Below are 71481 nucleotides of genomic sequence, written 5' to 3'. Positions count from 1 at the left end.
ATCCTTGATGCCCAACCAAGGAAATATCATGTGTAGCCTTCAAAATATTTTCCTTGATTGTAGATTCAGAAACCAGATATACCATGTATTTATAATAAATGACTCTATGAATTATTTTACACCTATCATCCAGGATGATCTCGTCAATTAGTGCACAGCTAAACTGGTTCTTGGCATACTTTGTTGCAAGGCGTGCCTTCCAATCTTTTGTGAGTTCCATAGGGCACATGTTGTTGGTTTCCTAGAAAGTGCATCAGCCACAACATTCTTTTTTCCCTTCACATACTCAATATCAAATTCATAATCTTGGATCTTTCTTACCAATTTATGTTTCCACTCATTAACATCCTTTTGCCCCAAGAAATGACACAAGTTGTTGTGGTCTATCCTAACTATGAACCTATTTCCAACCAAATAGTGTCTAAAATTTGCCAAATCATGCATGATAGCCAACATCTCCTTCTCATATATGGATTAAAGCTTCTTTGTGTCCTGAAGCTTCCAACTTTCGAATGTGATAGGGTGACCCTTTTACTTTAAGACAACCTCTATTCCTTCCCTTGATGCATCACATTCCAATATGAATGGTTGACCAAAGTCGAGAAGAGCCCAAAATCGAGATGAGCTCATTATTTCTTTGAACTTGTTAAACGTTTTATCAGATTCCTCTATCCCCCTGAATTCTCCCTTTTTAGTTAAGTTTGTCAAAGGTGCACTTAACTAAGAGAAACCCTTAACCTATCGTCAGTAATAGGTGCAGATCTTGAGGAACCCACATAATTTTCTTAGGGTTTTAGGTGTAGGGGAGTCCAATATTACCTGAGTTTTCTCTTGATGAACCTATATCCCCTTTGTGTTGATTATGTGTACTAAATAAAGAACATATGTCAGCCAAAACTCACATTCCATGTTTTTTTGTAAATGAGAAGGTCATAAAAAACACTAATAAAAACTTCCTTAGCTTCTTGTTGAAGACAATTTTCATACAAAATTGGAAGGTAGTAGAGGCATTGGTTAGCCCAAACAACTCGGCCAAAAATTCAAAATGTCCATAATGACATCGAAATGTCGTTTTCGGCACGTCCTCTTCTCGAACTTGGATTTGATGGTACCCTGAACATAAATCAATTTTTGAAAAGTAAACTGCTCCATGAATTTCGTCTAGTAATTCACCAATCCTGGGGACACGATACCTATTTTGGATAGTTTTCATGTTGAACCTTCGGTAATCAATGCATATTTTCCACGCATCATCCTTCTTCTTTACCATGACCATGGATGAGGCAAATGGACTCAAGTTAGGTCTAATGTGGCAAATTTCTAACAGTTGGATGGTATTTTCTATTTCATCCTTGAATTTCTTTGGGTGTAACTAAGCATGGTGATCATAGGATTAGCTCCTTCTTCCGGTTTTGTAGTGTGCACGAATCCTATCTTAAGAGGCAATCCTGGAGGAATATCACCAAACATTGAAGCATGCTTGTCAATTATTTGTTGAATATTTGTGTCGTACTATGGTTTATCACTGCAAGGTACCTTTTGACTCATGATTCTGCAATTTGTTTCATATGTGACATCGTCGTGCTTGAAGTAGCTTACATTCTTCTAGCTAAAACAACCTGTGGCCCACCATTTTCAATACCTCTCAAGACTACCCTACTACATTTTGGTGCTTTAAATTCCATCTCAGTGCTTTAAATTGGTAGTCCTTTATGAGCTTACCCAATGAATACAACCATTATACCCCTAATACCATATTGATATCTACAAGATTTGTTATATATAATTCACTATTAAAAGTATAGTTAGTGAGAGTTACGCTCAAACCTAGGATCATTTCAGTGAAATCCAAGTTGTATGCACCCACAAATACTACATCCAAGCCTTCGAATTCTTCAGTGGGAAGTCCTCTCCTAGGCACCAGCGATGCATCAATGAAATTGTGTGTGGCTCCTCCATCAGTTAGTGTTGTGATGCATTGTACCTTGACAACTCCCATGACCTTAAAGGTGTAATACTTTGGTGTGCCGGAAAGGGTTGCAATCTTGACTTGGGGACGAAACTTCTTTTCTCCACTGGCCCTTTCTTCACCTTTTGCTTCTTCTGGTGATTCTTCCTTGTGATTGTTAGGTTTTTCTTCTTCTTTTTCTTCCTTGTGAGGTGGCTCTTCTTCAGTACTTAGAGTGGTATCTTCTTATTCTTCATCGATAGAGAGCACTTAAATGTAGTGAATCTTCCCCTTTCCCAAACAGTGATGTCTAGGTTCCCATGGTTCCCAACAAATAAAATGTAGCTTTTTCCTCCTTATTTCAGTTCAGGTCTCCACATCTAACCTGTCCCTTTAGGGACAATCATGTTGAGGGGCCTTCTTCTCCTTATAGTTGGGAAGAATGAAAGGTTTGGGAGGGGATTTAGACTTGACTGTTGCATTCCCCATATCACGAGTTTTCTTAATAGCCTCTTGGAGGGACGTGGGGTTGAATGCCTTTACCCAACCTTGTATTGGTTCAGATAAAGCTTCCGTAATAAACATGACTAATATTTCTTCAGATATATATGTGACCATGATAGTGGTACATTCAAATTCAGAAATGACTTCTTCATTCGAGCCCATCTACTTTAGAAGTGCCAATTCTATGAAGTGGATGTCTTCGTTCTTTCGGCCAAATATTTCTATTATCCTTTGCATAAAATATTCACAGGAAGAAATGTTGGCATGCCCCAATGTTACTAAACCATGATACCACCATTCATATGCTTCCCCTTCTATATGCAAAGTGGCAAATTGGATCGCGTTTGCATATGGCATACGATTGAACTTGAAGTAGGTGTCCAATTTTTGCACCCAAGCTCTTGTTGTATAATTAGATGATCCATCAAATGAGGGAAGGGAAATTTTACTTACCTTGCATATTAGATTTGAATTAGGTTGTCCCCTGGGTCTATTTCTCAATCTAAAATAATGGTATTAATTGAAGTTCATAGCAGCTCACGTGTTTTCTTCTACCACTGCCGTATTCCCGAAAATAACCATCCAACAGTGTGTTTGGTTCAACAACATCATGGTTTGACATGGCTTGATTGTTTGTGAATTGAGGAAGCAATGGTCAGTGACTCCTTCTATTGGTTTTCGTGGTGTTAGGAGGACTAGGGTTATGATTCCTACTCCCTTCCATGTTAGTTTTGTTGTTGCAAGAAACATTTTCATTACCTATGAGATGAGTCATCACTTAAGCAAGTTGTTGCTAGCCCTGGGCCAAGGTGTGCATTATCTATTGTCCTTGTTGTTGCCCCTATAATATTAAATTTGAGATTTTTGTCTATCCATGTATCAATACATGTAAGAGATCCTTGGTGTTTGGATCTCCTCGTTCCTCCTTACCCTCCATGATTTCCCTACGGTTACCCTGACTGTAAGATTACTTGTATTTCCTAGAAACATGCACAAAACTCACAGGTTGGTAGGATTCTAGTGCTTTGATACCATTGTAATATACTAAGGTGATTTCCTCCATAGGCTTCCAATAGAAATAGACTTTTTGTTAAATTTATTTAACAATAAAATTCAACACAACAATTTATTTCATCCCAAACGATATGATAACATTAGTGTGTATGATTCAAAAATATAAAACCCAATACTAAAATAAATATCAACGACAATTTTCAACGGTACCATATATGTATTCAACCATTCATCAATGATAAGTCATGCCCGATAGTTCGGTCAAAGAAGCCCATGCGACATATGACCAAGACACTGTAATATTTAGTTCTATTCCATAGATATGACTATGATCATCAATAATAGACTAGAGACAAAATTTAATGAAATACCCTAACCAATTGTTGGATCAATTGATAGTGAAGAAACTTGTGCGATATTCATCCAATCAAGCTACCTCAGGCCTGCATAAGGATTATTCTGACTCTTGTCACATTCTTCAGTCCTTCTCAAGTTACAAGAATCTGCAAGAGCTTCTTTGTGTCTACTACAATATGTCCTCACTTATACATAGACATAATTTTCCTCCCAGATTGGAATGAATTGTTGTCACAAGAGCCACAATTTTCTTCCTTCATCACCTCTCTACCTCACATCGACAACGTGGGTATGAACCTATGAGAATAGTTGAAAAGATCTCACTTCCCAATTAATATCTTGATGTTTGTCTAAAAAATTCCTTGGATGTCACAACTCCAATTCAGACGTCCCTTTCAATGTTCAATCACTAGATCTGCGATCAACTTAGGAAACCACAACAGTCATAGAGAGTTCAGGGTTCCAAATCCTGATGTTTGATATCACCCACAGAACTATGAAAGGTCCTTAAAAGGATCCCTAATCCGATGCGTAGTTAGCAGACATTTTTTTCTTTGCTTTGACATCCACTTTACTCCATGATACTTCTATAATTGAATGTTTATCCCTTCACTATGCCAAAATACGATTTTAGGGTGACAATGCTCTACTACTTTTTGATGAAAAACTTAGAACAATGATCCCAGTCGAACACATAAAATTTCATTGTCACTAAAATAAATCGAACCCTCAATGTTCTTCATATTCTTCCTGCACCATATAAAATACCAATACCCACAGAACTTGTTGTCGAGATAAAACTTGTGCCAAAATAGAGAGAAGAATAGAGATACCAAATAGGGTGGAATCTTTCACCTCCGAAATTGACGAGAAGTAAAGGGGTATTAAAACCCTCAAACCTAATGCTCAAGAACAATTGAATTGATCCACCTTGATGCTCAAAATCAATCCAACCCTCCTCTATTTATAGGATTCCTTGAGGGGTTTCATCTTCATAAATGGTTAATTAAATCTTACTCAAAACCCCAATTCTGGGATTTTTTGCCCAGTTGCTCGAAAAATTGCCCAACAATGGGTAATTTTGGTGTTTTCCCCTTTTTTAGGTGGATTATAGATGATCCATGTGGATATTGGTGGCCACCCGCCTACTCCACCTAAACCTTCAGTCAGTTTCATCTATTTCCTTGTTTATTTCGGCATTTACTACTGTTAGCAGTTTTTCGGGTCCTAAACTTCGGAGCAGTTTTAATCCCCTAAATGACATTTTTTTGAGGTCCGCTACAGGCCAAAAACCATAGGCAAGGGTTTGACGCAAATATTTTAGTACTTGGGGAGACATTTCCAACAAGGTATCATACGCGCCAAACAAAGATAATATGACCAAGTTACGACCCGGGAAGTTGGTTGCCCAACTAACCCCAACGGGCCCTACAAACTCTTGGCATTATGTCTCCTGGGGTAAGGGTTTTGGTTGTTTGAACAATCGTTCGAGGTCCTAATGAGCCTGTAAGAGGACCCTAATGTACAACGGCTGGAGACAGAGACGCAAGAACTGCAGCAGCACTATGACGAAGTAAAAGGTACAGCGCGCACCGTCGCTCTCACGCAAAGACTAACAAAGCTGCAGGAGGCCAAAACACTGAAAGAACAGGTAGATGCAGCGCAACACAAAGAGGCGGTGTTGAAGGCGCACTTGAAGCCCTGGTTGGATGAGGTTTATTCGGTCACGACCTCTATTGAGGGAAAGCTTGCTAATCTGCAAGCGACTCAGCAGAAGCTTCAGGCTGATCGTTAAGGAGCAGTGACAAAGCAGATGGTTGACGAAGCGAAGCAGGCAGCCGCACAGTGCACTGCCGAGGTTGTCGTCATACAGGTCGAGTTGGGAGGTCTTCGCGCCAAGATCTCCACGCTCGCAAAGTGACTCGAGGACGAGTCACCAAGTTTGTGTTGGGGGCCTCTTGGGAACGGATTCCCCCAAGGACAGTTTTGGGGCTAAAATCCAATGTTTTGGGACAATTTTGTAATAAAGTTGTAAATTCTCCACATTTTGTGGTGGCAGAGTGCGAAGGTGTCAAGAGTCATAAAGGGTTGTCTGCCCTTATTTTGTAAAATGTAAAGTCGGTTGTAAAGATCCACCCATGATCCGCAGACCATGGGATTGTATAAAAAGGAACTAAGTAAGTAAGCTCTAAGTAGTTTTGGAGTAGCGAGTCAGAAGTAAGAATGGATAGCAAAGAATAGGAGTTTTGGGAGAGAAGTCTAAGAGTAGCAATTTCCACGTAGTTTTGGAGATGTGTAATGAAAGCTCGACAAGTTCTAGAGAATGAGCCCATTTATTTTAGAGTGCCTATTGACTTCAGAGGGCGGGTAAAACTGCCATTGCCTCCAACATATTTTGGGAACTGCGTATGCAACGATATTGTCGAGACTATGGCGAAGCAATTATTGGTGCGGGATTTCATCTTTGTTGCGACTCTCATCCAAGAGCTCGTCTCTTCCTGTGTCGCAGAGTTGCAGACTTCGTCGAATCTCGTCTTGGCAGCGGAAAAATAGACCCAATTATTGGAAATTTATGTAATTATTACATTGTGATGACATTCATGTCTCCGAAATTTTGTTTTTACGAGATAGACCATGGATGGGTAAGGCCACTGAGTGTACAGGCTGCTTCCTTGAAAGAAATTTGAAGGATGAAGTTGTTCCCCGGAAGAGAAAGGAGAAAGAGTATTGATGTGTCCACAAAACTCCCTCGCCATCAGATGGAAACTCTGAAACAGTTACTCATGGTCATCCCCGCGATTTATTGATGATGCTTCGTTCTTTATTAGTGTGCACCTCTTCTTTCTCGCTGCACATATGCCATGTTTGCGACTAGTTGATTTGTCATGTGAATAAACAAGAATTTAGGTGGAAGGGAATTGCATCCTGAAAACGGAATTCGACACGTCTCTGCAATGGAATCTAAGGATTCTGGTTTAAAATATTATTTAATTCTTTGACATGATCTGTGTCTTAATCTGGTTGTGTTGATGAACCACACTTGTTAGTTAGAAACGCGCCAGCCAAAAAAATTCTCTCATATAATTTTTACCGAAAGACTTTGTTTAATATTTATATATATTAACTTGCTTTTTGTTAACATATCTTTCCTTTTAGCTTTAATAATTTGTTCTATGCTTCGTTCTTTATTTAGATTTCCAAGAAGTTGATATCATAATTATTAGATATAATTCAATCTCACAAGACGATTTGGTGGGAGTTATTTTTTCTTTAGTATGGTTAAAGTTGGAATTGGATTATTATCATCAAATGGAGCTTAGGAACAATTTTTGAGGTTGAAATGACAGATTACACAGGCATAACGTTTTAAGAGCAAGGCCATACTTGATGACTATATGAGGGTGCGAAGGGTCGATAAATATTGTTGTGTAAAAAATAAAATTTCATAAAAAAAAATGTTATAAAAAAAATGTCATTTATATTGTTATTGAATTGATTATATCATGAAGGTCTCTATGAATTTAATTGAGGCTTTATGTCAAGAATTTTTTCCTACATTTAAAGTAGACTTCATATAAATATGTTTGGACATATTTATATAAACATACAAAACAATAAAGGAAAACATAAAAGGACCTAAATAAGATACTTAATCAATAAAGCCCCAAGGGATAGCTCAATTTTTTGAGTTCTCGTTGCTAAGTACCTTGCTTATTATGAGGTCATAGGGTCAAATCTCCTCGATGCCCTTGGGGTTAGGCCTTGCTAGTTTGGCCGATGGGTAGATCCTTTCGGGTTGATCTACCTTGATTTTCCCGTGGATGTAGTGGTCACTCAGTGTCTGTGAACCACCCTTAAAAAAAACATACTTAATCAATATTATAGTTCCATAACACCTATATATGATTTATCTAGATAAAACAAGTTGATGCAACCATTGCACGAATGATGGAAGATGGAAGTGAATGACTCATATGAGGGAAACCTAATATTATTATGTTTTGTAGTTCCATATGTCAAATAATTATATATTGATAAAATATTCACCAAATAATTAGATATTTAAGTATCGTGACCCATGCTATTGGGATATTAGGAGATCGGGCCTCCCGTGTCATGAGATCTATCGAGTGATGTAGTTGCTAGTAGTTTTTCCTCACACGTTTCAACTCTCTATCATTTCTTTCTCCTTAGCACAGTTCATGACTCTAAAATGTTTTTCATCAACCCACTAGAACTAATTCCTAACATTTGAAATTACCTTCATCTTTGTTATGGGACATATCAGAAAGTTAGCTCACTGGAATATCACAGATCCATGCACCTCAAATTTCTCTGGTACATTTCTATCCTAGTATAGATAGAATGTCAAGTGATAGATACTCTTTTATATTAGTTAACATTACCAACTATTGAATTTTGGCATATTAAAATTTTAGAGCTTAAAAACATTCACGAGACACATTACAGATTCTCTAATATGAGTTGTCCCAGTAGACACACAATTTCAAATCATAATAAAAAGAAAATAGTCCTTTTAACTAAATTATGTTCCAAGGGATACTGGATATCGAGTGTCCAGAGATCAGGGTATTAGTTATTAGGTTTTTCTTAATGCACTACTCTTAACAGAGTCTCATTCTGATCTAATATGTGGAACCTTGCTAATGGAACCTTGAAATATGGGGATTTCAAGAGAATGAGATAAATGGTGATGGAGTGTTCAAGTATCGATTGATCGGGACTTCAGAGTTTCAAGAGACTAGGAAAAACAACTTTGAATTAAAATAACTGATGTGTTTCTATCCTGAATCTAGCAAAAACGTTATGCAATACACCTACTACTTGTCAATTAACATTTATTTTGGGAGTTGGGTATTGAGTTGTTAGATTTTAAAATTTAAACATTAAACACAATTCAAATGACCTAACCCTATATTTGATCTTATCTTTAGAACCTTGCAACACTGGAAACCTTTGTCTAATCAACTAGAAAATTTGTAATGTGTTTCATGAATGTGTTTAACCTCTAAATTTTTAATATGCCAAAGTTCAATATTTGGTAATGTTAACTAATTTAAAAGAGTATCTATCAATTGACATTCTATCTATACTATGATAGAAATGTACCAGAAATTTTTTTGAGGTGCATGGATCTGTGATATTCCAATGAGCCAACATTCTGATATGTCCTATAATGGAGATGAAAGTAATTTCAAATGTTAGGAATTAGTTCCAGTGGGTTGATGAAAACCATTTTAGATGTCATGAAGCATGCTAAGGAGAAATAGATGATAGATAGTTGAAGGGCATGAGGAAAAATTACTAACAGCTACATCACCCGATAGATCTCATGACACGGGAGACCCGATCTCCTAATATCCCAATAACATGGGTCACGATACTAAAATATATAATTGTTTAGTGAATATTTTATCAATATATAATTATTTGACATATGTAACTACAAAATATAATAATATTGGGTTTCCAAGATATGAGTCATTCACTTCCATCTTCCATCATTGGTCCAATGGTTGCATCAACTTGTTTTATCCAAATAAATCATATGTAGGTATTATGGAACTATAATATTGATTAAGTATTTTTTTTTAAGGGTGGTTCACAGACATTGAGTGACCACTACATCCACGGGAAAATCCAGGTAGATCAACCCGAAAGGATCTACCCATAGGCCAAACTAGCAAGGCCTAACCCCAAGAGCGTCAGGGAGATTTGACCCCGGGATCTCATAATAAGCAAAGTACTTAGCAATGGGAACTTGAAAAACTGAGCTATCCCTTGGGGCTTTATTGATTAAGTATGTTATTTAATTCCTTTTATGTTTTCCTTTATTGTTTTGTATGTTCATATAAATATGTCCAAACATATTTATATAAAGTCTACTTTAAATGTAGGAAAGAATTCTTAACATAAAGCTTCTATTAAATTCATAGAGAACTTCATGATATATTCAATTCAATAACAATATAAATGACCTCAATTATTTTTTTTTAATGAAATTTTGCTTTTTACGCAACAATATTTATTTTCCCTTTGCACCCTCATATAGTCATCAAGTATGACCTTGCTCTTAAAACGTTATGCGTGTGTAATCTAGATATATATGCAAGAACAAATTCCTTTAGTGTTTCACTTATCCATGGTCATTTCAACCTCAAAAATTGTTCCAAAGCTCCATTTGATGATAATAATCCAATTGCAACTTTAACCATCCTAAAGAAAAAATAACTCCCACCAAATCGTGTTGTATGTGAGATTGAATTATATCTAATAATTATGATATCAACTTCTTGGAAAATCTAAATAAAGAACGAAGCATAGAACAAATTATTAAAGCTAAAAGGAAAGATACGTTAACAAAAATCAAGTTAATATATATAAATATTATCTCAATCCAAAATCCTTAGATTCCATTGTAGAGACGTGTCAAATTCCGATTTCAGGATGCAGTTCCCTTCAACATAAATTCTTGTTTATTCACATGACAAATCAAATAGTCGCAAACATGGCATATGTGCAACGAGAAAGAAGAGGTGCACGCTAATAAAGAACGAAGCATCATCAATAAATTTCAGGGATGACCATGAGTAACTGTTTCAGAGTTTCCATCTGATGGTGAGGGAGTTTTGTGGACACATCAATACTCTTTCCCCCTTCTCTTCCGGGGAACAACTTCATCCTTCCAATTTCTTTCAAGGAAGCTGCCTGTACATTCAGTGGCCTTCCCCATCCGTGGTCTATCTCGTAAGCATGAAATTTCGGAGACATGAATGTCATTACAATGTAATCATTACATAAATTTCCAAGAATTGGGTCTATGTTTCCACTTCCAAGACGAGATTCAACGAAGTTTGCAACTCTGTGGCACAGGAAGAGACGAGCTCTTGGATGAGAGTCACAACAAAGACGATATCATGCACCAATAACTGCTTCGTTGTAGTCCCGACAATACCGCTGCATACGCAGTTCCCAAAATATGTTGGAGGCAATGGCGGTTTTACCTGCCCTGTGAAGTCAATAGGCAATCTAAAATAAATGGGCTTGTTCTATGGAACTTGTTGAGCTTTCATTACGCATCTCCAAAATTGCGTGGAAACTGCTACAAATGAAGTTGAAGAGCCCGATCGTTCCTTCAAACCTTGAATTATTTTTTCGTGGAAATGAAATGTTGATATTTCCAGATTTGTTTCATCTTCGACAGAATTCTAGACAATATTGATGTCAATGTTTTCCACTGAGTGATCACAAGCACTTGCATTGATTTCTGAATATTTTAAGGGTAGCGAATTATCTGGGACAAACTTGAAAATTTGTGCTTCTCTAATCAAATCAGTGACAACTTCTTCAGCCCTCAAATAAAGGTTGGGTATTGCGCGATCTCCATTGTCCCGCTGAAAGACTGTTCTCATGTGGTGAGGACTCTTGGAAATGGAAATTTCTCTGCTACACTTTGCCCAACTGCTCATGAAATGCAAAAAGGAATTCCTGACTGCAATGACGTGATGAAAATTGGCTCCGATGCAAAATCCGCCTCCCTGAAAGCAGTGACCTGCAATACCCATGATCATTACTTTTGAAACATCGTCCATAGGTTCACCAAATGGGAAGCAGGAGATGGTTATGAATAACATTCAAATTTTGAATTTGAAACTAAACCAAACCCTCCCATCGCATTAATCATGCCCTTTCATCATTATCCGCCATCCACGAGTACGAAATGGACCCATGCATGCATACAACCAATAGACGAAGTGGCCATAACCAGAAAAGTGGAAGTCGGATTTCCTGGTTGGCCTGGCATATGTACTGTATGGTACTATCTTAGAAGCATTAAATACCGAATAGCATAGGAAATATTGGTTGCCATGTCCAGATCGGTACTGTTGTCGGCAGAGAAAGCCAAAACAAATTCCATACCCAAAAAATAATACTAATTAGAGATGTATACCAACCATCTTCGGTTCATAGGGATTTGGTTTTCTAATAAATAGGAGCATAAATACAGTGTTAAAATTCTCACCAATCTATTGACATAAAGTTAATGTAATGTACTAAAATTTGTAAGTATAGTTGAATGAGGTATTCTAATATTTATAATAGATCTCATGACCTTGGAGACCCGATCACCTAATATCCCAATAGCATGGGTCATGATACTAAAATATATGATCGTTTAGTGAATATTTTATCAATATATAATTATTTGACATATGTAACTACAAAATATAATAATCTTGGGTTTCCCTTATATGAGTCATTCACTTCCATCTTCCATCATTCGTCCAATGGTTGCATCAACTTGTTTTATCTAGATAAATCATATAAAGGTATTATGGAACTATAATATTGATTAAGTATGTTTTTTTTAAGGTGGTTCATGGACACTAAGTGACCACTACATCCATGGGAAAATCAAGGTAGATCAACCCAAGAACTTGTTGTCGAGATAAAACTTGTGCCAAAATAGAGAGAAGAATAGAGATACCAAATAAGATGGAATCTTTCACCTCCAAAATTAACGAGAAGCAAAGGGGTATTAAAACCCTCAAACCTAATGCTCAAGAACAATTGAATTGATCCACCTTGATGCTCAAAATGAATCCAACCCTCCTCTATTTATAGGCTTCCTTGAGGGGTTTCATCTTCATAAATGGTTGATTAAATCTTACTCAAAACCCGAATTCTGGGATTTTTTTGCTCAGCTGCTCGAAAACTTGCCCAACAATGGGTAATTTTGGTGTTTTCCCCTTTTTAGGTGGATTACAGATGATCCATGTGGATATTGGTGGCCACAAGCCTACTCCACCTAGACCTTCAGTCAGTTTCATCTATTTCCTTGTTTATTTCAACATTTACTACTATTAGCAGTTTCTCGGGTCCTAAACTTCCGGAACAGTTTTGACCCCCTAAACGACATTTTTTTGAGGTCCACTACAAGCCAAAAACCATAGGCAAGGGTTTGACACAAATATTGTGGTACTTGGGGAGACATTTCCAACAAGGTATCATACGCACCAAACAAAGATAATATGACCAAGTTACGATCCCGGGAAGTTGGTTGCCCAACTAACCCCAACGGGCCCCACAAACTCGTGGCATTACTTCTCCTGGGGTAAGGGTTTTGGTTGTTTAGGGTTTTCTCTTGTTTTTCAATAATAAATAGGCCCTTGAGCCTCATTGTAACATTCAGAAGCATGTAGCCACCACATCTCTTCTCAAAGATAAGCTACCATCGCCCAAGCTAGTTTATTTCCATTTCTTTTATAAGCATATTTTAGTATTTTGAGATTAATGAAACGAAGTGTTACTTCTACTGCATCTTTGTATCTATGGCTATATATGCAATTTTTTACGTTCTTGTTTAATTTCAGATCAGTGGTATCAGAGCAGTCTTCTCGTTCTCTGTTTTTCTTTACATGTCCCCAATGAGGTTGGGGTATAAGGAGTTAGGACTCGATCTGGTTGAACCCTTGCAAGACCAACCTCACAAACCCCGATGACCTCCCATGGCAGAAGAAAATAAAGATGAGGGGGTAGGAGATCCTTTCAAAGCATTACTTGAGGAAGCCCTCGAGCGACAACAGAACGTAGTGATTGTGGAGCTGAGGGCCCGTGAACACTGCGCTTTGTAGGTGATTAGTGAGAAGAAGATTAATAATGAACAGATGGCCCTACAGTGAGACACCGCCCTCACTTCCATGGTGGAACTTACTAACACAAATACGCGCATGATTAAGGCCGTGAGGGAAGCTTGCCAAATGGTCCCCAAATTGGCCATTCATGAGGAGGCGGAGGCAGACGAACAGGTCTACAAGCTTGCTACAGGGGTGCGCGATGCTCACGCAGAGTTGGCTAAGGTTCAGTTGGAGATGAACCTACAGATTGCAGATTTACAGTTGAAGGCCCAGCCTTCAACTCCGCCAGAAGTAAAGGAGCAGTGTGCAACCGCTGACACCGAGGCAATAGCAGCGGTAGACAGTGCAGTAACATACTGCACACAGTTGTTTGAATAGTCGTTCGAGGTCCTAACGAGCCTGCAGGAGGACCCTAATGTACAACGGCTGGAGACAGAGGCGTGACAACTGCAACACCACTATGACAAAGTAAAAGGTACAGTGTGCACCGTTGCTTTCACACAGAGACTAGCGAAGCTGCAGGAGGCCAAAACACTGAAAGAATAGGTAGATGCAGTGCAACACAAAGAGGTAGTGTTGAAGCGCGCTTGAAGCCCTGGTTGGATGAGGCTTATTCAGTCATGACCTCTATTGAAGGCAACCTTGTTAATCTCCAAGCGACTCAGCAGAAGCTTCAGGCTAATTGTTCAGGAGCAGTGACAGAGCAGATGGTTGACGAAGCGAAGTAGGCGACCGCACAGTGCACTACCGAGGTTGTCGTCATACAGGTTGAGCTAGGAGGTCTTCTCGCCAGGATCTTCATGCCCGCAAAGTGACTCGAGGATGAGTCACCAAGTTTGTGTTGGGGGCCTGTTCGGAACGGGTTCCTCCAAGGACGATTTTGGGGCTAAAATCCCATGTTTTGGGACAATTTTGTAATAAAGTTGTAAAGTCTCCGCATTCTGTGGTCGCGAAGAGCGACGGTATCAAGAGTCATAAAGGGTTGTCCACCCTTATGTTGTAAAATGTAAAGTCGCCTGTAAAGATCCACCCATGGTCCACAGACCATGGGATTGTATAAAAAGGAACTAAGTAAGTAAGCTCTAAGTAGTTTTGGAGTAGCAAGTCAGAAGTAAGAATGGATGGCAAAGAATAGGAGTTTTGGGAGAGAAGTCTAAGTGTTTCAAGTCTTAGCGTAAGTAGAGGCTCTGCAACTGAGTGCACAGAGGACTAGGGTGGAAGTCCGTAGCTGAGTGCGTGGACCCCTGTAGCTGTGTGCGCAGGGCGGATAGAGTCTGTATTAATCAGAAGATATCAATAAAGAGAAGTATTCTACAAATTATGTGTATTTATTTCTTGTTAATGCATAAGTCATGCTAGAGCTTTCAGGTTGCTTACTAGGTGTTTGCATTTTCTTTCCTCGGGGCATCAGTTACCGATAATAATTCTCTACTATGCCCTTTGAATTCCTTGAAAATAATTTTTCAAACCAAGCTTAAGCAAAAATTTAAAAAAATCTACACAGCTTTTTTCACTTTGTAGGAGCTCGATATTGCCTCTTATGTATCTCTATAATTTTGGATCATCCAGTTCTTCAATTGCGACCTGCAGTAGCCCTTTGTGTCCTCTTTCCAATTCCACTAGTCTTATCCAAATTAGATTCTCCAGGAAGAGTTATGCCAAATCTCCCACAGTGACCTGATTATATACTAGTTCAGGAGAGCGAACTTGTACAACGTGTCACGTGTTCCTGTTTCGACCTTTGGCTCTGAAAAATATATACAAGAAACTACAGTCCGTCCTCATTCTGCACCTTCCTACAAAATTTCAATCCAATGCTCAGAGAGAAAGTTATGATGATTTTCCCCGGGTCACCTATTTGGAATGTAATTCAAGAGTCTGCAAAAAGACCAGCTTCCTCAGATCATATCTCCATAAATATAGTGTGAAAAGCTCTGAAATTTGGATTCGAGGTTCAGTACAATTTCGTCTCAAATGGGTTTTTTTTTTTCACTTCTAAAACATCGCAGAAAAAAAAGTTATAGCGAAAATGCCACAATGACCTATTTGGAGCAGCGAAACCCTAGAATCCAAAGCTCTGATACCAAATGTTATGAAACCAGCTCACAAAAAGATAGAAAAGATAGATCAACGCCTTAGAATTCAGCCTCTTCGAGGGGGCAACCTCCTTTACATTACACAAATGAATGATTATTTGATGATTCAAATGACAAAACCTCCTTTCTATATATAGGAGTCTAAGGAGTCACAATATAACCCAGCCGACCTAACAATAATAATATAAAGGCACAAAAATAACAATAGAGGGATTATATGGGCCACAATAATAACAATATGGGGACAATAGGGGCACAAAAATATTAATAAGGGATACAACTACAATAGTAATGGGGTAATCACTAGTATTATAGGGACCTAACAGTTCCCTACCACGTTTACGAAGCTAAAGGGGATAATAGGAGACCAGGGTGTTATGAAGATCACGTTAAAACCTTACGCGAAGCCGATTAAGCAAAGACTTTACCGCCTCAATCCGAAGTATAAGGAGAAGGTCCACTTAGAGCTAGACAAGATGCTAACGGCAGGCATCATTGAGCCTGTAGAAGAATCTGATTGAGTAATCCCAATGGTGGTACAAGAAAAGAAGCAGAAGGATGAAATAAAAATATGCATAGGTCTCAGGAAGTTGAATGACACTTGCGTACATGATCCCTTCCTGACTCCATTCACTGGTGAGGTATTGGATAATGTAGGTGGCCAGGAAGCATACTCCTTCATTGATGGGTTCTCTGGGTGCCATCAGAGAAAAATTATGCCTGAGGATAGAAGCAAGACGACCTTCGTGACTGAGTGGGGATGTTTTCAGTACACTGTAATGCCTTTCGGATTGAAGAATGCGCCTACAATTTTTTCACGCGTAGTCATTGTTGCATTCAAAGACTTCATTCATAAGTTTATGGAGGTGTACTTTGATGACTGGACTGTGTTTGGGTTGGTAAAATGCCATGTGGCAAGTTTGTGCCTAATGTTAGATACTTGTTGAAGGTACCATGTTGCGCTCAATTTGAAGAAATGTTTGTTTTGTGTTCCTTTTGGGACTTTGCTGGGTCATGTGGTTTGTATACAGGGATTGATGGTAGATCCCGCAAAGATCGTTGTAATACTTAACTTGAAGGCGTCAAGGAGTGTGAAACAATTGCGCGCAACCCTAGGACATACTGGGTATTACAGAAAGTTTATCAAGGGTTATGCCCAGATCACTGCGCCTGTGGAGAAGTTGTTGAAAAGGGATGTCACGTTCTGTTGGAACGAGGACTGTCAGAAGAGCTTGGATGTATTGAAAAGAAAAATGGTCAATGCGCTGATTTTAGTCTTCCCGGATTGGAAGAAAGAGTTTCACGTACATGTAGATGCATCATGTATAGCACAGGGAGCAGTAATGACACAAGCTGGCGAAGGAGAATTGGACCATCCTTTAGCATTCGCAAACAGGAGGTTATCCAAGGTTGAGCAGAACTATTCCACCACCGAGCACGACGGGTTAGCCATGGTATACGCGCTACAGAAGTTTAGACACTATTTTCTAGGTGGACATTTTAAGATGTATACGGATCATTCTGCGTTGAAATACCTAGTCAATAAGCCTGTGTTGGGGGGGAGAATCTATAGGTGGTTGTTATTATTCCAGGAGTATGATTTTGAGGTTATTGTGAAGCATGGAAGACTGAACGCAGGACCATACCATCTGTCATGCATCGAAACAGGGGAAGAGCCCACTAATTTGGAGGGATTGCCTGACGCACAACTATTTGCAGTGCGCGTTACGGATGGTCACTTTGAAGACATCATACACTTCCTAAAAACAGGAACTGACCCAGAAGGCTACACCGTCCAACAGAAGAAGGATTTAGTGGTGCGCGTGGCAGACTTTTCTGTCACTGTCAGGCATCTGTACAAAATGGGGTCTGATGAAGTATTACGATGATATGTATTGGAGTTTGAAAGGATAAGTATCCTTGCAGACACTCATGAGGGCGCCGCAGGAGGGCATTATGCAGGAAGGGTGACCGCACAAAAGATTCTACGCGCAGGGTTGTGGTGGCCAACCCTCCATCATGATTCAAAAGCTTACTGCAAGGCGTGTGATGTGTGTCAAAGGACTAGCAGGCCATTGCGGATAGATGAGTTGCCTCTGAACCCATAGATGACATTGCAACCTTTTGAGAAATGGGTGACAGATTTTGTGGGACACATTCAGCCCTAAGGAAAGAAGACGAGAGCACGGTACATTATCACCGTGACTGAGTATTTGACTCAATGAGAAGAGGCACAACCTGTGAAGGATTGCATAGGCGTGACTGCTACGAAGTTCCTCTTTGAGTATGTACTAACGTGATTTGGGTGTGCAAAGATTTTGATGAGTGATCGTGGTACACACTTTCTGAACGAAACGATCAGTGCACTGACGGAGGAATTTCAGATATATCACCAGAAAAGCACGCCTTATCACCCACAACTAATGGGATGGTGGAAGCATTCAATAAGGTGCTGGAGAATGTGCTGACCAAGCTTTTCAACGCTCAATGAAGTGATTGGGACCTGCGCAAACCCGTAGTACTATGGGCCTATCGAACGACATGCAAAAAGTTTACTAGACAGAGGCTTGTATATGGTGTTGAAGCAGTGATGCCCATGGAATACATTATGCCTAGTCTCCGCATAGTGGCACTCATGGGTATGATGGATTGCGGAGCCCTGGAAGAGAGGCTCGCGTAGCTCGCTGAGCTTGAGGAAGAGATATTTCTTGCTGGATTTCACCAATAGGTCCAAAGCAACACGAAAAAGCATGGCATGATCGACACATTAAGATGTGCACCTTTAAGGTAAACGATCTGGTTTTGTTATATGACAACAAGTTTGATAAATTTCCAGGGAAATTCAGAATGCACTGGTTATGGCCCTATGTCATTAAGGAGATTATTGATGGCGGAATAGTTTAGTTGGTTAAATTGAATGGAGATCCCTTCCCAGGAAAGGTGAACGGCAGCTGATTGAAGCCATACACCGGTGATCCGGCCAGGTGACTACATGAAGGTAGCATAGTCTTAGCACTCTAGGCAACTGAAAGGAGGCGCGAGACTATAAACTACACTACCCGAGTTGGGTAATTCAAGATAAACCAGTGAATTTAATCTCGAAAAGGACGAGGAGTAGATATTAATGGTAGACAAATATTACAGAGAAATTCTATGTACATATGTAATGATGTAGTGTATTTATGCCTTTGAGTAATGTATGCCCCACTTTGATTGATGTGTTTTTATTTGAGTTAATACATAGTATAATTCTGAGTGAGATCCTTTGTTCTTCACATGCTTTGATATTACAAGATTGGACTATCTCCCAACTCATGGTCACATGTGTATTTATTTCTCTATAGTTTGAATTCTAAGTAATTTATGCATTATTGTGTAATATTGAGGTCGATTTAAGAAACTAAGTAGAAGGAGCATTCTAGCATAGGTCATTGATTAGACAAAGGTTTCCAGTGTTGCAAGGTTCTACAGATAAGATCAAATATAGGGTTGGGTCATTTGAATTGTGTTTAATGTTTAAATTTTAAAATTTGACAACTCAACACCCAAGTCCCAAAATGTTAATTGACAAGTAATAGGTGTATTGCATAACGTTTTTGCTAGATTCAGGATAGAAACACATCAGTTATTTTAATTCAAAGTTGTTTTTCCTAGTCTCTTAAAACTCCGAAGCCCCGATCAATCGATACTTGAACACCCCATCACCAGATATCTCAATCTCTTGAAATTCCTATATTTCAAGGTTCCATTAGCAAGGTTCCACATAATATATCAGGATGAGACTCTGTTAAGAGTAGTGCATTAAGAAATCCCTGATAATTAATACCCTGATCTCTCTACACTCGATATCCCGGTATCCCTTGGAACAAAATTTAGTTAAAGGGAATATTTTCTTTCTACCAGGATTTGAAATTGTCTGCTTACTGAGACAACTCTTATTAGAAAATTTGTAATGTGTTTCATGAATGTGTTTAAACTCTAAATTTTTAATATGCCAAAATTCAATATTTGGTAATGTTAACTAATATAAAAGAGTATCTATCAATTAACATTCTATCTATGCTATGACAGAAATGTACCAGAGAAATTTTTGAGGTGCATGGATCTGTGATATTCCAATGAGCCAACATTCTGATATGTCCTATAATAGAGATGAAAGTAATTTCAAATGTTAGGAATTAGTTCCAGTGGGTTGATGAAAAACATTTTAGATGTCATGAAGCATGCTAATGAGAAATAGATGATAGATAGTTGAAGGGCATGAGGAAAAATTACTAACAGCTACATCACCTGATAGATCTCATGACACGGGAGACCCGATCTCCTAATATCCCAATAACATGGGTCACGATACTAAAATATATAATTGTTTAGTGAATATTTTATCAATATATAATTATTTGACATACGTAACTACAAAATATAATAAGCTTGGGTTTCCAAGATATGAGTCATTCACTTCCATCTTTCATCATTGGTCCAATGGTTGCATCAACTTGTTTTATCTAAATAAATCATATGTAGGTATAATGGAACTATAATATTGATTAAGTATGTTTTTTTTTTAAGGGTGGTTCACAGACATTGAGTGACCACTACATCCATGGGAAATTCCAGGCAGATCAACCCGAAAGGATCTACCCATAGGCCAAACTAGCAAGGCCTAACCCCAAGGGCGTTGGGGAGATTTGACCCCAGGATCTCATAATAAGCAAAGTACTTAGCAATGGGAACTTGAAAAACTGAGCTATCCCTTGGGGCTTTATTGATTAAGTATGTTATTTAAATCCTTTTATGTTTTCCTTTATTGTTTTGTATGTTCATATAAATATGTCCAAACATATTTATATAAAGTCTACTTTAAATGTAGGAAAGAATTCTTAACATAAAGCTTCTATTAAATTCATAGAGAACTTCATGATATATTCAATTCAATAACGATATAAATGACCTCGATTATTTTTTTTTTTAATGAAATTTTACTTTTTACGCAACAATATTTATTGACCCTTTGCACCCTCATATAGTCATCAAGTATGACCTTGCTCTTAAAACGTTATGCATGTGTAATCTAGATATATATGCAAGAACAAATTCCTTTAGTGTTTCACTTGTCCATGGTCATTTCAACCTCAAAAATTGTTCCAAAGCTCCATTTGATGATAATAATCCAATTGCAACTTTAACCATCCTAAAGAAAAAATAACTCCCACCAAATCGTGTTGTATGTGAGATTGAATTATATCTGATAATTATGATATCAACCTCTTGGAAAATCTAAATAAAGAACGAAGCACATAACAAATTATTAAAGCTAAAAGGAAAGATACGTTAACGAAAAGCAAGTTAATATATATAAATATTATCTCAATCCAGAATCCTTAGATTCCATTTCAAAGACGTGTCGAATTCCAATTTCAGGATGCAGTTCCCTTCAACCTAAATTCTTGTTTATTCACATGACAAATCAACTAGTCACAAACATGGCATATGTGCAGCGAGAAAGAAGAGGTGCACACTAATAAAGAACGAAGCATCATCAATAAATCGCAAGGATGACCATGAGTAACTGTTTTAGAGTTTCCATCTGATGGCGAGGGAGTTTTGTGGACACATCAATACTCTTTCCCCCTTCTGTATTGGGGAACAACTTCATCCTTCCAATTTCTTTCAAGCAAGTAGCCTGTACATTCAGTGGCCTTCCCCATCTGTGGTCTATCTCGTAAACATGAAATTTCAGAGACATGAATGTCATTACAATGTAATCATTACATAAATTTCCAAGAATTGGGTCTATGTTTCCGCTTCCAAGACGAGATTTGACGAAGTCTGCAACTCTGCAGCATAGGAAGAGACGAGCTCTTGGATGAGAGTCGCAACAAAGACGATATCCTGCACCAATAACTACTTTGCCGTAGTCCTGACAATACCACTACATACGTAGTTCCCAAAATATGTTGGAGGCAATGGCGGTTTTACCTGCCCTGTGAAGTCAATAGGCACTCTAAAATAAACGGGCTCGTTCTCTGGAACTTGTCGAGCTTTCATTACACATCTCCAAAATTGCGCGGAAACTGCTACAAATGAAGTTGAAGAGCCCGATCGTTCCTTCAAACCTTGAATTATTTTTTCGCTGAAATGAAATGTTGATATTTCTAGATTTGTTTCATCTTCGATGGAATTCTGGACAATACTGATGTCAATGTTTTCCACTGAGTGATCACCAGCACTTGCATTAATTTCTGAATATTTTAAGGGCAGCGAATTATCTAGGACAAACCTGAAAATTTGCGTCTCTCTAATCAAATCAGTGACAACTTCTTCAGCCCTCAAATAAAGGTTGGGCATTGCGCGATCTCCATTGTCCTGCAGAAAGACTGTTCTCATGTAGTGAGGACTCTTGGAAATGGAAATTTCTCTGCTACACTCTACCCAACTGCTCATGAAATGCGAAAAGGAATTCCCGTCTGCAATGACATGATGAAAATTGGCTCCGATGCAAAATCCGCCTCCTTGAAAAGCACTGACCTGCAATACCCATGATTGTTACTTTTGAAACATCGTCCATAGGTTCACCAAATGGGAAGTGGGAGATGGTTATGAATAACATTCAAATTTTGAATTTGAAACTAAACCAAGCCCTCCCATCATATTAATCATGCCCTTTCATCATTATCCGCCATCCACGAGTACGAAATGGACCCATGCATGCATACATCCAAGAAGTGGCCATAACTGGAAAAGGGGAAGTTGAATTTCCTGGTTGGCCTGGCATATGTACTGTATGGTACTGTCTTAGAAGCATTAAATACCGAATAGCATAGGAAATATTGGTTGCCATGTCCAGATCGGTACTGTTGTCGGCAGAGAAAGCCAAAAAAAATTACATACCCAAAAATTAATACTAATTAGAGATGTATACCAACCATCTTCGGTTCATAGGGGTTTGGTTTTCTTATAAATAGGAGCATAAATACGGTGTTAAAATTCTCACCAATATATTGTCATAAATTTAATGTAATGTACTAAAATTTGTAAGTATAGTTGAATGAGGTATTATAATATTCACAATAGATTTCATGACACGGGAGACCTGATCTCCTAATATCCCAATAGCATGGGTCACGATACTAAAATATATAAATTTTTAGTGAATATTTTATCAATATATAATTATTTGACATATGTAACTACAAAATATAATAATCTTGGGTTTCCCTTATATGAGTCATTCAATTCCATCTTCCATTATTCGTCCAATGGTTGCATCAACTTGTTTTATCTAGATAAATCATATAAAGGTACTATGGAACTATAATATTGATTAAGTATGTTTTTTTAAGGGTGGTTCACGGACACTGAGTGACCACTACATCCACGGGAAAATCAAGGTAGATCAACCCGAGAACTTGTTGTCGAGATAAAACTTGTGCCAAAATAGAGAGAAGAATAGAGATACCAAATAGGATGGAATCTTTCACCTCCGAAATTGACAAGAAGTAAAGGGGTATTAAAACCCTCAAATCTAACGCTCAAGAACAATTGAATTTATCCACCTTGATGCTCAAAATGAATCCAACCCTCCTCTATTTATAGGCTTCCTTGAGGGGTTTCATCTTCATAAATGGTTGATTAAATCTTACTAAAAACCCCAATTCTGGGATTTTTTGCCCAGCTGCTCGAAAACTTGCCCAACAATGGGTAATTTTGGTGTTTTCCCCTTTTTAGGTGGATTATAGATGATCCATGTGGATATTGGTGGCCACCCGCCTACTCCATCTAGACCTTCAGTCAGTTTCATCTATTTCCTTGTTTATTTCAGCAATTACTACTATTAGCAATTTCTCGGTTCCTAAACTTCCGGAGCAGTTTCGACCCTTAAACGACATTTTTTTTAGGTCCGCTACAGGACAAAAACCATAGGCAAGGGTTTGACGCAAATATTGTAGTACTCGAGGAGACATTTCCAAAAAGGCATCATACACGCCAAACAAAGATAATATGACCAAGTTACGACCCCGGGAAGTTGGTTGCCCAACTAACCCCAACGGGCCCCACAAACTCTTGGCATTACTTCTCCTGGGGTAAGGGTTTTGGTTGTTTAGGGTTTTCTCTTGTTGTTCAATAATAAATAGGCCCTTGAGTCTCATTGTAACATTGAGAGGCATGTAGCCACCAGATCTCTTCTCAAAGATAAGCTACCATCGCCTAAGCTAGTTTATTTCCATTTCTTTTGTAAGCATATTTTAGTATTCTGAGATTAATGAAATGAAGTGTTACTTCTACTGCATCTTTGTATTTATGGCTATATATGTAATTTTTTACGTTCTTGTTTAAGTTCAGATCAGTGGTATCAGAGTAGTCTTCTCGTTCTCTGTTTTTCTTTACATGTCCCCAACGAGGTTATGGTATAAGGAGTTAGGACTCGATCTGGTTGAACCCTTGCAAGACCAACCTCACAAACCCCGATGACCTCCCATGGCGGAAGAAAATAAAGATGAGGGGGCAGGAGATCCTTTCAAAACATTACTTGAGGAAGCCCTCGAGCGACAAAGGAGCGGAGTGATCGCGGAGCTGAGGGCCCGTGAACACCGTGCTTTATAGGTGATCAGTGAGAAGAAGATTAATAATGAACAGATGGTCCTACAGTGAGACACCGCCCTCACTTCCATGGTGGAACTTACTAACACAAATACGCGCATGATTAAAGCCGTGAGGGAAGCTTGCCAAATGGTCCCCAAATTGGCCATTATTGAGGAGGCGGAGGCAGATGAACAGATCTACAAGCTTGCTACAGGGGTGCACGATGCTCGCACAGAGTTGGCTAAGGTTCAGCTGGAGATGAACCTACAGATTGCAGATTTACAGTTGAAGGCCCAGCCTTCAACTCCGCCAGAAGTAAAGGAGCAGCGTTCAACCGCTGTCACCGAGGCGATAGCAGCGGTAGACAGTGCAGTAGCAAACTACACATAGTTGTTTGAACAGTCGTTCGAGGTCCTAACGAGCCTGCAGGAGGACCCTAATTTACAACCGCTAGAGACGGAGGTGTGAGAACTGCAGCACCACTATAACGAAGTAAAAGGTACAGCGCGCACCGCCGCTCTCACGCAGAGACTAGCGAAGCTGCAGGAGGCCAAAACACTGAAAGAATAGGTAGATGCAGTGCAACACAAAGAGGCAGTGTTGAAGGTGCGCTTGAAGCCCTAGTTGGATGAGGCTTATTCAGTCACGACCTCTATTGAAGGCAAGCTTGATAATCTGCAAGCGACTCAGCAGAAGCTTCAGGCTGATCGTTCAGGAGCAGTGATAGAGCAGATGGTTGACGAAGCGAAGCAGGCGGCTGCACAGTGACCTGCCGAGGTTGTCGTTGTTAGCTCTGCTGTGCAAAAGAATCAAAAATGGATTCAAACACTCTCAAAGGCTGCAAGCACACTTATAATCATGCCAAAGGAACCATTAATGCTGTCGAAATCCTCAAATTATGGCTAAAAGCTTTCCACCGATTGAAAAAATTGCAAGAGGAAAGCCCTTTGGAGGGCAGAAATACACTATCGGGAGGCGGAAATACCCCAAAAACCATGTAAAAATCAAAGTTACAGGCTTAAGGATCCGCTTTAATCTCAGTCGCTGGATCTGGCCGATCAACGGTCCAGATCCTGTCGGCATATCGCAAGTCGGGGGAGGCAGCGGCAGCGACATGATACATCGCCGATGAGCGATCGCCGATGAGCGATCGGCGTATCGCAATGGAGGATTTACAAATTGGGCTTTATTATTGTGTGACGAGCGATCGCCGATATCGCATTGGCGCATCGCTATTGGCGTTTCCAAGGGAGCATGGCCTATTGCATATATATGAGCGATCGCCGATGGGCCGACCCGACGGCAGTGTTAATTCCTGTTGATAGATTATCGAGTCCGCGGCAATATTGCTATCGGAGATTTCAAAGGGGCAGGCTTTAACATAAGTTATGTGCCGATGCGATGGGCCGGACCCGACAACCATACAACGCTCCATTTTATATTATTTCGGGTCCGCAGCGATTGGGGTACAAGACATTGCCGATGTGCGATCGCCGATGGGCCGGATCCGATGGCATCATTAATTCCTTTTGACAAGATGTTCGGGTGCGCAGGAGTATCGGCAATATCAGAGAAATCAGGGCTTTTATCGCCGATGGGCCGGACCCGACAGCGTTATGAATGCTTTTTGATAGATTTTCGGGTCCGAGGCAATATCGGCGATCGGCGCATCGGCGGGTCGACGGTATCGGCAGTGGCATTACGATTGCGATATAGCGATTCAATCTGGGCCGTTAATCACGTGCACAGATCAACGACTCACATCACATCGGCTTTTCGCTATCGGCAAAACCAAAGGGGCGGGGTTTTTATTTAAGGCATGCTTGCGACCCGATGGGTCGGACCCGATGGCGATCATAAGTGATTTTTGATATATTTTCAGGTCCGCACGCAAGCCATTTTTAGTGTATTTGGCACATTTTTGTATATAAAGAAAATACAAGGGATGCCTGGGCAGCTGCCGATTGCGATGGGTTTAGATCCGAAAGGGTTCGGAAGTAAAATATATATATTATTCAAGTCCGCCAAAGCCATTTTTCATGGTTTTGCGGCAGTTTTGCCTGTATTTGCAAATATTAAAAAATCAAAGGATGGGCCTGTTTTAATATGAATTGCGACCCGAAAGGCGGACCCGATAGATGATTGAACCATGCCCGGACCTTTTAAAGTCAAAATTGAAGCAATGATGGGCGGGAATGAACAGTTTGGGCAGCGTTTCACTGTTTTGAAACATCACAGTCATAATGGAGCCATTTTTAATGTTCAGCTGCTGCAATTAATCTACAGTATGGCCGAAGAGGAAGCAGGACACCGCTTATCTGATCAGAGCATTCAATGGTTATGGTTCCTTTTCTATTTCACGCCACCTGCTCAAAGGAGGACTGCAGAGCACCAGAGGGGTCAAATCCATTTACAGCACAGCTAGATTTGTATCAGCAGCCCCATTTCTGAATGTAAATGTGGTTGGTGGCCATTTATGGGCTCCTCCACGCATAACTAACAGGGAGATTGTGTAATGAGACACCATATATACTGAAAAAACAGAGGTAGATGGATTGATGAGTGTTAGATGAAGGTGACTCTGTTGTAAGGTTCAACTTCTGGAGACTGTAACTACTTTGTAACCTGCAGCGTCTGGTCTTCATTTCCAGCTAATGCAAGCTTCTTTTGCTGTTAATTGCTCACTTTCCACTTCTCTTTCTTGTTCCAGGCTGTGCCTGTTTGCATTGATTCATGTTCTGTTAATGTTTAGCATTAGAGGGGCTGTCATCCCACCTCTGTGTTAGGATTTAGCTGTATCATTGAACATGTATGCATGTTTCTGTTGTCTAATGCATAGATAGCTGTCATCCTGTCTGTGTATTAGAAACTAGATTTACAGACCTTTTAACTGGTTGCAGCCGGCCATCACAGGGTCCTGTGCATTTGCTGGTGTGGTCAGTTTTCTCCATTATCACCTTATCCTCAAGTTGTGAGTAGTTGGTGGTTAAAAGCCTTGTAGCCTGGGGGTGTTCACCCATGTCTGGGGTCAATCATAGTAGAAGTGGTTATCTGGCTTGAATATGCAGCATTTGTTTCATTCATTCATCATTTATCCAACTATTTTTTTGAAATTGTAATGTTCTCGAGCATCACTGAGTTACAACCTAGGTGAGTTTCTTGGGGTGATAACAGTCGTCATACAGGTCGAGATGGGAGGTCTTCTCGCCAAGATCTCCGCGCCCGCAAAGTGATTCGAGGACGAGTCACCAAGTTTGTGTTGGGGGCCTGTTGGGAACGGGTTCTCCCAAAGACGGTTTTGGGGCTAAAATCCCATGTTTTGGGACAATTTTGTAATAAAGTTGTAAAGTCTCCACATTTTGTGGTCGCGGAGTGCGAAGGTATCAAGAGTCATAAAGGGTTATCCGCCCTTATTTTGTAAAATGTAAAGTCGGCTGTAAAGATCCACCGATGGTCCGCAGACCATGGGATTATATAAAAAGGAACTAAGTAAGTAAGCTCTAAGTAGTTTTGGAGTAGCGAGTCAGAAGTAAGAATGGATAGCAAAGAATAAGAGTTTTGGGAGAGAAGTCTAAGTGTTTAGGGTCTTAGCGTAGATAAAGGCTCTGCAGCTGAGTGTGCAGAGGACTAGGGTGGAAGTCCGCAGCTGAGTGCGCAAACCCTTGCATCCGTGTGCGTAGGGTGGATAGAATCTGTATTAATCAGAAGATATCAATAAAGAGAAGTATTCTACAAATTATGTGTATTTATTTCTTGTTAATGCATCTGGTTATATTGCATTTTGGGTTTAATTTACAATGTTCATGTGATGCGCGAATGTATGTGACTGTATTGGTTAATTGAACACAAGTAATCCTCAAGTATTGGTTAATGCTCAAGGAATCCATTGTAATGTTCATGATGCAGATGATGGTGAATTCCACTGTGACAAAACAAATGTGGATGATGAATACAAAGTGAGAAGTGAATTGGTGCAACCAACCGTAGTTGATGGATTTTACATTGTTTTTTAATATGCATGTGTTCAGAATAGCATGGTCGAAAAAGTTGAAAACAAGGTTCTTAATAAATTTGATGCAGATTTGAAGCTAATTGAAGAATGGATTCAAAAACCAATAGAACAAATTGAAGTGAGTCTTAAGGCAACAGCTGGAATAAAATAATTGAATGAAATGGTGAATAATGATCTTCAATGTGTAGATTACATGAAAAAATTAGCAGTACCTGATGATGAAAGTGAAAAGAATGATATGAAAGACAAAGATGAATGCATTGAAACCATTTTTCAACAATGGAGTCCATAAGAGATGAGATTATGTTATTCAGAAATATGGTAGAAAGAAAGTCAGGAATGTAAAGCGCAAGAAGAAGAGAAAAGAAGACAATTTAAAGATGTAATGTTGTGGGAGCAATCCATGGTTGAACGGATATTTGCAGATGAAGGTGTAGTAGAGAAGATCAAATTGTGTTTCAACACAAATTCAAGAAAAGTCCAAGAAAAATTACAGCAGCAGCAATAACAAGTAAAGAAATATGGAGCCTACAACAAGAACGCCAACAGAGAATGAAGCAATTTTGAAGATTTACAATTTGGAAGAAGAGAAAGAAAATGAAAAATTGTGAAAGTCTTGAGTCATTGTAAGCCTAGCTGAGACATAGACCAGCAGGCATGTTTGGGTCATGATTGAGTCAATTTCTATTGTGAGGAATAATTGAGTCATGTTTGAGTTATGTTAAGTCACACTGTCATAATTAAGGGGGGTGTTAGAAATTGTAATTACTACGGCATGCCAGAGTTGGCTAAAATTAGAGAGTGAGTTAACTGAGCATTGAGTCAAGTCGTGCGATGGATAAAAAGTTCAATGCAATCCATATTTAGAGTGTGAGTTAACTGAGTTAAGTGTGTGTATATGTCAAGTTATTTTAGGCGAGTCGCTAGTCGAAAAAGTTTAAATACCCTTCATAGAATTCATTATAAAAAGTATATATATAATTAAAAGATATTTTATTTTTATTTTAGAAATCCCAAACACCAAGAAAATCACACATTACTGTCAACTGAATAAGTAAGATCGATGAAACCTGCAACATGCATGTATTCGAAATTTAGATGTAGATGGAAACATAAGTGGCCATGCATTCCGTGGAGCCGCGGAAGCGGTTATTTATTTTAGCTTACTAGTAGAGTGCACGGCCCATGATAACGGATAGCTTACTCATAAGAGCAGGGATACATTGGTAAGATGTCCTTCAAGGAGGAGAAAACGCTGCATCCAGTCCATTCTCGAAAATCGTACCTTTAAGACTATAAAAACGGTCAATAATCTTTTTGGGTCCTTGAATTATGTAATCGGGAATTATGTAATCATCTGTTGTGCCGGGTGCGAAATTGATACGGGCGTATTGATCACCTCTGAATAGATAGGCCTCATTTTCGGAGGAAGAGGTGAAGGCCGCATCAATACCCTTTGCAAAAGTAGTATCTTTCAAGGAGTAGAAGCTATCAGTGATGAGCCCGGGTCCTTGAATAATGTAGCCCTCATCAAAGTTGATAAGTGCGCAGATATTACTCCTGAAAATATAGGCCTCATTTTTTTCGGAAGCAGTAAAGGCGGCGTCAATACCACTTGCAAAAATAGTATCTTTTAGGTAGGGAAAGCCATCGCCAATAGTCTGGGGTCCCTTGATAATGTAGTCATTGGTGGTGCCCGGAGCATAGTTGATTAGCAGGTACCGGTCGGTGATGAACAGGTATACCTCTTCTTTGTCGCTGAAGTTAAATGCACTCTCGATGTGGTGTCCCACCTTGCAAATGTCTTCCACACTTTCTCCACTTTCTCTTGGAGGGTGATCTCTAAATTCTTCTCCGGCCCTGGGATAACAAGGATTTCTTATAAGGACACGACGGTTTGGATTCGGGTAAAAGTTCGCATTATAAAGAATTATATTGTTCACTCGTTCGCGACGCGGGAATCGCTCGCCAGGCCTTACTCCAAATCTATATTCCCGTGCTGTTCGAATATACTGAGGGCTGATGCCACCTGGAAAAGGAAATTTCCTGCTGGTTTCGATAGTGATATTGGTATCGCAGGGTTAGCTTCGCGTCGATGCCCCCAGGGGCATATATCTCATACCGATAAAGAATGCAATCTCGCCTGACCATTGGTTGCCAACGTGTTGACCTCGTTGTGCTCACAAAAACTGAAGGTTCCGCACGTATTTCGTCTGCAGGCATCCCTCCAAGGTTGACAAAGCGCTCAAGGTTGTAGTAATCTTCCAAATGTTCAGGGTCATTTGGAAGCCGCGGCCGAAATCCTGTCCGAAAAATCACATCATAGGGATGCGAATCCCACCGATACACTGCCTTTAAATTTAAATTTCATGGGAAAATTAAATTTAAATTTCATGGGAAAATTAAATTTAAATTTCATGGGAAAATTAAATTTAAATTTTATAGAGGCAGTGTATCGGTGGGATTCGCGTCTCTATGATGTGATTTTTCGGACAGGATTTCGGCCGCGGCTTCCAAATGACCCTGAACATTTGGAAGATTACTACAACCTTGAGCGCTTTGTCAACTTGGAGGGATGCCGGCAGACGAAATACGTGCGGAACCTTCAGTTTTTGTGAGCACAACGAGGTCAACACGTTGGCAACCAATGGTCAGGCGAGATTGCATCCTTTATCGGTATGAGATATATGCCCCTGGGGGCATCGACGCGGAGCTAACCCTGCGATACCGATATCACTATCGAAACCAGCAGGAAATTTCCTTTTCCAGGTGGCATCAGCCCTCAGTATATTCGAACAGCACGGGAATATAGATTTGGAGTAAGGCTTGGCGAGCGATTCCCGCGTCGCGAATGAGTGAACAATATAATTCACTATAATGCGAACTTTTACCCGAATCCAAACCGGCGTGTCCCTATAAGAAATCCTTGTTATCCCAGGGCCGGAGAAGAATTTAGAGATCACCCTCCAAGAGAAAGTGGAGAAAGTGTGGAAGACATTTGCAAGGTGGGACACCACATCGAGAGTGCATTTAACTTCAGCGACAAAGAAGAGGTATACCTGTTCATCACCGACCGGTACCTGCTAATCAACTATGCTCCGGGCACCACCAATGAGAAACTTTCAGTGATCTGCTTTGGTCCTTGAATAATGTGATCGTCTGTGGTGCCAGGAGCAAAATTAATAAGAGCATAGGTGTCACCCTTAAATATATAAGCCTCATTTGTTCGAGAAGAAGAAAACGCTGCATCCAGTCCATTCTCGAAAATCGTACCTTTAAGATTGTAAAAACGGTCAATAATCTTTTTGGGTCCTTGAATTATGTAATCGGGAATTATGTAATCATCTGTTGTGCCGGGTGCGAAATTGATACGGGCGTATTGATCACCTCTGAATAGATAGGCCTCATTTTCGGAGGAAGAGGTGAAGGCAGCATCAATACCCTTTGCAAAAATAGTATCTTTCAAGGAGTAGAAGCTATCAGTGATGAGCCCGGGTCCTTGAATAATGTAGCCCTCATCAAAGTTGATAAGTGCGCAGATATTACTCCTGAAAATATAGGCCTCATTTTTTCCGGAAGCAGTAAAGGCGGCGTCAATACCACTTGCAAAAATAGTATCTTTTAGGTAGGGAAAGCCATTGCCAATAGTCTGGGGTCCCTTGATAATGTAGTCATTGGTGGTGCCCGGAGCATAGTTGATTAGCAGGTACCGGTCGGTGATGAACATGTATACCTCTTCTTTGTCGCTGAAGTTAAATGCACTCTCTATGTGGTGTCCCACCTTGCAAATGTCTTCCACACTTTCTCCACTTTCTCTTGGAGGGTGATCTCTAAATTCTTCTCCGGCCCTGGGATAACAAGGATTTCTTATAGGGACACGCCGGTTTGGATTCGGGTAAAAGTTCGCATTATAGTGAATTATATTGTTCACTCGTTCGCGACGCGGGAATCGCTCGCCAGGCCTTACTCCAAATCTATATTCCCGTGCTGTTCGAATATACTGAGGGCTGATGCCACCTGGAAAGGAAATTTCCTGCTAGTTTCGATAGTGATATCGATATCACAGGGTTAGCTCCGCGTCGATGCCCTAGGGGCATATATCTCATACCGATAAAGGATGCAATCTCGCCTGACCATTGGTTGCCAACGTGTTGACCTCGTTGTGCTCACAAAAACTGAAGGTTCCACACGTATTTCGTCTGCCGGCATCCCTCCAAGGTTGACAAAGCGCTCAAGGTTGTAGTAATCTTCCAAATGTTCAGGGTCATTTGGAAGCCGCAGCCGAAATCCTGTCCGAAAAATCACATTATAGGGACGCGAATCCCACCGATACACTGCCTTTAAATTTAAATTTCATGGGAAAATTAAATTTAAATTTCATGGGAAAATTAAATTTAAATTTCATGAGAAAATTAAATTTAAATTTTATAGAGGCAGTGTATTGGTGGGATTCGCATCCCTATGATGTGATTTTTTGGACAGGATTTCGGCCGCGGCTTCCAAATGACCCTGAACATTTGGAAGATTACTACAACCTTGAGCGCTTTGTCAACCTTGGAGGGATGCCAGCAGACGAAATACGTGCGGAACCTTCAGTTTTTGTGAGCACAACGAGGTCAACACGTTGGCAACCAACGGTCATGCGAGATTGCATCCTTTATCGGTATGAGATATATGCCCCTGGGGGTATCGACGCGGAGCTAACCCTGCGATACCGAATATCACTATCGAAACCAGCAAGAAATTTCCTTTTCCAGGTGGCATCAGCCCTCAGTATATTCGAACAGCACGGGAATATAGATTTGGAGTAAGGCCTGACGAGCGATTCCCGCGTCGCGAACGAGTGAACAATATAATTCACTATAATGCGAACTTTTACCCGAATCCAAACCGGCGTGTCCATATAAGAAATCCTTGTTATCCCAGGGCCGGAGAAGAATTTAGAGATCACCCTCCAAAAGAAAGTGGAGAAAGTGTGGAAGACATTTGCAAGGTGGGACACCACATCGAGAGTGCATTTAACTTCAGCGACAAAGAAGAGGTATACCTGTTCATCACCGACCGGTACCTGCTAATCAACTATGCTCCGGGCACCACCAATGAGAAACTTTCAGTGATCTGCTTTGGTCCTTGAATAATGTGATCGTCTGTGGTGCCAGGAGCAAAATTAATAAGAGCATAGGTGTCACCCTTAAATATATAAGCCTCATTTGTTCGAGAAGAAGAAAACACTGCATCCAGTCCATTCTCGGAAATCATACCTTTAAGATTGTAAAAACGGTCAATAATCTTTTTGGGTCCTTGAATTATGTAATCGGGAATTATGTAATCATCTGTTGTGCCGGGTGCGAAATTGATACGGGCGTATTGATCACCTCTGAATAGATAGGCCTCATTTTCGGAGGAAGAGGTGAAGGCCGCATCAATACCCTTTGCAAAAATAGTATCTTTCAAGGAGTAGAAGCTATCAGTGATGAGCCCGGGTGCTTGAATAATGTAGCCCTCATCAAAGTTGATAAGTGCGCAGATATTACTCCTGAAAATATAGGCCTCATTTTTTCCGGAAGCAGTAAAGGCGGCGTCAATACCACTTGCAAAAATAGTATCTTTTAGGTAGGGAAAGCCATCGCCAATAGTCTGGGGTCCCTTGATAATGTAGTCATTGGTGGTGCCCGGAGCATAGTTGATTAGCAGGTACCGGTCGGTGATGAACAGGTATACCTCTTCTTTGTCGCTGAAGTTAAATGCACTCTCGATGTGGTGTCCCACCTTGCAAATGTCTTCCACACTTTCTCCACTTTCTCTTGGAGGGTGATCTCTAAATTCTTCTCCGGCCCTGGGATAACAAGGATTTCTTATAGGGACACGCCGGTTTGGATTCGGGTAAAAGTTCGCATTATAGTGAATTATATTGTTCACTCGTTCGCGACGCGGGAATCGCTCGTCAGGCCTTACTCCAAATCTATATTCCCGTGCTGTTCGAATATACTGAGGGCTGATGCCACATGGAAAGGAAATTTCCTGCTGGTTTCGATAGTGATATCGGTATCGCAGGGTTAGCTCCGCGTCGATGCCCCCAAGGGCATATATCTCATACCGATAAAGGATGCAATCTCGCCTGACCATTGGTTGCCAACGTGTTGACCTCGTTGTGTTCACAAAAACTGAAGGTTACGCACGTATTTCATCTGCCGGCATCCCTCCAAGGTTGACAAAGCGCTCAAGGTTGTAGTAATCTTCCAAATGTTCAGGGTCATTTGGAAGCCGCGGCCGAAATCCTGTCCGAAAAATCACATTATAGGGACGCGAATCCCACCGATACACTACCTTTAAATTTAAATTTCATGGGAAAATTAAATTTAAATTTCATGGGAAAATTAAATTTAAATTTTATAGAGGCAGTGTATCGGTGGGATTCGCGTCCCTATGATGTGATTTTTCGGACAGGATTTCGGCCGCGGCTTCCAAATGACCCTGAACATTTGGAAGATTACTACAACCTTGAGCGCTTTGTCAACCTTGGAGGGATGCCGGCAGACGAAATACGTGCGGAACCTTCAGTTTTTGTGAGCACAACGAGGTCAACACGTTGGCAACCAATGGTCAGGCGAGATTGCATCCTTTATCGGTATGAGATATATGCCCTTGGGGGCATCGACGCGGAGCTAACCCTGCGATACCGATATCACTATCGAAACCAGCAGGAAATTTCCTTTTCCAGATGGCATCAGCCCTCAGTATATTCGAACAGCACGGGAATATAGATTTGGAGTAAGGTCTGGCGAGCGATTCCCGCGTCGCGAACGAGTGAACAATATAATTCACTATAATGCGAACTTTTACCCGAATCCAAACCGGCGTGTCCCTATAAGAAATCCTTGTTATCCAGGGGTCGGAGAAGAATATAGAGATCACCCTCCAAGAGAAAGTGGAGAAGACATTTGCAAGGTGGGACACCACATCGAGAGTGCATTTAACTTCAGCGACAAAGAAGAGGTATACCTGTTCATCACCGACCGGTACCTGCTAATCAACTATGCTCCGGGCACCACCAATGAGAAACTTTCAGTGATCTGCTTTGGTCCTTGAATAATGTGATCGTCTGTGGTGCCAGGAGCAAAATTAATAAGAGCATAGGTGTCACCCTTAAATATATAAGCCTCATTTGTTCGAGAAGAAGAAAACACTGCATCTAGTCCATTCTCAAAAATCGTACCTTTAAGATTGTAAAAACGGTCAATAATCTTTTTGGGTCCTTGAATTATGTAATCGGGAATTAAGTAATCATCTGTTGTGTCGGGTGCGAAATTGATACGGGCGTATTGATCACCTCTGAATAGATAGGCCTCATTTTCGGAGGAAGAGGTGAAGGCCGCATCAATACCCTTTGCAAAAATAGTATCTTTCAAGGAGTAGAAGCTATCAGTGATGACCCCGGGTCCTTGAATAATGTAGCCCTCATCAAAGTTGATAAGTGCGCAGATATTACTCCTGAAAATATAGGCCTCATTTTTTCCGGAAGCAGTAAAGGCGGCGTCAATACCACTTGCAAAAATAGTATCTTTTAGGTAGGGAAAGCCAACACCAATAGTCTGGGGTCCCTTGATAATGTAGTCATTGGTGGTGCCCGGAGCATAGTTGATTAGCAGGTACCGGTCGGTGATGAACAGGTATACGTCTTCTTTGTCGCTGAAGTTAAATGCACTCTCGATGTGGTGTCCCACCTTGCAAATGTCTTCCACACTTTCTCCACTTTCTCTTGGAGGGTGATCTCTAAATTCTTCTCCGGCCCTGGGATAACAAGGATTTCTTATAGGGACACGCCGGTTTGGATTCGGGTAAAAGTTCGCATTATAGTGAATTATATTGTTCACTCGTTCGCGACGCGGGAATCGCTCGCCAGGCCTTACTCCAAATCTATATTCCCGTGCTGTTCGAATATACTGAGGGTTGATGCCACCTGGAAAGGAAATTTCCTGCTGGTTTCGATAGTGATATCGGTATCGCAGGGTTAGCTCCGCGTCGATGCCCCCAGGGGCATATATCTCATACCGATAAAGGATGCAATCTCGCCTGACCATTGGTTGCCAACATGTTGACCTCGTTGTGCTCACAAAAACTGAAGGTTCCGCACGTATTTCGTCTGCCGGCATCCCTCCAAGGTTGACAAAGCGCTCAAGGTTGTAGTAATCTTCCAAATGTTCAGGGTCATTTGGAAGCCGCGGCCGAAATCCTATCCGAAAAATCACATTATAGGGACGCGAATCCCACCGATACACTGCCTTTAAATTTAAATTTCATGGGAAAATTAAATTTAAATTTCATGGGAAAATTAAATTTAAATTTTATAGAGGCAGTGTATCGGTGGGATTCGCGTCCCTATGATGTGATTTTTCGGACAGGATTTCGGCCGCTGCTTCCAAATGACCCTGAACATTTGGAAGATTACTACAACCTTGAGTGCTTTGTTAACCTTGGAGGAATGCCGGCAGACGAAATACGTGCGGAACCTTCAGTTTTTGTGAGCACAACGAGGTCAACACGTTGGCAACCAATGGTCAGGCGAGATTGCATCCTTTATCGGTATGAGATATATGCCCCTGGGGGCATCGACGCGGAGCTAACCCTGCGATACCGATATCACTATCGAAACCAGCAGGAAATTTCCTTTTCCAGGTGGCATCAACCCTCAGTATATTCGAACAACACGAGAATATAGATTTGGAGTAAGGCCTGGCGAGCGATTCCGGCGTCGCGAACGAGTGAACAATATAATTCACTATAATGCGAACTTTTACCCGAATCCAAACCGGCGTGTCCCTATAAGAAATCCTTGTTATCCCAGGGCCGGAGAAGAATTTAGAGATCACCCTCCAAGAGAAAGTGGAGAAAGTGTGGAAGACATTTGTAAGGTGGGACACCACATCGAGAGTGCATTTAACTTCAGCGACAAAGAAGAGGTATACCTGTTCATCACCGACCGGTACCTGCTAATCAACTATGCTCCGGGCACCACCAATGAGAAACTTTCAGTGATCTGCTTTGGTCCTTGAATAATGTGATCGTCTGTGGTGCCAGGAGCAAAATTAATAAGAGCATAGGTGTCACCCTTAAATATATAAGCCTAATTTGTTCGAGAAGAAGAAAACGCTGCATCCAGTCCATTCTCGAAAATCGTACCTTTAAGATTGTAAAAACGGTCAATAATCTTTTTGGGTCCTTGAATTATGTAATCGGGAATTATGTAATCATCTGTTGTGCCGGGTGCGAAATTGATACCGGCGTATTGATCACCTCTGAATAGAGAGGCCTCATTTTCGGAGGAAGAGGTGAAGGCCGCATCAATACCCCTTGCAAAAATAGTATCTTTCAAGGAGTAGAAGCTATCAGTGATGAGCCCGGGTCCTTGAATAATGTAGCCCTCATCAAAGTTGATAAGTGCGCAGATATTACTCCTGAAAATATAGGCCTCATTTTTTCCGGAAGCAGTAAAGGCGGCGTCAATACCACTTGCAAAAATAGTATCTTTTAGGTAGGGAAAGCCATCGCCAATAGTCTGGGGTCCCTTGATAATGTAGTCATTGGTGGTGCCTGGAGCATAGTTGATTAGCAGGTACCGGTCGGTGATGAACAGGTATACCTCTTCTTTGTCGCTGAAGTTAAATGCACTCTCGATGTGGTGTCCCACCTTGCAAATGTCTTCCACACTTTCTCCACTTTCTCTTGGAGGGTGATCTCTAAATTCTTCTCCGGCCCTGGGATAACAAGGATTTCTTATAGGGACACGCCGGTTTGGATTCGGGTAAAAGTTCGCATTATAGTGAATTATATTGTTCACTCGTTCGAGACGCGGGAATCGCTCGCCAGGCCTTACTCCAAATCTATATTCCCGTGCTGTTCGAATATACTGAGGGCTGATGCCACATGGAAAGGAAATTTCCTGCTAGTTTCGATAGTGATATCGGTATCGCAGGGTTAGCTCCGCGTCGATGCCCCCAGGGGCATATATCTCATACCGATAAAGGATGCAATCTCGCCTGACCATTGGTTGCCAACGTGTTGACCTCGTTGTGCTCACAAAAACTGAAGGTTCCGCACGTATTTCGTCTGCCGGCATCTCTCCAAGGTTGACAAAGCGCTCAAGGTTGTAGTAATCTTCCAAATGTTCAGGGTCATTTGGAAGCAGCGGCCGAAATCCTGTCCGAAAAATCACATTATAGGGACGCGAATCCCACCGATACACTGCCTTTAAATTTAAATTTCATGGGAAAATTAAATTTAAATTTTATAGAGGCAGTGTATCGGTGGGATTCGCGTCCCTATGATGTGATTTTTCGGACAGGATTTCGGCCCCGGCTTCCAAATGACCCTGAACATTTGGAAGATTACTACAACCTTGAGCGCTTTGTCAACCTTGGAGGGATGCCGGCAGACGAAATATGTGCGGAACCTTCAGTTTTTGTGAGCACAACGAGGTCAACACGTTGGCAACCAATGGTCAGGCGAGATTGCATCCTTTATCGATATGAGATATATGCCCCTGGGGGCATTGACGCGGAGCTAACCCTGCGATACCGATATCACTATCGAATCGAGCAGGAAATTTCCTTTTCCAGGTGGCATCAGCCCTCAGTATATTCGAACAGCACGGGAATATAGATTTGGAGTAAGGCCTGGCGAGCGATTCCCGCGTCTCGAACGAGTGAACAATATAATTCACTATAATGCGAACTTTTACCCGAATCCAAACCGGCGTGTCCCTATAAGAAATCCTTGTTATCCCAGGGCCGGAGAAGAATTTAGAGATCACCCTCCAAGAGAAAGTGGAGAAAGTGTGGAAGACATTTGCAAGGTGGGACACCACATCGAGAGTGCATTTAACTTCAGCGACAAAGAAGAGGTATACCTGTTCATCACCGACCGGTACCTGCTAATCAACTATGCTACGGGCACCACCAATGAGAAACTTTCAGTGATCTGCTTTGGTCCTTGAATAATGTGATCGTCTGTGGTGCCAGGAGCAAAATTAATAAGAGCATAGGTGTCACCCTTAAATATATAAGCCTCATTTGTTCGAGAAGAAGAAAACGCTGCATCCAGTCCATTCTCGAAAATCGTACCTTTAAGATTGTAAAAACGGTCAATAATCTTTTTGGGTCCTTGAATTATGTAATCGGGAATTATGTAATCATCTGTTGTGCCGGGTGCGAAATTGATACGGGCGTATTGATCACCTCTAAATAGAGAGGCCTCATTTTCGGAGGAAGAGGTGAAGGCCGCATCAATACCCTTTGCAAAAATAGTATCTTTCAAGGAGTAGAAGCTATCAGTGATGAGCCCGGGTCCTTGAATAATGTAGCCCTCATCAAAGTTGATAAGTGCGCAGATATTACTCCTGAAAATATAGGCCTCATTTTTTCCGGAAGCAGTAAAGGCGGCGTCAATACCACTTGCAAAAATAGTATCTTTTAGGTAGGGAAAGCCATCGCCAATAGTCTGGGGTCCCTTGATAATGTAGTCATTGGTGGTGCCCGGAGCATAGTTGATTAGCAGGTACCAGTCGGTGATGAACAGGTATACCTCTTCTTTGTCGCTGAAGTTAAATGCACTCTCGATATGGTGTCCCACCTTGCAAATGTCTTTCACACTTTCTCCACTTTCTCTTGGAGGGTGATCTCTAAATTCTTCTCCGGCCCTGGGATAACAAGGATTTCTTATAGGGACACGCCGGTTTGGATTCGGGTAAAAGTTCGCATTATAAAGAATTATATTGTTCACTCGTTCGCGACGCGGGAATCGCTCGCCAGGCCTTACTCCAAATCTATATTCCCATGCTGTTCGAATATACTGAGGGCTGATGCCACCTGGAAAAGGAAATTTCCTGCTGGTTTCGATAGTGATATCGGTATCGCAGGGTTAGCTCCGCGTCGATGCCCCCAGGGGCATATATCTCATACCGATAAATGATGCAATCTCGCCTGACCATTGGTTGCCAACGTGTTGACCTCGTTGTGCTCACAAAAACTGAAGGTTCCGCACGTATTTCGTCTGCCGGCATCCCTCCAAGGTTGACAAAGCGCTCAAGGTTGTAGTAATCTTCCAAATGTTCAGGGTCATTTGGAAGCCGCCGCCGAAATCCTGTCCGAAAAATCACATTATAGGGACGCGAATCCCACTGATACACTGCCTTTAAATTTAAATTTCATGGGAAAATTAAATTTAAATTTTATAGAGACAGTGTATCGGTGGGATTCGCGTCCCTATGATGTGATTTTTCGGACAGGATTTCGGCCGCGGCTTCCAAATGACCCTGAACATTTGGAAGATTACTACAACCTTGAGCGCTTTGTAAACCTTGGAGGGATGCCCGCAGACGAAATACGTGCGGAACCTTCAGTTTTTGTGAGCACAACGAGGTCAACACGTTGGCAACCAATGGTCAGGCGAGATTGCATCCTTTATCGATATGAGATATATGCCCCTGGGGGCATCGACGCGGAGCTAACCCTGCGATACCGATATCACTATCGAAACCAGCAGGAAATTTCCTTTTCCAGGTGGCATCAACCCTCAGTATATTCGAACAGCACGGGAATATAAATTTGGAGTAAGGCCTGGCGAGCGATTCCCGTGTCGCGAACGAGTGAACAATATAATTCACTATAATGCGAACTTTTACCCGAATCCAAACCGGCGTGTCCCTATAAGAAATCCTTGTTATCCCAGGGTCGGAGAAGAATTTAGAGATCACCCTCCAAGAGAAAGTGGAGAAAGTGTGGAAGACATTTGCAAGGTGGGACACCACATCGAGAGTGCATTTAACTTCAGCGACAAAGAAGAGGTATACCTGTTCATCACCGACCGGTACCTGCTAATCAACTATGCTCCGGGCACCACCAATGAGAAACTTTCAGTGATCTGCTTTGGTCCTTGAATAATGTGATCGTCTGTGGTGCCAGGAGCAAAATTAATAAGAGCATAGGTGTCACCCTTAAATATATTAGCCTCATTTGTTCGAGAAGAAGAAAACGCTGCATCCAGTCCATTCTCGAAAATCGTACCTTTAAGATTGTAAAAACGGTCAATAATCTTTTTGGGTCCTTGAATTATGTAATCGGGAATTATGTAATCTGTTGTGCCGGGTGCGAAATTGATACCGGCGTATTGATCACCTCTGAATAGAGAGGCCTCATTTTCGGAGGAAGAGGTGAAGGCCGCATCAATACCCCTTGCAAAAATAGTATCTTTCAAGGAGTAGAAGCTATCAGTGATGAGCCCGGGTCCTTGAATAATGTAGCCCTCATCAAAGTTGATAAGTGCGCAGATATTACTCCTGAAGATATAGGCCTCATTTTTTCCGGACGCAGTAAAGGCGGCGTCAATACCACTTGCAAAAATAGTATCTTTTAGGTAGGGAAAGCCATCGCCAATAGTCTGGGGTCCCTTGATAATGTAGTCATTGGTGGTGCCCGGAGCATAGTTGATTAGCAGGTACCGGTCGGTGATGAACATGTATACCTCTTCTTTGTCGCTGAAGTTAAATGCACTCTCTATGTGGTGTCCCACCTTGCAAATGTCTTCCACACTTTCTCCACTTTCTCTTTGAGGGTGATCTCTAAATTCTTCTCCGGCCCTGGGATAACAAGGATTTCTTATAGGGACACGCCGGTTTGGATTCGGGTAAAAGTTCGCATTATAGTGAATTATATTGTTCACTCGTTCGCGACGCGGGAATCGGTCGCCAGGCCTTACTCCAAATCTATATTCCCGTGCTGTTCGAATATACTGAGGGCTGATGCCACCTGGAAAGGAAATTTCCTGCTAGTTTCGATAGTGATATCGATATCACAGGGTTAGCTCCGCGTCGATGCCCCAGGGGCATATATCTCATACCGATAAAGGATGCAATCTCGCCTGACCATTGGTTGCCAACGTGTTGACCTCGTTGTGCTCACAAAAACTGAAGGTTCCGCACGTATTTCGTCTGCCGGCATCCCTCCAAGGTTGACAAAGCGCTCAAGGTCGTAGTAATCTTCCAAATGTACAGGGTCATTTGGAAGCCGCGGCCGAAATCCTGTCCGAAAAATCACATTATAGGGACGCGAATCCCACCGATACACTGCCTTTAAATTTAAATTTCATGCGAAAATTAAATTTAAATTTCATGGGAAAATTAAATTTAAATTTCATGGGAAAATTAAATTTAAATTTTATAGAGGCAGTGTATCTGTGGGATTCGCGTCCCTATGATGTGATTTTTCAGACAGGATTTCAGCCGCGGCTTCCAAATGACCCTGAACATTTGGAAGATTACTACAACCTTGAGCGCTTTGTCAACCTTGGAGGGATGCCTGCAGACGAAATACGTGCAGAACCCTTAGTTTTTGTGAGCACAACGAGGTCAACACGTTGGCAACCAATGGTCAGGCGAGATTGCATCCTTTATCGGTATGAGATATATGCCCCTGGGGGCATCGACGCGGAGCTAACCCTGCGATACCGATATCACTATCGAAACCAACAGGAAATTTCCTTTTCCAGGTGGCATCAGCCCTGAGTATATTCGAACAGCACGGGAATATAGATTTGGAGTAAGGCCTGGCGAGCGATTCCCGCGTCGCGAACGAGTGAACAATATAATTCACTATAATGCGAACTTTTACCCGAATCCAAACCGGCGTGTCCCTATAAGAAATCCTTGTTATCCCAGGGCCGGAGAAGAATTTAGAGATCACCCTCCAAGAGAAAGCGGAGAAAGTGTGGAAGACATTTGCAAGGTGGGACACCACATCGAGAGTGCATTTAACTTCAGCGACAAAGAAGAGGTATACCTGTTCATCACCGACCGGTACCTGCTAATCAACTATGCTCCGGGCACCACCAATGAGAAACTTTCAGTGATCTGCTTTGGTCCTTGAATAATGTGATCGTCTGTGGTGCCAGGAGCAAAATTAATAAGAGCATAGGTGTCACCCTTAAATATATAAGCCTCATTTGTTCGAGAAGAAGAAAACGCTGCATCCAGTCCATTCTCGCAAATCGTACCTTTAAGATTGTAAAAACGGTCAATAATCTTTTTGGGTCCTTGAATTATGTAATCGGGAATTATGTAATCATCTGTTGTGCCGGGTGCGAAATTGATACGGGCGTATTGATCACCTCTGAATAGATAGGCCTCATTTTCGGAGGAAGAGGTGAAGGCCGCATCAATACCCTTTGCAAAAATAGTATCTTTCAAGGAGTAGAAGCTATCAGTGATGAGCCCGGGTCCTTGAATAATGTAGCCCTCATCAAAGTTGATAAGTGCGCAGATATTACTCCTGAAAATATAGGCCTCATTTTTTCCGGAAGCAGTAAAGGCGGCGTCAATACCACTTGCAAAAATAGTATCTTTTAGGTAGGGAAAGCCATCGCCAATAGTCTGGGGTCCCTTGATAATGTAGTCATTGGTGGTGCCCGGAGCATAGTTGATTAGCAGGTACCGGTCGGTGATGAACATGTATACCTCTTCTTTGTCGCTGAAGTTAAATGCACTCTCGATGTGGTGTCCTACCTTGCACATGTCTTCCACACTTTCTCCACTTTCTCTTGGACGGTGATCTCTAAATTCTTCTCCGGCCCTGGGATAACAAGGATTTCTTATAGGGACACGCCGGTTTGGATTCGGGTAAAAGTTCGCATTATAGTGAAATATATTGTTCACTCGTTCGCGACGCGGGAATCGCTCGCCAGGCCTTACTCCAAATCTATATTCCCGTGCTGTTCGAATATACTGAGGGCTGATGCCACCTGGAAAGGAAATTTCCTGCTGGTTTCGATAGTGATATCGGTATCGCAGGGTTAGCTCCGCGTCGATGCCCCAGGGGCATATATCTCGTACCGATAAAGGATGCAATCTCGCCTGACCATTGGTTGCCAACGTGTTGACCTCATTGTGCTCACAAAAACTGAAGGTTCCGCACGTATTTCGTCTGCCGGCATCCCTCCAAGGTTGACAAAGCGCTCAAGGTTGTAGTAATCTTCCAAATGTTCAGGGTCATTTGGAAGCCGCGGCCGAAATCCTGTCCGAAAAATCACATTATAGGGACGCGAATCCCACCGATACACTGCCTTTAAATTTAAATTTCATGGGAAAATTAAATTTAAATTTTATAGAGGCAGTGTATCGGTGGGATTCGCGTCCCTATGATGTGATTTTTCGGACAGGATTTCGGCCGCGGCTTCCAAATGACCCTGAACATTTGGAAGATTACTACAACCTTGAGCGCTTTGTCAACGTTGGAGGGATGCCGGCAGACGAAATACGTGCGGAACCTTCAGTTTTTGTGAGCACAACGAGGTCAACACGTTGGCAACCAATGGTCAAGCGAGATTGCATCCTTTATCGGTATGAGATATATGCCCCTGGGGGCATCGACGCGGAGCTAACCCTGCGATACCGATATCACTATCGAAACCAGCAGGAAATTTCCTTTTCCAGGTGGCATCAGCCCTCAGTTTATTCGAACAGCACGAGAATATAGATTTGGAGTAAGGCCTGGCGAGCGATTCCCGCGTCGCGAACGAGTGAACAATATAATTCACTATAATGCGAACTTTTACCCGAATCCAAACCGGCGTGTCCCTATAAGAAATCCTTGTTATCCCAGGGCCGGAGAAGAATTTAGAGATCACCCTCCAAGAGAAAGTGGAGAAAGTGTGGAAGACATTTGCAAGGTGGGACACCACATCGAGAGTGCATTTAACTTCAGCGAAAAAGAAGAGGTATACCTGTTCATCACCGACCGGTACCTGCTAATCAACTATGTTCCGGGCACCACCAATGAGAAACTTTCAGTGATCTGCTTTGGTCCTTGAATAATGTGATCGTCTGTGGTGCCAGGAGCAAAATTAATAAGAGCATAGGTGTCACCCTTAAATATATAAGCCTCATTTGTTCGAGAAGAAGAAAACGCTGCATCCAGTCCATTCTCGAAAATCGTACCTTTAAGATTGTAAAAACGGTCAATAATCTTTTTGGGTCCTTGAATTATGTAATCGGGAATTATGTAATCATCTGTTGTGCCGGGTGCGAAATTGATACGGGTGTATTGATCACCTCTGAATAGATAGGCCTCATTTTCGGAGGAAGAGGTGAAGGCCGCATCAATACCCTTTGCAAAAATAGTATCTTTCAAGGAGTAGAAGCTATCAGTGATGAGGCCGAGTCCTTGAATAATGTAGCCCTCATCAAAGTTGATAAGTGCGCAGATATTACTCCTGAAGATATAGGCCTCATTTTTTCTGGACGCAGTAAAGGCGGCGTCAATACCACTTGCAAAAATAGTATCTTTTAGGTAGGGAAAGCCATCGCCAATAGTCTGGGGTCCCTTGATAATGTAGTCATTGGTGGTGCCCGGAGCATAGTTGATTAGCAGGTACCGGTCGGTGATGAACAGTTATACCTCTTCTTTGTCGCTGAAGTTAAATGCACTCTCGATGTGGTGTCCCACCTTGCAAATGTCTTCCACACTTTCTCCACTTTCTCTTGGAGGGTGATCTCTAAATTCTTCTCCGGCCCTGGGATAACAAGGATTTCTTATAGGGACACGCCGGTTTGGATTCGGGTAAAAGTTCGCATTATAGTGAATTATATTGTTCACTCGTTCGCGACGCGGGAATCGCTCGCCAGGCCTTACTCCAAATCTATATTCCCGTGCTGTTCGAATATACTGAGGGCTGATGCCACCTGGAAAGGAAATTTCCTGTTGGTTTCGATAGTGATATCGGTATCGCAGGGTTAGCTCCGCGTCGATGCCCCCAGGGGCATATATCTCATACCGATAAAGGATGCAATCTCGCCTGACCATTGGTTGCCAACGTGTTGACCTCTTTGTGCTCACAAAAACTGAAGGTTCCGCACGTATTTCGTTTGCCGACATCCCTCCAAGGTTGACAAAGCGCTCAAAGTTGTAGTAATCTTCCAAATGTTCAGGGTCATTTGGAAGCCGCGGCCGAAATCCTGTCCGAAAAATCACATTATAGGGACGCGAATCCCACCGATACACGAGCGATTCCCGCGTCGCGAACGAGTGAACAATATAATTCACTATAATGCGAACTTTTACCCGAATCCAAACCGGCGTGTCCCTATAAGAAATCCTTGTTATCCCAGGGCCGGAGAAGAATTTAGAGATCACCCTCCAAAAGAAAGTGGAGAAAGTGTGGAAGACATTTGCAAGGTGGGACACCACATCGAGAGTGCATTTAACTTCAGCGACAAAGAAGAGGTATACCTGTTCATCACCGACCGGTACCTGCTAATCAACTATGCTCCGGGCACCACCAATGACTACGTTATCAAGGGACCCCAGACTATTGGCGATGGCTTTCCCTACCTAAAAGATATTATTTTTGCAAGTGGTATTGACGCCGCCTTTACTGCTTCCGGAAAAAATGAGGCCTATATTTTCAGGAGTAATATCTGCGCACTTATCAACTTTGATGAGGGCTACATTATTCAAGGACCCGGGCTCATCACTGATAACTTCTACTCCTTGAAAGATACTATTTTTGCAAAGGGTATTGATGCGGCCTTCACCTCTTCCTCCGAAAATGAGGCCTATCTATTCAGAGGTGATCAATACGCCCGTATCAATTTCGCACCCGGCACAACAGATGATTACATAATTCCCGATTACATAATTCAAGGACCCAAAAAGATTATTGACCATTTTTACAGTCTTAAAGGTACGATTTTCGAGAATGGACTGGATGCAGCGTTTTCTTCTTCTCGAACAAATGAGGCTTATATATTTAAAGGTGACACCTATGCTCTTATTAATTTTGCTCCTGGCACCACAGACGATCACATTATTCAAGGACCAAAGCAGATCACTGAAAGTTTCTCCTCCTTGAAGGACATCTTACCAATGTATCCCTGCTCTTATGAGTAAGCTATCCGTTATCATGGGCCGTGCACTCTACTAGTAAGCTAAAATAAAGAACCGCTTCCGCGGCTCCACGGAATGCATGGCCACTTATGTTTCCATCTACATCTAAATTTCGAATACATGCATGTTGCAGGTTTCATCGATCTTACTTATTCAGTTGACAGTAATGTGTGATTTTCTTGGTGTTTGAGATTTTTAAAATAAAAATAAAATATCTTTTAACTATATATATACTTTTTATAATGAATTCTATGAAGGGTATTTAAACTTTTTCGACTAGCGACTCGCCTAAAATAACTTGACATATACACACACTTAACTCAGTTAACTCACACTCTAAATATGGATTGCATTGAACTTTTTATCCATCGCACGACTTGACTCAATGCTCAGTTAACTCACTCTCTAATTTTAGCCAACTCTGGCATGCCGGAGTAATTACAATTTCTAACACCCCCCTTAATTATGACAGTATGACTTAACATAACTCAAACATGACTCAATTATTCCTCACAATAGAAATTGACTCAATCATCACCCAAACATGCCTGCTGGTCTATGTCTCAGCTAGGCTTACAATGACTCAAGACTTTCACAATTTTTCATTTTCTTTCTCTTCTTCCAAATTGTAAATCTTCAAAATTGCTTCATTCTTTGTTGGCATTCTTGTTGTAGGCTCCATATTTCTTTACTTGTTATTGCTGCTACTGTAATTTTTCTTGGACTTTTCTTGAATTTGTGTTGAAACACAATTTGATCTTCTCTACTACACCTTCATCTGCAAATATTCGTTCAACCATGGATTGCTCCCACAACATTACATCTTTAAATTGTCTTCTTTTCTCTTCTTCTTGCGCTTTACATTCCTGACTTTCTTTCTACCATATTTCTGAATAACATAATCTCATCTCTTATGGACTCCATTGTTGAAAAATGGTTTCAATGCATTCATCTTTGTCTTTCATATCATTCTTTTCACTTTCATCATCAGGTACTGCTAATTTTTTCATGTAATCTACACATTGAAGATCATTATTCACCATTTCATTCAATTATTTTATTCCAGCTGTTGCCTTAAGACTCACTTCAATTTGTTCTATTGGTTTTTGAATCCATTCTTCAATTAGCTTCAAATCTGCATCAAATTTATTAAGAACCTTGTTTTCAACTTTTTCGACCATGCTATTTTGAACACATGCATATTAAAAAATAATGTAAAATCCATCAACTACGGTTGGTTGCACCAATTCACTTCTCACTTTGTATTCATCATCCACATTTGTTTTGTCACAGTGGGATTCACCATCATCTGCATCATGAACATTACAATGGATTCCTTGAGCATTAACCAATACTTGAGGATTACTTGTGTTCAATTAACCAATACAGTCACATACATTCGCGCATCACATGAACATTGTAAATTAAACCCAAAACGCAATATAACCAGATGCATTAACAAGAAATAAATACACATAATTTGTAGAATACTTCTCTTTATTGATATCTTCTGATTAATACAGATTCTATCCACCCTACGCACACAGATGCAAGGGTTTGCGCACTCAGCTGCAGACTTCCACCCTAGTCCTCTGCGCACTCAGCTGCAGAGCCTCTATCTACGCTAAGACCCTAAACACTTAGACTTCTCTCCCAAAACTCTTATTCTTTGCTATCCATTCTTACTTCTGACTCGCTACTCCAAAACTACTTAGAGCTTACTTACTTAGTTCCTTTTTATATAATCCCATGGTCTGCGGACCATCGGTGGATCTTTACAGCCGACTTTACATTTTACAAAATAAGGGCGGATAACCCTTTATGACTCTTGATACCTTCGCACTCCGCGACCACAAAATGTGGAGACTTTACAACTTTATTACAAAATTGTCCCAAAACATGGGATTTTAGCCCCAAAACCGTCTTTGGGAGAACCCGTTCCCAACAGGCCCCCAACACAAACTTGGTGACTCGTCCTCGAATCACTTTGCGGGCGCAGAGATCTTGGCGAGAAGACCTCCCATCTCGACCTGTATGACGACTGTTATCACCCCAAGAAACTCACCTAGGTTGTAACTCAGTGATGCTCGAGAACATTACAATTTCAACAAAATAGTTGGATAAATGATGAATGAATGAAACAAATGCTGCATATTCAAGCCAGATAACCACTTCTACTATGATTGACCCCAGACATGGGTGAACACCCCCAGGCTACAAGGCTTTTAACCACCAACTACTCACAACTTGAGGATAAGGTGATAATGGAGAAAACTGACCACACCAGCAAATGCACAGGACCCTGTGATGGCCGGCTGCAACCAGTTAAAAGGTCTGTAAATCTAGTTTCTAATACACAGACAGGATGACAGCTATCTATGCATTAGACAACAGAAACATGCATACATGTTCAATGATACAGCTAAATCCTAACACAGAGGTGGGATGACAGCCCCTCTAATGCTAAACATTAACAGAACATGAATCAATGCAAACAGGCACAGCCTGGAACAAGAAAGAGAAGTGGAAAGTGAGCAATTAACAGCAAAAGAAGCTTGCATTAGCTGGAAATGAAGACCAGACGCTGCAGGTTACAAAGTAGTTACAGTCTCCAGAAGTTGAACCTTACAACAGAGTCACCTTCATCTAACACTCATCAATCCATCTACATCTGTTTTTTCAGTATATATGGTGTCTCATTACACAATCTCCCTGTTAGTTATGCGTGGAGGAGCCCATAAATGGCCACCAACCACATTTACATTCAGAAATGGGGCTGCTGATACAAATCTAGCTGTGCTGTAAATGTATTTGACCCCTCTGGTGCCCTGCAGTCCTCCTTTGAGCAGGTGGCGTGAAATAGAAAAGGAACCATAACCATTGAATGCTCTGATCAGATAAGCGGTGTCCTGCTTCCTCTTCGGCCATACTGTAGATTAATTGCAGCAACTGAACATTAAAAATGGCTCCATTATGACTGTGCTGTTTCAAAACAGTGAAACGCTGCCCAAACTGTTCATTCCCGCCCATCATTGCTTCAATTTTGACTTTAAAAGGTCCGGGCATGGTTCAATCATCTATCACGTCCGCCTTTCGGGTCAAAATTCATATTAAAACAGGCCCATCCTTCGATTTTTTAATATTTGCAAATACAGGCAAAACTGCCGCAAAACCATGAAAAATGGCTTTGGCGGACTTGAATAATATATATATTTTACTTCCGAACCCTTTCGGATCTAAAACCCATTGCAATCGGCAGCTGCCCAGGCATCCCTTGTATTTTCTTTATATACAAAAATGTGCCAAATACACTAAAAATGGCTTGCGTGCGGACCTGAAAATATATCAAAAATCACTTATGATTGCCATCGGGTCTGACCCATCGAGTCGCAAGCATGCCATAAATAAAAACCCCGCCCCTTTGGTTTTGTCGATAGCGAAACGCCGATGTGATGTGAGCCGTTGATCTGTGCACGTGATTAACGGCCCAGATTGAATCGCTATATCGCAATCGTAATGCCACTGCCGATACCGTCGACCCGCCGATGCGCCGATCGCCGATATTGCCTCGGACCCGAAAATCTATCAAAAAGCATTCATAACGCTGTCGGGTCCGGCCCATCGGCGATAAAAGCCCCGATTTCTCTGATATTGCCGATACTCCTGCGCACCCGAACATCTTATCAAAAGGAATTAATGATGCCATCGGATCCGGCCCATTGGCGATCGCACATCGGCAATGTCTTGTGCCCCAATCGCTGCGGACCCGAAATAATATAAAATGGAGCGTTGTATGGCTGTCGGGTCCGGCCCATCGCATCGGCACATAACTTATGTTAAAGCCTGCCCCTTTGAAATCTCCGATAGCAATATTGCCGCGGACTCGATAATCTATCAACAGGAATTAACACTGCCGTCGGGTCGGCCCATCGACGATCGCTCATATATATGCAATACGCCATGCTCCCTTGGAAACGCCGATAGCGATGCGCCGATGCGATATCGGCGATCGCTCGTCACACAATAATAAAGCCCCTTTTGTAAATCCTCCATTGCGATACGCCGATCGCTCATCGGCGATGTATTATGTCGCTGCCGCTGCCTCCCCCGACTTGCGATATGTCGACAGGATCTGGACCGTTGATCGGCCAGATCCAACGACTGAGATTAAAGCGGATCCTTAAGCCTGTAACTTTGATTTTTACATGGTTTTTGGGGTATTTCCGCCTCCCGATAGTGTATTTCTGCCCTCCAAAGGGCTTTCCTCTTGCAATTTTTTCGATCGGTGGAAAGCTTTTAGCTATAATTTGAGGATTTCGACAGCATTAATGGTTCCTTTGGCATGATTATAAGTGTGCTTGCAGCCTTTGAGAGTGTTTGAATCCATTTTTGATTCTTTTGCACAGCAGAGCTAACAACGACAACCTCGGCAGGTCGCTGTGCAAGCGCCTGCTTCGCTTCGTCAACCATCTGCTCTATCACTGCTCCTGAACGATCAGCCTGAAGCTTCTGCTGAGTCGCTTGCAGATTATCAAGCTTGCCTTCAATAGAGGTCGTGACTGAATAAGCCTCATCCAACTAGGGCTTCAAGCGCACCTTCAACACTGCCTCTTTGTGTTGCGCTGCATCTACCTATTCTTTCAGTGTTTTGGCCTCCTGCAGCTTCGCTAGTCTCTGCGTGAGAGCGGCGGTGCGCGCTGTACCTTTTACTTCGTTATAGTGGTGCTGCAGTTCTCACACCTCCGTCTCTAGCGGCTGTACGTTAGGGTCCTCCTGCAGGTTTGTTAGGACCTCGAACGACTGTTCAAACAACTATGTGTAGTTTGCTACTGCACTGTCTACCGCTGCTATCGCCTCGGTGACAGTGGTTGAACGCTGCTCCTTTACCTCTGGCGGAGTTGAAGGCTGGGCCTTCAACTGTAAATCTGCAATCTGTAGGTTCATCTCCAGCTGAACCTTAGCCAACTCTGTGCGAGCATCGTGCACCCCTGTAGCAAGCTTGTAGACCTGTTCATCTGCCTCCGCCTCCTCAATAATGGCCAATTTGGGGACCATTTGGCAAGCTTCCCTCACGGCTTTAATCATGCGCGTATTTGTGTTAGTAAGTTCCACCATGGAAGTGAGGGCAGTGTCTCATTGTAGGACCATCTGTTCATTATTAATCTTCTCACTGATCACCTATAAAGCACGGTGTTCACGGGCCCTCAGCTCCACGATCACTCCGCTCCTTTGTCGCTCGAGGGCTTCCTCAAGTAATGTTTTGAAAGGATCTCCTGCCCCCTCATCTTTATTTTCTTCCGCCATGGGAGGTCATCGGGGTTTGTGAGGTTGGTCTTGCAAGGGTTCAACCAGATCGAGTCCTAACTCCTTATACCATAACCTCGTTGGGGACATGTAAAGAAAAACAGAGAACGAGAAGACTACTCTGATACCACTGATCTGAACTTAAACAAGAACGTAAAAAATTACATATATAGCCATAAATACAAAGATGCAGTAGAAGTAACACTTCATTTCATTAATCTCAGAATACTAAAATATGCTTACAAAAGAAATGGAAATAAACTAGCTTAGGCGATGGTAGCTTATCTTTGAGAAGAGATCTGGTGGCTACATGCCTCTGAATGTTACAATGAGACTCAAGGGCCTATTTATTATTGAACAACAAGAGAAAACCCTAAACAACCAAAACCCTTACCCCAGGAGAAGTAATGCCAAGAGTTTGTGGGGCCCGTTGGGGTTAGTTGGGCAACCAACTTCCCGGGGTCGTAACTTGGTCATATTATCTTTGTTTGGCGCGTATGATGCCTTTTTGGAAATTTCTCCTCGAGTACTACAATATTTGCGTCAAACCCTTGCCTATGGTTTTTGTCCTGTAGCGGACCTAAAAAAAATGTCGTTTAAGGGGTCGAAACTGCTCCGGAAGTTTAGGAACCGAGAAATTGCTAATAGTAGTAATTGCTGAAATAAACAAGGAAATAGATGAAACTGATTGAAGGTCTAGATGGAGTAGGCGGGTGGCCACCAATATCCACATGGATCATCTATAATCCACCTAAAAAGGGGAAAACACCAAAATTACCCATTGTTGGGCAAGTTTTCGAGCAGCTGGGCAAAAATCCCAGAATTGGGGTTTTTAGTAAGATTTAATCAACCATTTATGAAGATGAAACCCCTCAAGGAAGCCTATAAATAGAGGAGGGTTGGATTCATTTTGAGCATCAAGGTGGATAAATTCAATTGTTCTTGAGCATTAGATTTGAGGGTTTTAATACCCCTTTACTTCTTGTCAATTTCGGAGGTGAAAGATTCCATCCTATTTGGTATCTCTATTCTTCTCTCTATTTTGGCACAAGTTTTATCTCGACAACAAGTTCTTGGGTTGATCTACCTTGATTTTCCCGTGGATGTAGTGGTCACTCAGTGTCCGTGAACCACCCTTAAAAAAACATACTTAATCAATATTATAGTTCCATAGTACCTTTATATGATTTATCTAGATAAAACAAGTTGATGCAACCATTGGACGAATAATGGAAGATGGAAATGAATGACTCATATAAGGGAAACCCAAGATTATTATATTTTGTAGTTACATATGTCAAATAATTATATATTGATAAAATATTCACTAAAAATTTATATATTTTAGTATCGTGACCCATGCTATTGGGATATTAGGAGATCAAGTCTCCCGTGTCATGAAATCTATTATGAATATTATAATACCTCATTCAACTATACTTACAAATTTTAGTACATTACATTAAATTTATGTCAATATATTGGTGAGAATTTTAACACCGTATTTATGCTCCTATTTATAAGAAAATCAAACCCCTATGAACCGAAGATGGTTGGTATACATCTCTAATTAGTATTATTTTTTGGGTATGGAATTTGTTTTGGCTTTCTCTGCCGACAACAGTACCGATCTGGACATGGCAACCAATATTTCCTATGCTATTTGGTATTTAATGCTTCTAAGACAGTACCATACAGTACATATGCCAGGCCAACCAGGAAATTCAACTTCCCCTTTTCCAGTTATGGCCACTTCTTGGATGTATGCATGCATGGGTCCATTTCGTACTCGTGGATGGTGGATAATGATGAAAGGGCATGATTAATATGATGGGAGGGCTTGGTTTAGTTTCAAATTCAAAATTTGAATGTTATTCATAACCATCTCCCACTTCCCATTTGGTGAACCTATGGACGATGTTTCAAAAGTAACAATCATGGGTATTGCAGGTCAGTGCTTTTCAAGGAGGCAGATTTTGCATCGGAGCCAATTTTCATCATGTCATTGCAGACGGGAATTCCTTTTCGCATTTCATGAGCAGTTGGGTAGAATGTAGCAGAGAAATTTCCATTTCCAAGAGTCCTCACTACATGAGAACAGTCTTTCTGCAGGACAATGGAGATCGCGCAATGCCCAACCTTTATTTGAGGGCTGAAGAAGTTGTCACTGATTTGATTAGAGAGACGCAAATTTTCAGGTTTGTCCTAGATAATTCGCTGCCCTTAAAATATTTAGAAATTAATGCAAGTGCTGGTGATCACTTAATGGAAAACATTGACATCAGTATTGTCCAGAATTCCATCGAAGATGAAACAAATCTAGAAATATCAACATTTCATTTCAGCGAAAAAATAATTCAAGGTTTGAAGGAACGATCGGGCTCTTCAACTTCATTTGTAGCAGTTTCCGCGCAATTTTGGAGATGTGTAATGAAAGCTCGACAAGTTCCAGAGAACGAGCCCGTTTATTTTAGAGTGCCTATTGACTTCACAGGGCAGGTAAAACCGCCATTGCCTCCAACATATTTTGGGAACTACGTATGTAGTGGTATTGTCAGGACTACGACAAAGTAGTTATTGGTGCAGGATATCGTCTTTGTTGCGACTCTCATCCAAGAGCTCGTCTCTTCCTATGCTGCAGAGTTGCAGACTTCGTCAAATCTCGTCTTGGAAGCGGAAACATGGACCCAATTCTTGGAAATTTATGTAATGATTACATTGTAATGACATTCATGTCTCTGAAATTTCGTGTTTACGAGATAGACCACAGATGGGGAAGGCCACTGAATGTACAGGCTACTTGCTTGAAAGAAATTGGAAGGATGAAGTTGTTCCCCAATAGAGAAGGGGGAAAGAGTATTGATGTGTCCACAAAACTCCCTCGCCATCAGATGGAAACTCTAAAACAGTTACTCATGGTCATCCTTGCGATTTATTGATGATGCTTCGTTCTTTATTAGTGTGCACCTCTTCTTTCTCGCTGCACATATGCCATGTTTGTGACTAGTTGATTTGTCATGTGAATAAACAAGAATTTAGGTTGAAGGGAACTGCATCCTGAAATTGGAATTCGACACGTCTTTGCAATGGAATCTAAGGATTCTGGATTGAGATAATATTTATATATATTAACTTGCTTTTCGTTAACGTATCTTTCCTTTTAGCTTTAATAATTTGTTATGTGCTTCGTTCTTTATTTAGATTTTCCAAGAGGTTGATATCATAATTATCAGATATAATTCAATCTCACATACAACACGATTTGGTGGGAGTTATTTTTTCTTTAGGATGGTTAAAGTTGCATTTGGATTATTATCATCAAATGGAGCTTTGGAACAATTTTTGAGGTTGAAATGACCATGGACAAGTGAAACACTAAAGGAATTTGTTCTTGCATATATATCTAGATTACACATGCATAACGTTTTAAGAGCAAGGTCATACTTGATGACTATATGAGGGTGCAAAGGGTCAATAAATATTGTTGCGTAAAAAGTAAAATTTCATTAAAAAAAAATAATCGAGGTCATTTATATTGTTATTGAATTGAATATATCATGAAGTTCTCTATGAATTTAATAGAAGCTTTATGTTAAGAATTCTTTCCTACATTTAAAGTAGACTTTATATAAATATGTTTGGACATATTTATATGAACATACAAAACAATAAAGGAAAACATAAAAGGATTTAAATAACATACTTAATCAATAAAGCCCCAAGGGATAGCTCAGTTTTTCAAGTTCCCATTGCTAAGTACTTTGCTTATTATGAGATCCTGGGGTCAAATCTCCCCAACGCCCTTGGGGTTAGGCCTTGCTAGTTTGGCCTATGGGTAGATCCTTTTGGGTTGATCTGCCTGGAATTTCCCATGGATGTAGTGGTCACTCAATGTCTGTGAACCACCCTTAAAAAAAAACATACTTAATCAATATTATAGTTCCATTATACCTACATATGATTTATTTAGATAAAACAAGTTGATGCAACCATTGGACCAATGATGGAAGATGGAAGTGAATGAATCATATCTTGGAAACCCAAGCTTATTATATTTTGTAGTTACGTATGTCAAATAATTATATATTGATAAAATATTCACTAAACAATTATATATTTTAGTATCGTGACCCATGTTATTGGGATATTAGGAGATCGGGTCTCCCGTGTCATGAGATCTATCAGGTGATGTAGCTGTTAGTAATTTTTCCTCATGCCCTTCAACTATCTATCATCTATTTCTCATTAGCATGCTTCATGACATCTAAAATGTTTTTCACCAACCCACTGGAACTAATTCCTAACATTTGAAATTACTTTCATCTCTATTATAGGACATATCAGAATGTTGGCTCATTGGAATATCACAGATCCATGCACCTCAAAAATTTCTCTGGTACATTTCTGTCATAGCATAGATAGAATGTTAATTGATAGATACTCTTTTATATTAGTTAACATTACCAAATATTGAATTTTGGCATATTAAAAATTTAGAGTTTAAACACATTCATGAAACACATTACAAATTTTCTAATAAGAGTTGTCTCAGTAGGCAGACAATTTCAAATCCTGGTAGAAAGAAAATATTCCCTTTAACTAAATTTTGTTCCAAGGGATACCGGGATATCGAGTGTAGAGAGATCAGGGTATTAATTATCAGGGATTTCTTAATGCACTACTCTTAACAGAGTCTCATCCTGATATATTATGTGGAACCTTGCTAATGGAACCTTGAAATATAGGAATTTCAAGAGATTGAGATATCTGGTGATGGGGTGTTCAAGTATCGATTGATCGGGGCTTCGGAGTTTTAAGAGACTAGGAAAAACAACTTTGAATTAAAATAACTGATGTGTTTCTATCCTGAATCTAGCAAAAACGTTATGCAATACACCTATTACTTGTCAATTAACATTTTGGGACTTGGGTGTTGAGTTGTCAAATTTTAAAATTTAAACATTAAACACAATTCAAATGACCCAACCCTATATTTGATCTTATCTGTAGAACCTTGCAACACTGGAAACCTTTGTCTAATCAATGACCTATGCTAGAATGCTCCTTCTACTTAGTTTCTTAAATCGAACTCAATATTACACAATAATGCATAAATTACTTAGAATTCAATCTATAGAGAAATAAATACACATGTGACCATGAGTTGGGAGATAGTCCAATCTTGTAATATCAAAGCATGTGAAGAACAAAGGATCTCACTCAGAATTATACTATGTATTAACTCAAATAAAAACACATCAATCAAAGTGGGGCATACATTACTCAAAGGCATAAATACACTACATCATTACATATGTACATAGAATTTCTCTGTAATATTTGTCTACCATTAATATCTACTCCTCGTCCTTTTCGAGATTAAATTCACTGGTTTATCTTGACCACTCTCTTGGCCTAATTCAACATAGTTTGGGCCTTTTTTTGTCCTAGCCACACACTTCAATCCATTCTTGATGTCTTACATAAATAATTAGAATATGAGTCTTCCATATTATAACAAATCTAACAAATCCATAACCTCTACAATTGATTACTGTAATAACTCTGAAATCTAACCTCTTATGGATCAAATTTATCTTCTAAATGTTATTTATACTCATACGAGGATCTCATCTTCTTACAAAGACTTCACCTTCTATAGTGATCCTAGCTTGTAATCTTAAATACCAAACCAACATTTAAACAACGCTCACATTATGGTTTGAATAAACACATTCCTAACCTTCTAATATAGATTACGATAACCCATTTCCTTTGGTAAAGGTTTATTCAACTTTATAGATGTCAATATTTGGCTTTTAGGAAATTCTTTTGTACCATTGAGTAACCCTTACACAAACCCTCCAATGCTAACAGATTCCAATATGTCAATTGATTGATAGTGGTGCTGCAGCTCTCACACCTCTCTCTCCAGCCGCTGTACATTAGGGTGCTCCTGCAGGCTCGTTAGGACCTCGAACGACTGTTCAAACAACTGTGTGCAGTCTGCTACTGCACTATCTACCGTCGCTATCGCCTCGATGACAGTGGTTGCACGCTGCTCCTTTACTTCTGGCGGAGTTGAAGGCCGGGCCTTCAACTGTAAATTCTCAATCTGTAGGTTCATCTCCAGCTGAACCTTAGCCAACTCTATGCGAACATCGCGCACCCCTGTAGCAAGCTTGTAGATCTGTTCATCTGCCTCCCCCTCCTCAGGAATGGCTAATTTGGGGACCATTCGGCAAGCTTCCCTCACGGCCTTAATCATGCGCGTATTACTGGTCCTTTCGGGATCAACCTGCTTAGCACGGATTGAAGTCTCACCCGAAGTAGTATGGGGGGATGTTGAAACCAATTTTCTACATCCAAAGATCATTGTGATGTCTTTTTATGTCCTAGATATGCCTTCTCGCAAATCTCTAAGCCCTTAGGGCTTAGCGTTGTAATTTCCTTCAAATGGCCCCTAGACCTCTGCGAAGGTCTACGATCGGTTTCTGCGGACCTTTAACTGATAGGTTATTTTCTTACGCACATCATAGACTAGACTCAGATCAAAATCCACACAGATTTCCTTAATTGCTTAATAAACTTAACATAAAGTATTATAACCTTCGTGTAAATACTTAACATGCATTGCATTAAATTAAAGAGATTCATCTAATAGATTCGTGCATCAATATATTATTAATTCGTAAAGACATTCTTTAATAACAACAAATATCGCAGACATGAACAACAGAGGTAAACAGATAAAACACATGAATTTCTTCAACAATCTTCTTTATTGATCTTCATTATCAGGTTACAGACTCAAAAACTTCCCTGTGCACTCAGCTACAAGGGTCTGCGCACTTAGCTGCAAGGGTCTGCGCACTCAGCTGCAGACACTACTCTAGGGCTCTATGCACTCAATTGCATAGCCTTTTCCTACCTCTAAGACTTACTTCTCCGTGCTATCTCTCTAAGACTTCATTCGTCATACCCATAGACAAAGACATAGATCTGCCTTAGACTCTCTAAGACACACCTATTTATACAATCTCATGGTCCACAGACCATGGGTAGATCTCAAAACCGACTCAACTTTACATAAACGATGGTAAAAACCCTTTTTGACTCCTAACTAACTATACGCTCCGTATCCACAATTCGTGGAGACTTTACATCTTTTCATGAAACTTTACATCAAAACTTAGGTTTTTACCCCAAAACTAACCCAAGGGACCCCATCCCAACATTTCATAAGATGGACTCTACTCTTGTCCCAATCCACTAGAATAGGGGTGAGGGAGAATTGTTATCCAACAAAATGATTCTATAGTAATAGAAAAAAAAATGCATAGGTCTCACTTCTTGTATAGCTATGCTAACTTTTGTTCAAAAATACGCACCTTCTCCTTCAAGTGCCAATTCTCCTCTTTAATCTATGCATTGATGGCCATTGTATCTTCCTATCCCTCTCTCTTCCACATTGAATTTGCTTTCTCCTTGAGTACTAATAGCTTTGTCAAGGTCAAATATTTAAATACTTTGATTGGTATGACTTGTGAATATGGTACTTATGGCCCTCACACCTCACCAACTTGGATCTTATACAAAAATTAAATTTTGTGCCTATTTTAGGAATTATGTAGAAATCTGTCTTCATAATGGATTCCAAGGCTCCTATTCTCTTTGCATGAATGACATGGCATAGCATATATAGAAACTTATAGTCTAGTTTTTCTTCAAGTTCTTAGTTTTGTGACTATAGTATTAATATGGACTCCCAACCAAATCAACATTGATGCTTGATGTACAAACCAATAGACAAATTCTATCATCAATGAAAATAAATAGTGCAACTCATCAAAATTCAGTTGGATTTTTTGAAATTTTATCTACTAACTAAGATTAGTTTCTTCTAACATTTATTCTTTGATTTGGTTGCAATTATGTGTTCATTCCTGATACCTCAAGGTTGAGTTCATCAACTAAATAACTCTCAATAAATTCACCACAAGAATAGTGATACTACCATCCATATAAAGTCAACTAACATGATACTCCTATGATTTTTGTTCCTACAACACTATGGTTATCTTTAACTAGATGATAAACAATAATGATTAACATGGCTCCATATAGTACTTCTAATGTGATGGTTAAAACATGGCTCAATCTAACACTTCTAATGTCAATGATCAAATGAATGAACCACCATGTCTATTGTGAAATTAGACAACAAAGTTCAAATGAAGTTCTCTTCCAATTGAAACTCAAAACTATATTTAATTTAAGTACATAAAGACAATGAAAACAATTCCCATTACCAGTCTATCAAAAACATAAAGATAACTAGGTATTTATTTAGAAGTGGAAAAAAGTCTCAAAACAAATTTTTGAAAGTATAAAATAATCATAAAATCAGTGTTTACCTTAAATAATATGTGTAGTTTGATGTCTAAAAACATATTTTAATTGACTTAATGTTACTAATAGATATTTTAGGTTTTTTTTGGTAGAAATCAAATGATACAATTTTAGATGAGATTTTAATTTCTTGTTGTTTAAAATAAGTTCCCAAATACATAAATAATTCAAACCCATCGAAAAATCTTTAAATCATTCTTATTATACAAATTAAAAATCTCAAATTATTGTCCATCTCAGGTAGCTCAAGTGGTGATGTCTGTGGAATAAAGTCTCACCGAACTGGAGATATTGGGTTCGAATCTTGTACTACCCTCCCCCGTTGTTGGGTAAATAATGTACATGTAAAATCGAAAATAAAAATCCTACAAAGCTTAACAAAAAAGAAAATAATATAAAATTACTAAATCTTGATTAAATTTTATACATATTACCATACTCAAATTACTATTCTAAAAAATCTCAATGTTCATACCAAACCTGTAGAAAAATACCAAACTGTTTAAAAAAAATAATCATAAATTTAAATATACCGTGACAAGCTGCAACCATTTGTATGTCTTGGATTTAAATATATAACTATATGCAACTAATACTGTGATAAAAAAAACGCAATGATGGATTAAAATATATTGTGACAATCCGCAACCATTTGTATGTCTTGGATTTAAATATATGAATATAAGCAACTATTACTGTGATGTCATTTTGTATAGTATTTATTTTTATGAGATTCCTATTAAACAAATTTTTGCTCATAATATAGAACGTGACAGCAGTAGAACCATAAATCTCAATGGCACTGATATGAACAACTCAAATAGATTTCTTAGTTGAGATGAGAAGAGTTGAGGGAAACCTTGGCCGGGCTTTGTTTTTGATAATATCAACAAAAATAAGTTGCTCAACAAAAATGGACTTATATTCCTCTGAATATTTGTACAGTAACATAGTATATTATTCTAAAATACACGAGTTCTAATAGTATGTTACAAAATTATTTCAATCATCTAAATTGTAATCATGAATCGTTCCTTGGGATCACAAATTTGGAAAAATGAAGTTCTCAGTCCAACGATTCTGCTCTGTTTTCTATCATCTGGATTTTTGTTGTTAGATCGATTATTTGATGAGCATTATCTCTAAGCGAGTAGGCGTTTTGGGCTGCAATGCTTTGCCTGTAATTATAAAGAAGTGCAGACATGGTTTTTCTAGGACTGTGTTCTGCCCTAGACGACAGTATGCAGTGCTACAGTACGCTGATGTATTGCAGAATGAGTGGGACTATGTATCCACACATATGATTCACAACTGCCATCGTAGAAGTTACTCCCGCCATGAGTAGAATAACTGCAATATATCTTGTTGCGCCTCAGCATTTTGCTGCATCTAGGTTTGAGTGGCCAGCCATGTACATGGCATGAACACTTGTTGGAGGTACTACACACCTAGGACCTTCATTACTGGCACATGTAAACACTTAGTTAGAGCATGGGACTACATGCAAGATCCTTTCTGCATGATTTACTCCCTGATTTGCTCCTCCTTTCACTTCACAACTGGCTAGTTCTTCTACATGATTTACTCCCTGATTTGCTCCTCCTTTCACCCTGCAACTGGCTAGTTCTCTCTGAAACTTGCTATAGGTGTTGAGTCCTCTCATTGATCACCACTATGGTGCATTACCTTGGGATCTTCACCCAGTAATGCTATATCATGAGCATTGTAACCTATTTTCTGAATAAATCATTCTTTTTGTTCTTTCAATTCTTTTAGTGTTTTTGCTCTGTAAAGTTGTGTGTTCAACCTTTACTAGCTAGATTCATCTGTGCAGGTTTTCTAACACATTTACATGGTATTGGAGCAAGTTGGTTACTAGATAAAAGGTGCACCAGTACTTTATTTTGCAGGTATTAAAGCTTGGAGATCGAAGATCGACAGAAAAATGGAGTTTCCTAAAGCATCGATCCTAACACCATACAACTATCACGAATGGAAGGACCAAATGGCTCGATACCTTCGTCAGAAAGGGTTGTATAGGATTACCATGGTTGTAGAAGTGGAACCCACTTCAGCCATAGAGAAATCCAAGTACCTCAACCGCATGGATGAGACCCACGGATCCATATGCATGTGCATCTCCCCAGAGTTGCAGTTTCATCTATCTGCCTGCAATACTCCCAATGAGATTTGGAAAAAGGTTGAATAACTCTAAGGGAAATAGGATGAGATGAAAGGACATCTACTCGAAGTGTAGCTGCTCTCATTGGATCCACGAAACTATGACAGAATTCAAGACTTCTTCACCAAATATAATGATCTATCGCCACAACTCAAGGGTTGTGGAATTGACAAATCCAAGGAGGAGAGTCGCCAAGTTCTCTCTATTATGTCAAACCTTCGACCAGAATACTCCATCTTTATGTCTACATTTCATTCAGTAAGGCTCGCAACATGTAAATCCTACACTATGCCTTCTCTCAAAGAGTTCATGGAGTCCCTCACTTTTGAGCAAGATAAACTCATTGGCATGGGGAAAATCAAACCTCCAAAAGTGCATGCAGTTGCTGTGCATGATGGTAGCCACAATCAAAATCACAGATCTGATTCAAATAAGAAAAATCAGCAGCAAAAAGACAAGGGAAAAGCGCATTGCCATCCAAAGAAGGAAGGGTACACCAAGCCCTTCAATGACTCCTCCGGCTCCAAAAATGAGAAAGGGAAGAAAGGAGACAAATGCACCTACAACCGACTTTACATTTTACAAAATAAGGACGGACAACCCTTTATGACTCTTGACACCTTCACGCTCCATGACCACAAAATGCGGAGACTTTAAAAATTTATTACAAAATTGTCCCAAAACATGGGATTTTAGCCCCAAAACCGTCCTTGGGGGAACTTGTTCCCAACAGGCGCCTAACACAAACATGGTGACTCGCCCTCGAGTCACTTTGTGGGCGTGGAGATCTTGGCGCGAAGACCTCCCAGCGCGACCTGTATGACGACAACCTTGGTAGTGCATTATGCGGCCGCCTACTTCACTTCGTCAACCATCTGCTCTTTCAATGCTCCTAAATGATAAGCCTGAAGCTTCTGCTGAGTCACTTGCAGATTAGCAAGCTTGCCTTCAATAGAGGTCGTGACCGAATAAGCCTCATCCAACCAGGGCTTCAAGCGCACCTTCAACACCGCCTCTTTGTGATGCGCTATATCTACCTGTTCTTTTAGTGTTTTGGCCTCCTGCAGCTTCGCTAGTCTTTCGTGAGAGCGACGGTGTTGTTATAGACATTTTTGTGCCTTACAACTCTGAGCATGAAATGTCCATAAACCAAGGGATCCAAAGTCCCTAAATATGTTGTTCCTACCCCTAGAGGAACAAGGCCAGCAAACCACAGCAATTCACAGAAGTTCTCCACCAGAAAATGCTAAAAAACAAGTCAAATCAGGATCATTTCAGTGGCTCCACTGGCCACCTGCGTTGCAAAGCACCCCAGTACACTAGCTAGGTGCATTGCAACGCACCCAAATGCACTACCAGGGTGCGCTGAGCGGGAAATGACAAATGGCAGGGCCCTTGTGCGAGGTGTAAAGACTATGGAAGCTTCCAGAATCTTCCTCCATGACACTTGCCTCACTGAGTTCGACTAAGTGATGAGTAAGAGGCTCTCAGTCTCCAAGTGGAAGTAAGAACTGACAGAGAGAGAGGACACTAGTCAGATCACAAGCTGACTCATCTCCTCTCCAAACATCTTTATATGGATCTCTCATCCATGGGATCCAGAGGTTGGAATTTTGATATTGCAAAGAATTGCTGTTGGTTTGAGATTGAGATCATTGGGTGCTTTATGCTTTGAAGGGAGGTGAAGAAGGGATTTCATCTGCTGGGAGGTAGATGCTGGATTGGAACTCTCATGGTTGTATCTCCTCCTGAACCTTGTTATTTCATCAATAAAACTATTTGAGTTTCTCCTACATGCTGATGTGTATTTGATGTATGATTGCATTAGTATGTTTAGTTTATTTCTGATCCTGAACTAGTTATGAATATGAATCTATGTCTTTGTGTAGTTTTCCCCCCTTGTGATCTTGCAGGAACTTGGTGAAGCTGGGTGAGCGAGAAGGCAAGTAGCTGGGAGCTCTTAAAGAGAAGAGAAACCGGATCAAAGGAAAAACGGAAGACACCGGTTAGTCCATCCCATCTCTCTTTATTCTTAATTCATAAAGGAAGAATACTAGAATAGTTGTTTCTGTTTGTTGCTAAGGCACTATCACACCTTAGGTGGATAGGGTCGTCCCGCATGGGCACTTTTCCCCACAACAAATTGGCGACTCTGCTGGGGAGATCTGTCTAATCATTTTATTTGTGTCTCTATCGTTGTTTGTTTCATAGACTTAAGAGCAGCAATCGAACTGCATCTACCATTTTCAGATGCAAAGTAGAGAACTGCTGCTTTGATCCAATCACTGGATTTGTCTATGATCTGAACAATGGACTCACAAATGATTTGATGACCCTTTGTTATAGCTCTTAGCCCTCCTTCAAATCATCCCTTTGATTGTACCTTGCTTGTTGCTTTTATTTGGCCTGAAACCGTAGATTAAATAGCAAACCGTGACCCAGAACCCGGAGAGAACTCTCGTTTCTGCTCCAGCGCAGGCTCTGTGAAGAGACTCTGCATTTCAACGCAGGTCCCGAGAGGGCTACCTGCGCTGCAATTCAGTTTCTCTGTTATACAGGTGCGCTGATCAGCTTATGCCTTGTGCAGCTGGGGTTCTTTGCTCTGTTTTGCCCAGTTTTGATCTCTGATTTTTGCAGCCTGTAACCAGCATAGGTACCTGTCTGAAAACCCCTTTTCTCTGCCTTAATTCCGCCTCCTTTGTACAAAAAGACTGTGAGTGTTTTTATGTGTTTGTGGCATCATTTACAGTTTTCCATTGCAAGAGTGAAATAGTCATACTGTAGCCCTTGATTCAGATCTGTTGATTGTAGTCTTAGGAGAGAGTTCATTGGCTGTTTACAGTTGGTTATACATTTACTTTTGCTTTTGGTTTGAGTTTGTCTCTTTTAAGTGTCGAAACAAGTGTTCATTTCGAAAATCGTAAAGTGTTGTAATCTCTTCTACCCTTTTTGATTTCAAAAAAGTAAACTTGTTTGTATTTGTCATTTAAAAGCAAATTCAAAGTTGTGCAAAAACTTTCTTTTTAGGCATCAATATTAAGAAAGCGAAAAACAAACACTTTCATTTGTGCATTTGCATGTTGATAGTTTGCTTGGATTGATTTAGGAAAAGTGCATTTATAGTGTGCTGCTTGCTCTTTGAGAAAAGATGGTGTCTTTCTTTTCCCTTTGTAGCTAGGATTTTCATCGTTGAAAAAAGAGATAAAGATTTGCTTATCATCTTTTAGATTGCATTTAGGAATTGTATCTATATCTCGTGGTCTCGCTTCTTCTATTCATCTCGTGGTCTTCGCTTCTTTTAGATCCAAAGTCTCGCTTCTTCTATTTAAACTTCTGCTCGATCTTTACAGCGTATCAGTATGCCGTGCCAAGTGAGTAGATGTCTAGGAACTCCATCTCATCCTGGATGTAATTGTGTATATAGTCGCGGTACTTGAGTACCAAGTTCTGCTCAAAATCCTTAATACCCAACTTCATGTGGAGGGTATGGAAAACATTTGTGAATTCTGGCACATCTTGGTCCCTTCCCTACCGTAGCGTGGTCCAATTTATGGATTTATCTTCCTAGCTCCCAACAAGGTAATATTGTTCCTTTATGATGTCCCGGAAAGAATCCCAAGTGGTTACGACTGAAAACAATGAGGATTCACTCTCGTCTTTTTGTTCATAGTAGGTTTCCCACTAGTCCTTGACGTGTGGGGTGGCTTTGAGAAGTGCAAAAGTAATCTTTTCCCAATTGGAAAAGTCGTGAAAAAAAAATATCCTTCTAATAGATTCAACCATTTATCTATTGCATATGCATCTATCTAGCCCTCAAATATGGGAATATCAAAGTTAACTTGTACCTTAAAAGGATTGAAACCTCTAGAGTGGCTGCTAGATGAAGATGTGTCGCCTGTGGGTAGTCGTCAGAGGATTTGGGAAAATTTATCCATCATCGCATTCCTCTGTTGCTCAAGAGGTTCCTCAGGCAATTTTTGAAAGGATCCCCTGCCCCTTTGTCTTTCTTTTCTTCTGCCATGGAAGGTCGTCAGGGTTTGTGAAGATGGTCTTGAAAGGTTCAACTGGATCGAGCCTTAACTCCTTATACCCTGACCTCATTGGGGACATACAAAGAAAAACAGAGAATGAGCAGACTACTCTGATACCACTGATAAAACCATAAATACAAAGATGCAACAGAAGTAACACTTCATTTCATTAATATTAGAATACTAAAATATGCTTACAAACAGAATGGAAATAATTGGCTTGGGTGATGGTATCTTATCTCTGAGAAGATATGTGGTGGATACATGACTCTAAACACTGTTACAATAAGGCTCAATGGCCTATTCATTTTTGAGCAACTAAAGGAAACCCTAAACAACGAAAACCCTAACCCCAGGAGATGTAATGCCAAGAGTTTGTGGGCCCCGTTGGGGTTAGTTGGGTAGCCAACTTCCTGGGTTCGTAACTTGATCATACTATCTTTGTTTGGCACATATGATACCTTGTTGGAAAGGTCTCCCCTAGTACCACATTCTTGTAGGCTATTGATCGAAACTTAAATAGGAATGAAGCAAATTACATATATAACCATAAATACAGAGATGCAACAGAAGTAACACTTCATTTCATTAATCTCAGAATATTGAAATGTGCTTACAAACAGAATGGAAATAAACTAGCTTGGGCGACGGTAGCTTATCTCTGAGAAGATATGTGGTGGCTACATGCCTCTGAACTGTGTTACAATGAGGCTCAAGGGCCTATTTAATATTGAACAACAAGAGAAAACCCTAAACAACCGAAAACCGAACCCCAAGAGATGTAACGCCAAGAGTTTGTGGGCCCCATTGGGGTTAGTTGGGCAGCAAAATTCTCGGGGCCGTAAATTGGTCATATTATTCCTATTTGGTGCATACGATACCTTGTTTGAAAGGTCTCCCTAAGTCTTATATTATTTTCAACTGGCCCCTACTTATCACCATAGGCCTGCAAAAAAACTCAAGAAAAAAAATGTTTAGGGGATCAAGTTGCTATGGAATTTTACAGCCCGAAAAACTGCTAAAAATAGTAAATGCTGAAATAAACAAGGAAACAGATGAAACCAAGTGGAGGTCTAGGTGGAATAGGCGAGTGGCCAGAAATATCCACTTGGATCAGTCCTCCCCACTTAGGAAGCAATGGTCCCCATTGTGTGTAGAGCCTCCATTTGGTGAGCAAATTTCTGTTGAACCTAGTCCCTGGCGAACCACTTGCCCTCGTGAAGGAGTTGGCCTATTTTGACAACTATATATGTATGGATCCTCTATTGGTGAGTGTTCTTGATTTGTGTGTCCATGAGTTGATCAGTTGGTTTGTTCCATGCAGTCTAGGTTGAGCTCTATTGGTGTGAGTTGTTCTACAATGTCGAATGTATCCAACAGTGGTGGAAAGTATGGCTGAAGTTGATCTACATTGAACACTGGGTGTAGACCAAGGAATGGTGGGATGCTGAGCTCGAAGGCATTATCATCGACCACCTTGGTGATGTTTTATGGCCCATATCAAAGAAGGCAAAGGATGATGTGGGGTCCAGCAAGGCACTCGTTCCACAAATGTAGCCAAACTTTGTTGCCCATCTGGAACTTGTGCGACACTTGATGTTGATCATGGCATTCCTTGTACTTAGCGTTGATTCTGTCCAATATATCATGGACCTTCTAGCGGATGTGTTGAATGTGCTCAATGAAGTTGTTAGCCCTGTTGACTTGGGACTAGATGTGAGACGAATCTACCTAAGAGGTTGCAAATGGTGTGGCCACATCAATGGGACATAATGGCTGAAATCCAAGGCCTACCTGAAAGGGGTTGTGGCCCATTGAGCTATGGAGAAATCTATTGTAGCTGTGCTGGACATGCACATAATGTGTATGATCATATTGTTAACAACCTATGTTTGGCCATTAGTTTGGGGATCGAAAGGTATGGAATTAGTAAGTTTTGTATCCAACATCGACTAGAGACTAAACCAAAATGCACGCAGGAATCTGTTGTCCCGATCTGAGATAATGAACTGTGGGATCCCAAAGTGTACCCACACTTGCTCAAACAAGAGCTTAGTAGTGGCCTCTGATGTGATACTCTTCTTGTAGGCTGGCATGATAGGCATCTTAGAGAATCTTTCGACGACCACGAAAACATAGTTGTTGTCATTCTTAGTAGAAGTAAGGCCGGATATGTAATCCATGGAGATAGATTCCCAAGGTTGGCTAGGAGTAGGTAGAGGAGTATATAGGCCTTTCTTATTGATGGTTATTTTGGAAATGGCATAGGCGGTGCATGATCTAATGTACTTCCCAACATTTTGACGAAGTTTCGGTCAATAAAAATACTTCCGCAATACTGCCACAATTTTCTCTACTCCGGAATGTCCAACGACCTGACCCTAGTGCACCTCCCAACATTGCATCCTGAAGGTGAAAATTTGGAATTTTATTCCCTTCCAGGATTGTCTGGTATGTGTTTCCAAATTCTAGATCGCTCTGGTAAAGATACAGCCACCCTAAAGTCTTGTGCCCAAAGGAGTCAAGCGAAGTGATCAGCGCCATGACTCATGGTCAGCTGAGGAAGTCTATAACATTTTTGGTGATGCCCTTCTTGTACTTAATGTTCAAATGGAATTGTTTTAGGTAGGTGGACCATTTGTGATTATGATCATTATGAAACTTCCCTTGTGTCTGTATGAACTGTAGGGGTCAGTGGTCTATGTGGATGACCATTTCCTTTCCCAGAATGTAATGCTTCCATTGACAGCGAGCCTACAAAAAGAAATACATTTCTTTATCATAAGTGGGATACTTTTGGACTTTGTCTGAAGGTGTCCCACTGTGGTAGGCCAGTAAATGCCCCTACTAAGTAAGAACTGCAACAATAGCATAGTCAGAGGTGTTTATCTCAATCTCAAATGGTTGTTGCAGGTCTGGTAATGTGAGCATTGGTGCAGAGCAGAGTCAATGCTTCAACTGAAAAAACGCCTTCAATTGTGTTTCAGACCAAAAATAATTTTCTTTTGCTCTACCCTTGGTGACTTAACTTAAAAACTGAGTGATATGAGAGAACCCCAACACAAACTTGCGGTAGAAATTGGCAAGACCCAAAAAGTTGTGGAGCTCTGTTAGAGAGGTTGGAGTTGGCCAATCCCAAATGACTTGTATCTTAGCTAGGTCCACATGCACACCCTTCTCATCAATGATGTACCCCAGATCTTGAACCTGGGTCATGACAAAAGTGAATTTCTCCAAATTGGCACACAACTTGTGTTGTCACAAGGTTTGAAGGAGCTGTCGAATATTATGGAGGTGCTCTTCCCAACTCTAGCTCAAGATCAAGATGTAATCTAAATACACCACCACGAATGCATTGGTGAAGGGACGCAAGATGTCGTCCATAAATCTCATGAAGGTTGCGGGGGCATTTGTCAACTTGAAAGGCATTACTAACCATTTGAAAGTCCATCCTTGGATTTGAAGGTAGTCTTCCACACATCGGAAGGTTCGATAGGCACCTGGTGATAGCCGGATTTCAAGTCAATCTTGCTGAAATATTTGACCCCCATCAGCTTGTCCAAAAGGTCATCAATCCATGGGATTGAGTACCTATTCCAGACAGTGATCTTGTTTAGTGCCTGATAGTCAATACAGAGTCTCTAAGTCCCGTCCTTCTTGGGTACCAATTCAATCAAGCTCCCATAGGGTGATGGGCTTGGCCTGATGTCCCCTTTCTGCAACAAATCCTTAATCTTCTTCTCGATCTCATTATTCTCCAAAATAGAACGTCGATAGATCGGTCCATTGGATAGCGGCGCACCCAAGGTCAGATCGATGGAGTGCTTCACCTGACACTGTAGAGGTACCCTAATAGGTGAGACGACAATTTCCCTATACTCTTCCATGAACTTTTCCATCTGCTTCTGTTGTGCGGTGGAGCCTTGTTTAGACTCATATATAACATGTCACTTGCACAAGTATGGTTGTCCTAATAATACATCATAGACTTCAAGAGGACTAACATCACATAGTACCTCATCCATGAAGGGCTTGATGCTGTAGGGAAGACAACATTGTTGGTTAACGCAAAGATCTCGTCCTTAGTGAAGCCACCCGATGGTGTACTGCTTCAGATGTGTTGTCATCAGTAGGCCTAACTACTACACGACCTCTATTGAAATGAGGTTCTTTTGGCTCCCGTTGTTGACAATGAACTACAACAGAGAACCCTTCACCCACATCTGTGAGTGGAAGAGGCATTCCTCCTCCTCTGGATATTGAGGCTCATTTTCTAGATTTTGTTGGCGGCCACTGTGGCATTGGGCTCTGCGTCAATGATCTGCTTCCCTTTGTCATTCCACTTGTCAGGTTCTGACTCAAAGTCGGAACCTGCGTCTGATTCAGAAGCCTTCAACTTTGCCGCCAATTACTACTTGGCCCGAAACTCACTTGTGTTGTGGGTGGG

General features: G+C 40.8%; 8 protein-coding genes across 8 annotated transcripts; 1 reads left to right on the top strand and 7 right to left on the bottom strand.

Annotated features, from left to right (window-relative positions):
* Positions 1-33252: 33252 nt before the first annotated feature.
* On the bottom strand, positions 33253-34299 carry LOC149169560 (albumin-2-like). Its single transcript, XM_089425253.1, has one exon. It carries the CDS (start codon positions 34297-34299, stop codon positions 33253-33255), a length of 1047 nt encoding a protein of 348 aa, XP_089281379.1.
* Positions 34300-35207: 908 nt separating this feature from the next.
* LOC149169559 (albumin-2-like) lies at positions 35208-36326 on the bottom strand. The gene has a single exon (XM_089425252.1). It carries the CDS (start codon positions 36324-36326, stop codon positions 35208-35210), a length of 1119 nt encoding a protein of 372 aa, XP_089281378.1.
* Positions 36327-37297: 971 nt separating this feature from the next.
* On the bottom strand, positions 37298-38290 carry LOC149169558 (albumin-2-like). Its single transcript, XM_089425251.1, has 2 exons — positions 38190-38290; positions 37298-38087 (listed from the first exon to the last, which is right to left on the bottom strand). Exons 1-2 carry the CDS (start codon positions 38288-38290, stop codon positions 37298-37300), a joined length of 891 nt encoding a protein of 296 aa, XP_089281377.1.
* Positions 38291-39111: 821 nt separating this feature from the next.
* Positions 39112-40628, bottom strand: LOC149169557 (albumin-2-like). Its single transcript, XM_089425250.1, has 3 exons — positions 40556-40628; positions 40171-40356; positions 39112-40037 (listed from the first exon to the last, which is right to left on the bottom strand). Exons 1-3 carry the CDS (start codon positions 40626-40628, stop codon positions 39112-39114), a joined length of 1185 nt encoding a protein of 394 aa, XP_089281376.1.
* A 424-nt stretch (positions 40629-41052) lies between these two features.
* Positions 41053-42612, bottom strand: LOC149169556 (albumin-2-like). Its single transcript, XM_089425249.1, has 3 exons — positions 42540-42612; positions 42093-42292; positions 41053-41991 (listed from the first exon to the last, which is right to left on the bottom strand). Exons 1-3 carry the CDS (start codon positions 42610-42612, stop codon positions 41053-41055), a joined length of 1212 nt encoding a protein of 403 aa, XP_089281375.1.
* Positions 42613-43036: 424 nt separating this feature from the next.
* Positions 43037-44154, bottom strand: LOC149169555 (albumin-2-like). The gene is made up of 2 exons (XM_089425248.1): positions 44094-44154; positions 43037-43962 (listed from the first exon to the last, which is right to left on the bottom strand). Exons 1-2 carry the CDS (start codon positions 44152-44154, stop codon positions 43037-43039), a joined length of 987 nt encoding a protein of 328 aa, XP_089281374.1.
* Positions 44155-44975: 821 nt separating this feature from the next.
* Positions 44976-46094, bottom strand: LOC149169554 (uncharacterized). Its single transcript, XM_089425247.1, has 2 exons — positions 45618-46094; positions 44976-45326 (listed from the first exon to the last, which is right to left on the bottom strand). The coding sequence occupies exons 1-2, from the start codon at positions 46092-46094 to the stop codon at positions 44976-44978; spliced, it is 828 nt and encodes a 275-aa protein (XP_089281373.1).
* Positions 46095-46139: 45 nt separating this feature from the next.
* LOC149169553 (albumin-2-like) lies at positions 46140-47108 on the top strand. Its single transcript, XM_089425245.1, has one exon. The coding sequence runs from the start codon at positions 46140-46142 to the stop codon at positions 47106-47108; it is 969 nt and encodes a 322-aa protein (XP_089281371.1).
* Positions 47109-71481: the final 24373 nt, after the last annotated feature.

Source organism: Pinus tabuliformis, chromosome 4_2 (genome assembly GCF_031772625.1).
Source record: "Pinus tabuliformis cultivar Carrire ecotype Pingquan chromosome 4_2, CPIR1, whole genome shotgun sequence".
Taxonomy (NCBI): domain Eukaryota; kingdom Viridiplantae; phylum Streptophyta; class Pinopsida; order Pinales; family Pinaceae; genus Pinus; species Pinus tabuliformis.
Note: the sequence above shows the minus strand (reverse complement) of the source record. Positions and strands in the feature narration are given on the sequence as shown.

Coding starts and splice junctions, on each gene's coding strand:
- LOC149169560 (XM_089425253.1), bottom strand. CDS start 34,299: ATGGTCAGGCGAGATTGCATCCTTTATCGGTATGAGATATATGCCCTT.
- LOC149169559 (XM_089425252.1), bottom strand. CDS start 36,326: ATGCCGGCAGACGAAATACGTGCGGAACCTTCAGTTTTTGTGAGCACA.
- LOC149169558 (XM_089425251.1), bottom strand. CDS start 38,290: ATGCCGGCAGACGAAATACGTGCGGAACCTTCAGTTTTTGTGAGCACA. Junction 38,088..38,189: donor CGAGATTGCATCCTTTATCG/GTATGAGATATA, acceptor ATGTGGCATCAG/CCCTCAGTATATTCGAACAG.
- LOC149169557 (XM_089425250.1), bottom strand. CDS start 40,628: ATGCAATCTCGCCTGACCATTGGTTGCCAACGTGTTGACCTCGTTGTG. Junction 40,357..40,555: donor AAAAACTGAAGGTTCCGCAC/GTATTTCGTCTG, acceptor ATTTAAAGGCAG/TGTATCAGTGGGATTCGCGT. Junction 40,038..40,170: donor GAGCACAACGAGGTCAACAC/GTTGGCAACCAA, acceptor TTCCTTTTCCAG/GTGGCATCAGCCCTCAGTAT.
- LOC149169556 (XM_089425249.1), bottom strand. CDS start 42,612: ATGCAATCTCGCCTGACCATTGGTTGCCAACGTGTTGACCTCGTTGTG. Junction 42,293..42,539: donor AAAAACTAAGGGTTCTGCAC/GTATTTCGTCTG, acceptor ATTTAAAGGCAG/TGTATCGGTGGGATTCGCGT. Junction 41,992..42,092: donor CAACACGTTGGCAACCAATG/GTCAGGCGAGAT, acceptor CGAAACTAGCAG/GAAATTTCCTTTCCAGGTGG.
- LOC149169555 (XM_089425248.1), bottom strand. CDS start 44,154: ATGCCGGCAGACGAAATACGTGCGGAACCTTCAGTTTTTGTGAGCACA. Junction 43,963..44,093: donor GAGCACAATGAGGTCAACAC/GTTGGCAACCAA, acceptor TTTCCTTTCCAG/GTGGCATCAGCCCTCAGTAT.
- LOC149169554 (XM_089425247.1), bottom strand. CDS start 46,094: ATGTCGGCAAACGAAATACGTGCGGAACCTTCAGTTTTTGTGAGCACA. Junction 45,327..45,617: donor ACTTCAGCGACAAAGAAGAG/GTATAACTGTTC, acceptor ATTTTTGCAAAG/GGTATTGATGCGGCCTTCAC.
- LOC149169553 (XM_089425245.1), top strand. CDS start 46,140: ATGTTCAGGGTCATTTGGAAGCCGCGGCCGAAATCCTGTCCGAAAAAT.